This window comes from Leptosomus discolor, chromosome 25 (assembly GCF_034619465.1).
Source record: "Leptosomus discolor isolate bLepDis1 chromosome 25, bLepDis1.hap2, whole genome shotgun sequence".
NCBI classification, from domain to species: Eukaryota; Metazoa; Chordata; class Aves; order Leptosomiformes; family Leptosomidae; genus Leptosomus; species Leptosomus discolor.
The window spans coordinates 7,966,116-8,021,240 of NC_141415.1; the positions used below are offsets into that span (position 1 = coordinate 7,966,116).

At 66.1% G+C, this 55,125-nt stretch overlaps 6 protein-coding genes across 10 annotated transcripts; all 6 read right to left on the bottom strand.

The window, feature by feature from the left end:
- Positions 1 to 416: 416 nt before the first annotated feature.
- RAB5C (RAB5C, member RAS oncogene family) lies at positions 417 to 14,053 on the bottom strand. Its single transcript, XM_086478142.1, has 6 exons — positions 14,011 to 14,053; positions 4,144 to 4,388; positions 3,207 to 3,358; positions 2,827 to 2,949; positions 1,967 to 2,060; positions 417 to 1,582 (listed from the first exon to the last, which is right to left on the bottom strand). Exons 2-6 carry the CDS (start codon positions 4,307 to 4,309, stop codon positions 1,467 to 1,469), a joined length of 651 nt encoding a protein of 216 aa, XP_086334268.1. The 5' UTR covers positions 4,310 to 4,388; positions 14,011 to 14,053; the 3' UTR covers positions 417 to 1,466.
- An 895-nt stretch (positions 14,054 to 14,948) lies between these two features.
- On the bottom strand, positions 14,949 to 26,634 carry KCNH4 (potassium voltage-gated channel subfamily H member 4). The gene is made up of 16 exons (XM_086478133.1): positions 26,559 to 26,634; positions 23,183 to 23,416; positions 22,920 to 23,051; positions 22,589 to 22,716; positions 21,323 to 21,566; positions 20,959 to 21,116; positions 19,346 to 19,553; positions 18,923 to 19,117; positions 18,449 to 18,648; positions 17,818 to 18,067; positions 17,501 to 17,715; positions 16,407 to 16,454; positions 15,926 to 16,293; positions 15,674 to 15,780; positions 15,501 to 15,577; positions 14,949 to 15,422 (listed from the first exon to the last, which is right to left on the bottom strand). Exons 1-16 carry the CDS (start codon positions 26,632 to 26,634, stop codon positions 14,949 to 14,951), a joined length of 3,114 nt encoding a protein of 1,037 aa, XP_086334259.1.
- A 928-nt stretch (positions 26,635 to 27,562) lies between these two features.
- HCRT (hypocretin neuropeptide precursor) lies at positions 27,563 to 28,658 on the bottom strand. The gene is made up of 2 exons (XM_009956563.2): positions 28,638 to 28,658; positions 27,563 to 28,006 (listed from the first exon to the last, which is right to left on the bottom strand). The coding sequence occupies exons 1-2, from the start codon at positions 28,656 to 28,658 to the stop codon at positions 27,563 to 27,565; spliced, it is 465 nt and encodes a 154-aa protein (XP_009954865.2).
- Positions 28,659 to 30,000: 1,342 nt separating this feature from the next.
- LOC104348207 (inactive phospholipase C-like protein 2) lies at positions 30,001 to 41,814 on the bottom strand. The gene is made up of 6 exons (XM_086477984.1): positions 41,626 to 41,814; positions 33,276 to 35,765; positions 32,851 to 33,054; positions 32,332 to 32,407; positions 30,432 to 30,541; positions 30,001 to 30,186 (listed from the first exon to the last, which is right to left on the bottom strand). The coding sequence occupies exons 1-6, from the start codon at positions 41,812 to 41,814 to the stop codon at positions 30,001 to 30,003; spliced, it is 3,255 nt and encodes a 1,084-aa protein (XP_086334110.1).
- Positions 41,815 to 44,084: 2,270 nt separating this feature from the next.
- GHDC (GH3 domain containing) lies at positions 44,085 to 46,797 on the bottom strand. Of its 3 annotated transcripts, none has more exons than XM_086478097.1 (8): positions 46,587 to 46,797; positions 46,363 to 46,493; positions 45,705 to 46,281; positions 45,257 to 45,440; positions 45,090 to 45,161; positions 44,830 to 44,963; positions 44,613 to 44,701; positions 44,085 to 44,285 (listed from the first exon to the last, which is right to left on the bottom strand). In XM_086478097.1, the coding sequence occupies exons 1-8, from the start codon at positions 46,795 to 46,797 to the stop codon at positions 44,085 to 44,087; spliced, it is 1,599 nt and encodes a 532-aa protein (XP_086334223.1). The 3 variants fall into 3 exon arrangements, with proteins under 3 accessions (XP_086334223.1, XP_086334222.1, XP_086334221.1); XM_086478096.1 differs by having other exon boundaries at positions 46,542 to 46,797; XM_086478095.1 differs by having other exon boundaries at positions 46,363 to 46,797.
- A 607-nt stretch (positions 46,798 to 47,404) lies between these two features.
- LOC104350260 (signal transducer and activator of transcription 5B) lies at positions 47,405 to 53,717 on the bottom strand. 3 transcript variants are annotated; one of them, XM_086478130.1, is made up of 18 exons: positions 53,583 to 53,717; positions 53,299 to 53,455; positions 53,127 to 53,216; positions 52,800 to 52,974; positions 52,594 to 52,724; positions 52,367 to 52,518; positions 52,127 to 52,282; positions 51,843 to 52,022; positions 51,581 to 51,668; positions 51,320 to 51,442; positions 51,046 to 51,138; positions 50,697 to 50,903; positions 50,218 to 50,312; positions 50,017 to 50,147; positions 49,123 to 49,278; positions 48,852 to 48,903; positions 48,352 to 48,459; positions 47,405 to 48,281 (listed from the first exon to the last, which is right to left on the bottom strand). In XM_086478130.1, exons 1-18 carry the CDS (start codon positions 53,708 to 53,710, stop codon positions 48,155 to 48,157), a joined length of 2,349 nt encoding a protein of 782 aa, XP_086334256.1. In that variant the 5' UTR covers positions 53,711 to 53,717; the 3' UTR covers positions 47,405 to 48,154. The 3 variants fall into 3 exon arrangements, with proteins under 3 accessions (XP_086334256.1, XP_086334255.1, XP_086334257.1); XM_086478129.1 differs by having other exon boundaries at positions 49,108 to 49,278; XM_086478131.1 differs by lacking the exon at positions 53,127 to 53,216.
- Between the last annotated feature and the right edge of the window lie 1,408 nt (positions 53,718 to 55,125).

A 55,125-nucleotide genomic window follows, 5' to 3' on the forward strand; every position in this document is an offset into this window, starting at 1 on the left:
AATACTCGAGCACAGTGGCCCCAAGTCCGTCGTGGCCAAGCTGAGCGCCTCTGCGCGCTGCTCCCCTCACCGCTTCCCAGTTTGCACTGGAGTATCAGGCAATGACCAGTTCCCACTACTCGCCCCAAGCTTCCTTCGCCGCTGCCCAGTGCCACAAGCTCACCCAACACCCGCAGTGCTGGCAGAGCTCCGGCAGGAGCAGGGGCACAGCCCCGGCTCGGCAGAGGCCCGAGGGCAAGCGGCCCGTCTCTCCCCCCGCCCGGGGAAGGAAGGGCACGCAGCCCTACGGAGGCGGCAGGTGCTGTACACCCCACGAGCAGCCCAGCACATCCCAGCCCCCAGCACAACTGGCATGTTCTGGTCCACTCCCCTTCCGGTTTGAGCTGATTAAGAAACATGAACATTGCTGATTATGATAGGTTTATAAAAATTTTTTTTTAATCACACAAAACCGAAGTTTGTGATGAAGACTAAGTTGACAGTTCCTCTTAAATACCGGTATGCATAAGACACTGCATTAGGCACTAGGCAGCAGCCAACATCAGTTAGAGTCTGGCAACAGAAGCCATTTTAATACCTCCCTTCATACTTCGTGGAATTACAGGCTTTTGCAATACATATTGTTTCCACTGACAAGGTATCCGAGGTTTCCCCCACCCCACCTCTGTACATCAGTAAACCATGTGTATTCACACTAGAGTAGGGTTAACAACATTAGTGGCATCACAACCATCAAAAAAAGGACAATTTTCTATACAAGATCTTTGCAAAAGTTGCATCAGGATTAGTGCATTACGACAGAACCGGAGATAGAAAAAAAAAAGAGTTGGCATGCTGGAGTCCAACACAAATAAAGACAACAGGCAGCTAGTTGTATGTACTATATTGACAAGATACTGATTGGTTACATGAAGAAACATACAATACAAAATACAGAAGAAACCAGTTTTGCTTCCCTCTGCCCCACCCCAGAATACTCATAATTGATTTGGTCAATACGTGGCTGAAAAGCCAGAGTTTGTCACTATAATGCTACAGTTTAGTGGTTCTAGGCATGTCGTACTGGTATGAGCCTTAGCTTGACATACGGGTAACTTTAAACAACGCTGTCTAGTCTCAAGATCCCTTTGTTTCCAACAGTGAACTACAGTACTGTGGGACCGGGGCGCTGCTGGCCCTCACCCGCGGGACGGGGTGAGCCGGCTGGGCAGGCGCCAGGTCATGCATCCACCACCACCAGGAAGAGGGAAGAGCAGAAGTTCATATATTAAAAAAGTGACTTAAGACTTAGAATTGAATTAGTATTTGTACAGAAAGGTGCAGGTGGAAGAACTCCCCTCCAGCCTATGATCAGAAAGGGATGGAGAAATCACAGCGGCCACCGGCGGCAGCCGCTCTACGGTAAGTGCGATCGTTAGCGTGGGTTCCAGTCACGTCGTCCGAGGGCCCGTCGGCGGGACGGCTGCTCAATTGCTGCAGCACTGGCTCCTGCTCGGCTGACTGCTCTCCTGGAGGTCAACCACCCGATTCCTACCTGGGCCACCGGGAGCGTTCTGGGGTTCATTTTTTGGCAGTTTCTTGGCTGCAAAGGAACGAGACATCAGTCGGCTCCGCTACAGAGGCGGCCTCCTCCCCGCTGCAGACCAGGCTGGGCTCAGCCCGGCCCTGGCCCGAGCCCTCCCCCCTTACAGGGTTTAGGATCGGACACTGCCAGCAGCACGGGGACAGCAAACAACCCACTTAGTTCTGGCTGTCATCAACCTGCTCCCTCCTCACCCCCCACCCCAGACAGGGGCAGGGGGAACAGGCTGTGCAAGGCCAAGGCTCCGAGCGCTCGGGGAGCGGCTGCTCACGACAGCACAGCAAACCGGCCGTCTGCGCCAGTCAGAGCCCCCAGGGCTCCCAGTGGGCTGCGCTGCTGGTGCCCAGAGCCGCTCCAGCCGCCCTTCCGCACGCAAGCCGTTACCTATCGCCATGAAGATTTCGTTCACATTCATCGCTGTCTTCGCTGACGTCTCCATGAACAGCAAGCTGTTGTCGTCTGCATACGTCTGTGCATCCTACAACCAACCACACCGGAGCGGTAAAGGCATCCTGCCAAGAGCAGGCCCGAGCAGGCTTCACACGCTTCCCTTGTTGGCAAACCAGACACCGAAGAAACTGTCCCGCCCCAGGCCAGACATTCCCACCCCAGTCCCCTGGCCCTGCCTGGCCGGGACAGCTGGGAGACACACGCCACCCACCACACGGCACGGCGGCGTCCCGGCAGCACGGACTGTTGGCGAGCCAGACGCAGGCACAGCACGTCCCGAGCACACCGCCTTGTACTTTGGTTAGCAGGGAGAGCCAGACACACTGTAAACGCGCCACAAGCCACCCTGAGCAGAGGTCTGAGATAAGAGCTTCTCCCTGAAAGTCTGCCTTCGACAAGGTAAGAGCAGTGAAGAGCAGAGAACAAGCTGGGAACGATTCTCCACGTGTCTTGCACCTAAAAGGTGCTGTTTCATACAGCGCTGAAGACAGCCCCAGATGAGTAGGGCACCAGAAGAGACTGAAGACAGAAGCTTGTGCTCTGTGGGCCTTATCCTCCACGTTCACCATAACTGTCACCAACAAGAGCTACAAGGGCTGTGAAAGAAGCGCACGGGAAAGGCAGGCTACAACCCGCTTCAGGCGGCACCCTGGGGCCCTCAGCAGCACAACTCTTGACTTGCACTCTCCCTCACAGCCACCGTCACTCTCCCTCACAGCCACCGTCTCCCTGACTTCAGCACAAAACTGCTCTCCTGACTTGCCCAGGTAACAACTGACCTGGTCCCCACTCACCTGGAAGTCCACAGCTCTCTTGGTGGCAAGGTCTGCCTTGTTTCCTGCTAGTGCAATTACAATATTGGGGCTAGCCTGCCTCTGCAACTCTTTCACCCAGTTCTTGGCTCGTACAAACGTGTCCTGGAAGCAAACAGGAGGCAGCAGTCAGGAAGGGCAGCCTCTTACTAACGCACAGTGAAGATACGATTAGAGCAAGTCCTTCCTGTAAGAATTTTCTGCCCCTACAGCGCTCTGCAGCAGGATCCTTTATCAGCTTAGGCAGCCTCGGTGGGGACCGAGGACGAGCCACCAGCACTTTTCCAGGCAGGCATCTGCAGGGGCTCTGAACCCAGACACCTCCTCCCCGCGCCCCGGCAGCCCCCCGGTGCGGAACTCACCGTGTTGGTGATGTCGTAGACAACAATGGCCGCCTGGGCCCCCCGGTAGTACATGGGCGCCAGGCTGTGGTACCGCTCCTGCCCCGCTGTGTCCCAGATCTCGAACTTCACCGTCGTGTCATCCAGGCAGACGGTCTGTGTGAGGAAGGCAGCTGGAAGAGAAGGCGCCCGTTGGCCTCCCGCCGGCCGGAGCAGCTCCGCGCGGCCAGGGGGCTCTGGAGAGCACCGCAGTGCCACGGCTCCGAGCTCAGCCCAGTCACTCCGCGCTCCCAGTTTAGTAACTGGCTGGTTTCTTGTTCCAGAGAGCACGACACCGCGCGTTAGAACTGGGATAAAGGCGGCCGGCCTTGGACAGGGACCGGAGCACAACCGCAGAGCCCACACGGCCCTCTGCAGCAGAGCCTTAAGCCCCACTCGCCCACAAGCTGCCCTTACAGCTACACCTCCTCCCTGCGTGGGTCACTGTGGGACAAGCCAAGCCTCTCCTCAGCACACACCTCCCAGCCGGGTGCTGACCGACCTTTGGTTGGTGACACTGTGCTAATGATCTCAAGCCACAGAACTACTAGACCTGAAAGAGCTGTGGAAGTAGCCGACAGTATCAGGCTAGAGACAACTTCAGAATCCCAGGTCATGATCTGAAAAGATAATTAAGGGCTATAAACCAAACTGAAGGCCTCAGTTCTAATTAGAAGCAGGAATTCAAGCACTGGAAGTGAAGACGCCTTAGAGGCAGAGCGCCCGGTTGCCATAGCATTATCCTCTGCTGCGCGGATCTTCAGACTAACAAACAAACTGCAAACCAAGAGTTAAAGCATTAGCTGCTTGACTATTTATAGCAAAAAACCTCAGACCAGATCGAAACAGCCGTTATTGCCTCTGATCTCCCCCCGGGCTGCACATCTGCTGGCCGCAGGCACTCGGGGTCAGCACTCACCTCCAATTGTGCTCTCCTGGTACTCGTGGAACTGCCCCTTCACGAAGCGCAGAACAAGGCTGGACTTCCCCACTGCCGACTCTCCCAAGAGAACAAGTTTAAACTGGCAGATTTTGTTTCCAGCAGCTGGTCCGTTCGGTCGAGCAGCTCCACCTCGACCCGCCATTGTGGCCTAAGCGCAGGAGTGCCAAGAGTTAAGGATGCTGCAGGTTCTGCACTGGGATCCACCTGGAGGCAGGTTGCAACTGGAAGAGGAGGTCAGAGTTAGCGACACACTCACGGACCAGCCGTACCAGTTCTAGAGGGTGGGTTTGACCCGCAGCCACCATCAGCACAGGCAGGTGGTGACTCCTTCCCACAGTGGAAAGTTATCAGCTGTGTGTACCACGGCACTAGTGGGCCGTTTCTGTCAGTCAGCAGCTCCTTCAGCAGGACCTTAAGTCTTCTGAGCCTCCCTGGAGAAGGGATATTGGTAACACAAGCTTTCCTCCCCACCAGCAGGCCCTCCAGCACTTCCACTATGCGTGGAGTTACAGACACCTCGCCAGGGCGAGGCAAGCGCAGAACAGCCAGCACACCCGGTGGTGTTATTAGAGCTTTGTCTGGTAACACAGCAATTACTCAGTTCATGGAGGTCACTCAGGTTGGCCTTTATCTCCGTCCTCCTCTCCCGAGTTCACAAGGCAGCAACTCCAGGCCGCCAACGCAACACAGATGCTCAAGTGCCACACGTAAGCCACGACGGGGGGCAGCTCTGGATGTCAGACCCCCAGATCGCGAGGCGCTGAGAGGGAGTTTCTCTGGTCGGGCTGTCTGTTCAGAGGCGCTCGCCCCAAGCCGTTAAACACGGCATCCTGGAGCAGCCCTGCGGAGGGCTTCGAATTGCCACAGGGAGGGAAGTCGCTGGGCAGCAGCCCCTCTCTGGGCTCGGGCTGCCTATTTGGGGCCTAAGAGCTGAGCACCCCCCATCCCTGCTGCAGGCGGGTCCTGACCCCCGGACGAGAGCCTCGACAGCTCGACCCAAGTGCAGAGGCAACACCCGACGCTCGCCGCTTCCCACACCCCGTCCCAGCTGCCTCCGTGCCCTCACCCCACATCACTCCAGGTCATCAGGCCACCAGCCGCATTCCTGACGGAAGATTTCAAATCCAGCCGTGCTGACCAGCACAACCAGGGAGCAGCACCCGTGACCAGCGCTGCCACCCCACCTCCCCAGCACCAGATCTCCAGAGTTCAGCAGAAGCACAAAGCCACTGAGGAGCAGCAGGACAAGCTGCTCTGCATCCATAGTTCACCTCGAGTGCATCCTCGCTGCTCTCCCAGGCACTCGGCTCAACTGCACGCAGCACAGGCCAGGAGTCTCTCAAAGCAGTCACACAGATTCAGGCACATTTCCTGTGCTCATCACAACTCCCACTTCCCGTCAATGATAAATGCTACAACTGATTGCATCTGCTCTGTATTGCCACCTTCCCTTCAGCTCTCACCACCCAAGCTTCTTGTTGACAGACAAGTGCAAAAAAAAAATCCCCCGAAAGCCATTTTCTCCTTGTTCTGAGCACAGCCCCAAAGAAACTCTGGGTATGCCCTGAGTACACCCAGCGTTTACCCAGCAAATCCCAGATTCCTACAAATAAGAAGCTTCAAGCAGGTTGAAATGGGTCCAAACCTGCCTCAGGAGAGCTTCCCAGAGCAAAGCCTGTCCAGCTGTGACTGCCCCAAGGCTGCTTTAACCAGGTCTCAGGTTTAAACTCAATCCCGCAGTTTGCCAGGAAACCTGCAGCCGTTCCAGCCGGGGCGCACCCGGAGGGACACCCCAGCAGTGCCATCGGCTGGAGACTCTCTTCAGCTTCCAGGACACAACAGCACTTGAGCACACTCCGGCCCACGGAGACACGCAGCCTCAAGCTGTTCTGACCAGGAGGCAAGTCAGAAACCGGCCGTTGAGCCAGCGCCGCTCCCCGAAGCCAGCGGGCAGGACAGACACCGTGAGGAGGAACTGCTCAGCGCAGCGAGACGTTCCAGCAGCCCGAGCGGTGAAGCAGCCATGGCCTCGAGCGGCCTGTCCAGTCCTGGGTCAGGTCAGGGAAGGGACTGCAGGTCCGGGCTGGGCCTTGCAGAGGCTACTATCAGCCAGGACCCCCACCCCCTCCTCTGAGAAAGGACAAACACCTCTGGCAGGAGGAGAAGCCTCGGTAGGGAGCACGTGAGCAGCTTGTTTTGCTGGACGGTGAGGGAGCAGCGTTCTGCAGCGCTGGCCAGGAGCAGCTCAGGTACCACCAGGTCCCAGGGGCACATCAGCAGCTCTACACCTCTGCCAGCCTGAAGGAGTTCCCACCTTTGAGACTCTCCTCTAACCAGAGCTTGCAAGGGATCAGCTCCTGCTTGTTTAACCTCGTGCTCACTGACCAGGGCTGTCTATCAGCAAGGCCTAAGCTCTGTCGCCGTTTTAGGGGAACATTCTGCACATTAAACACCACTTGAATCGTGTCTCCACCGAGCTATGACCTCCTGAAATACGACCGGGGTGATTCCCAGAGCAAAACAAGGAAATGAGGCTGTTGACATCCCCAAGTCTTAGCGTGACCTATATTTCACAAATCTCAATTCATTTTGCCATCTGGTTGTGCTACACGAACTCAATCAGAACGCGGCACGTCTGAACGTCCAAATCATCATGGAGAGCTACGGATCACAGCGAGCAGTCGAGCAGCTGCAGCCTTCGACCACTTTTAATTACAGAGAACCTGATCACCCTCTAAAGGTGGTTTGAAGTTTGGCCGCAGGGTTACATGACTTCACATCCACCTGAGAAGCTGCCAGATCTTTAGGATGTTTGGGTGGCATTTACACAGGTCAGATGACCTTACCTGGCCACTAAGGGTCCCGGGCTAAGAACAGACACGAGATTGGGACGACCAGCTTAGCCCTTCTGCTGGTGTTCACGGGAAGCCCAAATAATTGAAGCGGGTGACTACTAAAGCTGTAGATAGTGAGAACTCTCCGTTGCAGGAGGATCAGTTTGGCACTTTATGCTAATGCCAAATCTTTTGAGGATTTCTCCATTCCTGTCACACAGAGCTCTGCTCCGCTGAATGCGGAAGCGACAGGCAGCAGAACCACACAGCCTGGATCTGTGCGAGATCAGCCCACACCGATCCACCAACACCGGCTGAGAAACAGGGAGCGCTTCCCACTGCACGAAGCCATCTCTGACGCTCAGGGCGGCTGTTCATCCCCCCTTCCAGCAGAGCGGGCTGGGCACACGTCCCTGCCTGCTCCCCGTGCACACACCGGCACCCGAGCCATGGGTCAGGCCACCAAAATAACCACAGCCGTGCTGCGCCGGCAAGGGAGAGCAGCTGAAGGTGCAGCTTGCCATACTGATTCAAGCAGCCAAGACCGCGAGAAGGAAGGGTATCATATGGTACTCGGGTAACCAGGATTATCAATTTTCCTACCAGCTTCATGTAACTAGTGAAACTCAGCAGCTGGTGATGCCAAAGCTCCCTAAAAAGGCACGTGCTGGTTTGTTTGCTCGCCCTACCCGCCGCCTGCTTACCGAAGCGCGTGCAGCAGCTCTGCATCGCACAGGCAAAAGTACCAATTTTTTTTATTGCAAACTCTTGGAACAGTCTCTTGTTTGCTTGGAGATCAAAGCCAAGTTTCGATGCCTGATGATGTCCAGCAACCAAGAACTCTATCACTTCTGCAGCTTACGCTCCTCTCAACACCTCACTCGTTCCCCAAGATTCGCCGTAGGGGCTCGCACACGTCCACAAATACTGAATTCAAGAACACAAGTGCCCCAAATGAGAAAGCCCGTGCCAGCGCTGCTGCAGTCCCAGCCTGCCCAAGAGCAGGGCAGCTCCCCAGAGCTGTTAGGATGCTCGAGAGTAGCACAAGAGCTCATTTCAAACAAACCAGCCCCGCACAAGTGCCCCCAACAGGGCAGTTACTATCAGATCCCCACGTTAACCCCTGCATGAGACAATTGCTTCTCAGGACTCCCCACCACAGGGAAGCTGCTAGTTCAGGGTGTCAGAAGGAATCTGACATTTTTGCCCTGTGTTTGCCCAGTAGCAAGGACTACTCTGAAAGCTGGCGATATTTAGAAACCCAATCCTGAGGAATCCAGTTACCCGAGAGGACTGCTTCTGCTCCCAGCTATGCAAGAAGCCATTTCACTGGGGATTTGTTGGCTTAGACTCAACATGCTGAAGACAAAAGCCCCAGTGAAGTATTTATCTTGTTAAATAGCTGACAGCATTACATGAATTTCTTGGCAAAGCAACCCCTGAAGTTACGGAGCGGTTCTGCTTCACCTAACACTGAATGGGCAGCTAGCCACCGCCAGCAGGAAGCCTGTCCTACCTTGCTCCCACCCAGAACGGGCAAGTCAGCTTCAGGACCCAGACTCACAAGCAACTTCCACGAGCAGGACCAGCAGCAAGTGTGGGACTCGCCAGAACAACACAGACTCCACTAGCCCAGATTAGCACGGTGTGGAGGGTCAACCTGACTTCCCAACTCATTAATTAATAAGAACAAACTTCAGAAGCCTCCCCACAGTAGGGCCCACACTGCAGAGGAAGGAGTAACAGATCCAGCTCTTATCGATGAGATGAACCGGGAAACAGACCTGAAGTACAGACGTGAGTCCCTCAGCCCCATAAAGTCTGATGGTTTTAATACTTCATCTTTCTACAGACAACGTGCACTTCCCTCCACAAACAAAGAACACTGTCTCTTGATCAGTGAGGCTGTGATCTGGAGCTTCAGTAACAGCTCTGAATCGGGGAACTAGTCATCGCAGTTGTCAGGAGCTGCGCTACAGCCTTAGAATGTAGATTCACAGCCCTAATTCACTCAGACAGCAGTTCCAGCAGCGCTCTATGGTTGTTACCCTACCATCAGTCACAGCTGCTCTGGAGAGTCTCACACCCAAGCCCCCCAAAGACTTGGGCACGCTCATTTTAATTTAGAGGTAAGTAAGATTTACAGTGGCAAGAAGTTAACTTACTTGTTGGTAGCTACAGTCCTGAAGAAGTGTAGTAGAATCTAACACCAGCTCCTCTTCATGCTTTTAATACATGCATCTGTTCCCTGACATCTGCAGAGCCACGGCCTCCAAAGCAGCCCCAGCAGCCGGCTGTTTCTCAAAGCAGCTTTTCAAAAACAATTCTATCATCAGAGATTTCAAGGCCGCTCCCGTGCAGTCACCACTCCACCCAGCGCAGATGCCACGGGCAGCTGAGCTGGCAGGACCGTACAACATGCAGCTACCCCCGAGTGGGGCAACGCGGGGCCGAGCCAGCAGAAGGGCCCTTCCCATCGCCTCACGGGACAAGCTGAAGCCTGGTCCCGTGAAAGACAGTTGCCAAGGACAGTGAAACAGAGCCACGGTCCTTCCGTCATCTCTAAAGCTCGATTAACAAAGCCCTCAAGGCGAGACAAACCCAAGAGAAGAAATTGTGAAGGCCAAGTTCCTGCTCCTTCTCAGGGCCTCCTGCACGAGGCCCTGCAGACAGGCTGCTGCTGCTCAGCGCCGAGCACAAGTGGCCAAACCAGAGACCTGATCTGAACAGAGACCAGACAAGACCATTTGAAGCTCAGATCCACTCAGGTCCATTGTCACAGACAGAAAGCTACTGCTCAGCTTGAGACTAAAATCTCGTTTGCCTGAACGAGGCAAGTCAGCTCCAAGGCTGTCAGGAAACCATGAAGCCAGGAACACTCGTGCTTCCTACAAAGCTGACCTGACTCTTCGGAAGACGAGGCGAAGCCAACAGCCTGCATGGCCAAGTTAAGGGCAGTACTTTGGTCAAAGGGAGTCACCGAGCTCCCTCGAGCCACCTTCTAGCGCGTTTAACCCTGCACACATCCCCCCAGAAGGGTTTCAGTGGTTATCCTTTACTAGCAATTCTTGAAAACACCTCGTCAGGTAAAAAGGCATTACACTTACTGATGCTACCTTGGAGCTACCAATTTTTCACACAGAGAGCACTGAAGAGGTATCAGCAAGACAAATTGTCAGCATGTGGGTCACACTGGCAGCACAAGGAAGCCTAATCTGGGGGGGGGGTGTGGTGTTAATTCTGCAGAACAGCATGACTAACTGCTTTTCAAACTGCAGATAGTGCCCTATTAGATCACCACAGCCGAAGAGAGGAACGGACCACGAGGCCCCGCTGAGGTGTGGTGCTTCTGCCTGGTTCTCATGTCTCAGGAAAGCACCAGGGGCGACACTGGAACTCACCGTGTAGCCAGGGACACCGAACCCCCGGCTGTGTTGGCACAACAGCGAGCGAGCTCACACCAGATGCGAGCGATGACCACAAGCCTTCAGCGCTGCTTTGGCCCAGCTCTGCTTAGCGAAGCCGGGGAGCCAGCCCACCTGCAAAGCCCGCTTTAAAAAGGGCAGAAGGAGCAGGGGCAGCTTTCCACCACGAGTTTTACATCACCTTCACTTCACATGAGCTTCCCAGGAGCTGCAGGGAGCAAAGCCTCCACATTCCCTGTCTCCACTGAAGGGGGGACTAACTCCCTCCTGAAGACCTTATCTACCCAGAGTGACCCTCAATACTGCAGGAACTTGGCACAGAAGGGGAGGCACAGCTGGGCTCAAGGAGTAACTCCTCAGTGCTCTCTGGACCAATGACAAACAGAACAAAAGCATCAAGTTTTTAATTCCACAGGCAAGGTTCTTTTAACTCCTGTTGATGCTGTCCACCGCGCGGCACACCCTCAAAAGACACGGCTTAATTTTGACCAGGAGCCCAGCAACACGTGCCTTTAGACAGCACCTACCAGTCTGCGAACAAGACGACACGATCGTTAACAATGCAAAGCAGAAAACTGCCATCTTCACTGCAAAAGAACCAGTGACCTTCATCATATCTTTTCCAGACTGCACAAAGATCTCTTCCCTCCAGCAGCTCCTTATTTGGAGCTCGACCAAATAAAAGCAAACATGAAAACCAGGGGGTTCTTATCTGTTTATGTAGAACTACTCCAGCAGTTTATTCCTGCGCTCCAGGGGAGGAAAGTGTTCCTTTTAGGACTGAGATGAAGCTTTTCTCTTCCCCGATACTGTCACTTCCAGGAAGGTTCATTGTTTCTGGCCAGCATTTGGAGTGTTTTCACAGTGTCACTCTGCCGACTTCACAGAACTTGCACAAGAGGACTTCAAACTTCATACCCCAAGGGAAGAAAACAGCTGACTCTGCCGTTTCTACACTCTACCCTCTTTTAAGTATGCTGACCAAAATACTTGGGCTACACCCACTTCATTAGAAGTGTTCCCATTTCATTTCCTGCGCCTGAAAGAGCCTGGCATTCTTCCCCCCTCCCTGTGCAGGGAGATGCCACGACCACCTACCCGCTCACCTCACGGTGGCTTAAGCAGCGAGGATCGAGAGCTGATGACTAGCAGGGCCTAGAGCAATTCCAGAGCTGATCCCTCTTCAGAGGCAGCAGAGCTTTGCTGTGACGGACAGAATTCCACCTCTCGTCACAACGACTAAGTTTGGCCAAGCACACAGTATGACTACGGCACTGGGCAGCTCTGCTTCAGACACTGCCCAGTCCACTGCCGGTGTCCCTGCTAAAGCAAAGGGACCCAAACCCAGCTCTGTTCACAGCCAGACTGGCCAAATGTTCTATTTTACTGCATTCACACCACACCAAGCCAGCCTTCCCCTCGCTGCTCTCCAGGAAGCTAAACCCTTCTCCAGGAGTCCCACTTCATCCTGCCTGTGCTGCTCCCGCACCTGAAGGGGTGTCAGCACCTACTCACACAGCCCCGAGGGACCTGCACTGCCTGGCACTATCTGAAAACAAATGTGTCTAAACGAACCCACAGTCACTTAGAGGGAAGGAGTGCCTGGAGGCAGAGTTTTGCTGTGAGAGTCGCTGACTGCTGGGGCGTGCTGTGGAGAGCCAAGAGGAGGCAGAGAGGATTCCAGCACCGAGACCCAGTTTCTGAACCCAAGCATTGCTTTTCTTCGCCTTACAGGCCCACACAGACTCGTGCTTCACCTGCTCTCCCCACTCCAAGAGCACATCAAGGCCAACGTTGCCTTGTAGCTGCCTACACCCACCACCAAGTCCTTCAGCCCTTCAGTCACTGTTCCTTCACCTCATCCAGGTGAGCTGAGAACGAGGCACAAGACTTTGAGTCAAGGCAGCAGCAAACATGAACGGGATATCGCCAGAAACTCCACTCGGACAGCACGGCCTGTCCCGCCAATACCAATCAGAAGTGTCTTTCTTTTTTTGGTCTCAACCCAGCTCCAGAGTCCTGCCTCGAGAGCAGGCTCAGGAGCCCCAACTCAGTGCAAAGCAGAATTGATGTCATGCTGTAAGCGGGGCAGCTCAAATACGTGTTGACCCACCACACAAAACGCTAAGAATAGTAGATGCAAGTTGTTCCACGTAAGACTTAAAATAGTACCTCGGTGCAGTCTCTTCCCTCCGGTTTCCTTACACGCCTGGAAGCCGTCAAGGTCAGAACTTGGACAGCCACGGACAAAAGCAACAAGCTAAAAGTCAGCTGAGATCGGGTCAACATCGCGTTTGGCCTCGCTGGCAGACTGGTTTACAGTGGGAGTCACAGGGAGACAGCAGAGAGCAACCATGGCCATCACAGCACCTCATGGCCCCCACCCAGCCCCAGGAGTTTCGGCAGCACCTGGAGCATTACCAGGAATAAGGTTCAAGCAGCTTCCGCGGGATTTACCGCTGCAGACCTGTCGCTCACCCTTACACCTGCACCACCAGCCTCTGCTGGATCACACACCGACCACGCTCCCAGCTTGCAGGCAGTGGTCTCTCCAGCTGTGCTGAGGATCCGAAGGCAGCCTTGTGTCGCAGCATGTCTGGGTTTCCTTCCGGACACGCAACAAGACGTTCTTGCAGACTTTGTGCCTCACTCGAGAGCCTGCAGCACCACGTATGTCGCTTCACAAATGCCCCTTGAGGGGGCACAGGGGCTGTGTCTGTCACCAGCAGTGACCCAAAAAGTCTCCATCCCCCTAGAACCTATATCCAGCAGATAAAGTCACAGCCTTCATTCAGGCACTTCTCTACTCAGGAGCCTGGCTGGGCTTTCAGGCTGCTGGAGCTCCTACCCCCACCCCAGCAGCGGGCTGGCTACGACAGAGCATCTCACCCCTCCTGCCCTCACGGGTGCTGTGCCTGCCCCAAACTCCACTGAACTTTCAGCCATCGCTACGAGACAGAGGGCTGGGAAGCAGCGGCCCGGCAGACCCCGCACACCGCCCGCAGGCGCCGGTGCCCGCTGCCCGGCGAGCCCTTCCTACCGGGGAGGGGAAGCGGCTCGGAGCGGTGCCAGCCCCGGGGCTCCACGGCACAGACACGGCACCCTCCTCCAGCCTGAGGCCGCCTCCTTCGACGCGTCGATCGCTCCCACCGGCACCGCTCCGCTCCGCTCCCGGTCACAGCTCACCGCGGGAGCGGTGCCACGGCAGCGCCGCTCTCCCGCCGCGCCGGGACGCCCAGCGGGACCGGCTCATTGCGGACACCCTGGACGACCGGAGCCCCCCGCCACTCGCTCCAGACACCGGCGGCGCAGCCGGGACGCGGCGGCCTCGCCCCGCCCGGCGCACCCGCGCCCCCCAACCCCGCTCTGCTCCCACCGCGGAGCGCCGGGAGCGGCGCCGCCCGGCTGCCTGCCTGCCTGCCTGCCTGCCTCCCTCCCTCCCTCCCCCGGGCGGCCGGGCTCCCGGGCCCGGTAGAGCCGGGCCGCCCAGCCAGGCACCGCCCAGGGCTGGGCTCGGCACCAAGCCGCGCCGGCCACCGCCTGCCTGGAGCCCCCGCGAGCCGAGCGGCCCCGGCCCCACTCACCGCCCGGAGCGCCGCTCCCCCCGCCGCAGGTGAGTCTCGCAGGCCCCGGCCCTCACTTCCGCCTTTACCCGTTCCGCTTCCGGATCCGCCCACCCCTTCCGCTCCCAGCCCGCCGGCCACAGGCAGCGGCGCCTGCCAATCAGCTGCGCCCCGCCCAGGAGGGGCTCCACCCCCTCCCGGGCACACCCGCCTCACGTGAGCCGGGCGGCGTGACGTCAGGGCGCGTCCGCCGCGGGGGGCGATGGGAGCTGCAGTCCGGGGGGCACGGGGAGCCCCCGGCGGGGGCCGGAGAAAGGGGGTGGGGGAGCCGCGGGCAGAGATTCACCGGAGCCGGGGCTGGAAAAATAGAGCCTTTATTTCCCGTTGGGGCGGGGGGCGCGGGGCTGGGCGGGGGGTAACGGCACCGACCACGGCCGCCGGAGAGCCGGGGAGAGCGGAGCCGGGCAGGGCCGGCCGTGGCACCCCCCCGCCCCCCCGGGGAACCCCCGGGGGCCCCCCCCCGGACCGGCCCCGCGCACAGAACCCGCCGCCAGCCCCTCCCGTCCCCGCGGGGGCAGCGCTGCCCAGCCCCGTCCCACGGCCCCGGGCAGGCAGGGGGGTCCCGGGAGGGGCTGTCGGGCCTGGCCCGATCGTAAAAAAGACCCCGTGGGCGAAGAGTATAAAACCGTATCAAAATCCCTGCTGGTGGGGGCCGGGGCGAGCGCTGCCCCCCGGGCGGGAGCGGGGCGGTGGCTGCGGGCTGCCCCCTGCCGCTGCCCCGCTCCGGCGGCCGCCTCCGGGGGTCGGGGGGGGGGGGGCTCGGGCCGGCGGAGTCGGACCCGGTGACCGGGGCGAGGCCGGAGCCAGCGTGTCCTGGGCAGCGAGGCGGGCAGAGCGGGGCGGCGGGCGAGGGTGCCCCGGGGCGAGGGTCCCCCGCCGCCGCCCCGGTGCCCGCGGGGTCAGTGGGAGCTGGTGGAGCTGGAGCGGGGCTGCAGGTGGGAGCGGGGCCGACCACCGGCCGAGCAGCCGGGGAAGGAGTGGGCAGAGCGGGGTGGCAGCGAGAGGGGCTGCGAGTCCGAGGCGTGGCGGGGGCCCGGGCTGGGGGCGTCCCGCCGCGGTGGGCAAGGCCCCTCGGCGCCCCCCCAGGGGTGCACGGCGGGGCTGGCGGCGATGTGGGCCGAGCGGCTGCGGACGGGGCAGCGCTTGGCCCGGGGGCTGGCGGAGGGGGAGCTGTGGGAGCTGGGGGGCGCCGGGGGGGGCGAGGGGGGCACCGGGGCAGAGGGGGGCGAGGGCCGGGGGGGCGGCGAGGCGGCGGCCGGCGGGCGGTAGGGGCAGGCGGGGGGCTGCGGGGCGCCCAGGCGGCCCTGGAGCAGCTCCATCATGCGCTGCAGCTCCCGGCTGAGGTGGGAAACCTCCTGGTTGAGGTGGTTGATCTGGAAGGGGAGGGAGAGCGGTGAGCACCGGCAGACGGCCCCGGCCGAGCCCCCCCCCAGCCCCGGCCCCCGCCGCACCTCCTGGTTGAGCCTTCTGATGTTCTGCTTTATCTCCTCCGCTTCCATCGCCAGGGCTGGGCCACCCGCATCGGTCCCTGCCGGGGAAGACCCGGCCAGTGGCAGAGGGCTCCCCAAGGCCCCCAGCCCCGCGGCCAGCGCCCCTGGCCGTGCCCGGCAGCTGCCGGAGGTACCTGACGTGGGGGAGTCCCTCGCCGCGCTCTGCAGTGGAGGGTCCACGTTGAAGCAGAAAGTTTGTGGCTCTGATGTCACCCCATTGTCTTCAATCCCATCCACAACTCTAAGGCAGGGAGGGGGTGAGGGCTGGTCCTTGTCACCCCCTCGCCCCTCTGCCACCATCCCCAGTGGCCTCCTGGGGCCCCGCGCAGCCCAGCCGGCACAAACCCACAGCAGTGAGACGAGCCACCGGCATGTCCCGGCCTTACCTGGGGCTGAGGTCTGGGGGGCCGTAGGCGTGCAGGGAGGGGATGAGGAGCTTGGCCGGCCTCCTGCCTGTGCCACCCTCCCGCTCTGGGAGCTGGGCGTCCCTCCGGCACTGCGGAGAGGGGCTGCGGCCCCGGCTGCAGCGGGCTGGGGAGCGGCAGTTGCGCCGCAGGGCTGAGATCTGGCACAGCTCATCGCCCAGGAGGCTGCTCAGGGAGCCGTGGCGTGCCGGGCTGCTCAGCTGGGGCAGCAGCAGCTTGCGGCGGGTGATGGTGGTGGGCGAGTGCTGGAAGACCTCGTCAGGCTCTTCCTCATCCTCCAGGATGGAGGGAAGGGGCTTCTCCGGGGCGGCACCGCTCTCTGGACGAGGCTGCAGGCGGGTGTGGGGAGGAGGTCAGGGCTCGTCCTCACGCAGGTGCCAAGGCCAGCCACAGCCACCCCTGCCCTGTCCTCCCCGCCGCCTGCCCCTGGCGAGGCACAAACCTGCGGTGTCTGCGACAGCCGCGGGGACCGGGAGTAGCGGCAGAGCCCCTGCGGAGAGAGCAGATGGCCACCAGTTCAGCAGCATGTGGGACACCCGCACGGCTCCGCGGGGACCGGCCGCAGGCAGACGCGGTGCCGGGCATGTGCCCACCCGCTCCCCACCCCGGCACGCAGCCCTCCTAGCCTCTCGGTGTCCCCCTGGGTGACCAAACATCCCCCAGCCCCACGCATCAGCCCCAGCACCGGCCTCTGCAGCCCCTTGCCCGCTCTCCTTCCTCTGCCACTGCCCTGACACTGATGAGCTGCCCATCTCGGCCTGCGTGTCCCGAGTTGTAGCCAAGGCTGCGCCCCAGATCCCAGCCTCGGCTCAGCCATAGGAGCATCAGCTGCCCCGGAGCACGCTGCTGGCCAGGGGAGGGTGCACAGGGCTTCCGCAGGACCTGGCGAGCCCTGCTTGCATCCTCTGCCCTCGGTTTATTTATACCTCTCCTGGGCGATGGGCACATTGGGGTTTGGTAGGGCCGTCTGGGATCTAGAGAGCAACCTCCTGCCCCACCTCTGCAGGGCCTGGGGGTGGCGGGTACCGGGGGGCAGATGCTCTGGAGGAGACCCCGGCCGCTCGGTGCCAGTACAGAGCCAGCAGCAGAGACGGGGGAGGAAAAGCGCTGCAGAGCTATTTCTGCAGCAGAACATCCCCCCGACTGCTGGAGTCGGCAGCGTGACTAAACCCAGCAGCCCCCGGCGCTGCCTCCTGCGCACCGGGGGGGGGCCGTGCCCTGGCTGCCTGTCCCGCGGTGCCCCCCCGATCCCCTCCACCCCCATTTCCAAGCCTTCCCTCTGCCTCAGCCTCCTGCATTGCAAATGCTCCTGCTTCTAATTGCCCCGGCTGCGCGGAGCCGAGAGGAGATGGGACGGGACGTACCTGCACGGCCAGGGTGGTGCAGCCGCAGCCCCCGCCCCAGCCTCGGAGCCTGGGGACGGCGAGCAGGGAGGGGAAAAACTCCCCTTGTGCGGCCGTGCAGAGCCCCAGCCCTGATCCGGTCCCCGGGGCCGCAAGGACGGGAAGGGGCCTGCGAGGGAGGACACGCACCCACCTCCATCTCGCTGCCCTCCCGCAGGTTGAAGGTCAGGTCCTGGTGGATGTCCGCCGTGAACTTGCTGGCGTACTCGGGGTAGAGCTGCAGCACCTCGCAGAGCCCCCGTAGCCCGATGTACTGCAGGTCGCAGTAGGTCAGCGCCTTCACGTCCGCGTTGGTCTTGATCACTTGGTCCGTGCTGCACAGGTCGGCTCCGATCAAATCCCCTTTGCCTGCAGAGCGGACGAGGGTGGGCTAGTGGCACGAGCCCCGGGCCCCTCAGCTGGCCGGGCAGCAGAAGGGGCTGGGGGAGAGCCCACGCCGCCTGCTCTCACCCAGGATGGCCAGGACCACGTTGTCCTTCAGCACCTCGAGGGAGCCGGAGCAGACGAAGTAGTTGGCCTGCAGCGCATCGCCCTGGCGCAGCAGGTACTCCCCCGGGGCGCAGAACGAGGTCTTGATGTGGAGCGAGAGGGAGCGGAGGCAGCCCCGGCTGGCCGTCTCGAAGATGGGCAGCTGCAGGATGTCCTTGTTGAGGTGCATGGCCACGTCCGCGCGCAGCTCGTCGGGGAAGTCGTGCAGCAGCTGGGGAGAGCGGCCGGGCTGCTGGGGTGCGGGTGGCAGGGAGCAGCCGTCCCCACCTGACAGCCCCAGGGGACAGATCCCCCTTTGGAGCAGAGCCCAGCAGTCCCGGCCGGCAAACGCAGGGCAGCTCTAACCACGGTGATGGGCTCCGCTGCTCCACGGGCCTGTCCCGCTCCCTGTGCTGGCAGGAATCAGCCCCAGACCTGGCACGCAGCTCTGGTCCCTCCAGCCACAGAGCACGGACACGTGCACGTCTGCACACGTGTACGTACGCACACACTTGCACCCTCGTAGCTGGCCCTGCCAGCCCCGTCACCCCCTCACTGGTGCAGGATGGGGGGGCCTGAGGGGGGCTGGCCCCACCCGGCCAACGCCTCCTACCTCGTTGGCATCGATGCCGTTGTTCACCGACCAGGTGGTCTGGAAGTACTCCAGCATCCTCTGCTTGAGCTGCTGGGGCAGGCGGTGGACGCGGATGAAGTCCTTGAGGTCCTTCATGCGGGTGTGGTAGAGGGAGCGGCGGGAGTACATGCGCTGGATGATGGCCGTGACGTTGCCGAAGACGACGGCGTGCATCAGCGCTGCGGGTCGGGAGGGCAGCGTCAGACCCGCCGAGGGGCCAGCTGGGTGGGGGCTGCGGCGTACGGGGGCCCGGGCAGGGTCTGGGCTCTGCCGCCACCAGCAACGAGGGGCTGAGGGGCGCAGCCCTCCTGCCCTAACCCCAGCCCCAGGGCCGTCCCATGGGACACACATGTTCATCCCCTCTCCCAGTGCCCTGCCTGGGTACCTGCCGCACCCACGGCTCCGGCAGCCGGAGATGAAGCCCCCCAAGCCCTGCCCCACTCCCCGCCTCACCCCCGATGAGCATGGTGCAGATGGAGAAGATCTTCTCGGCGTCGGTGTTGGCGCAGACGTTGCCGAAGCCCACGCTGGTCAGGCTGCTGAGGGTGAAGTAGAGGGAGGCGATGTAGGCGCTGCGGATGGAGGGGCCCCCCACCGAGTTGTTGATGTAGGGAGCCTCCAGCCTCTTGCCCAGCTCGTGCAGCCAGCCTGCCAAGCACAGCCAGAGGTTAGCGCTCCCCGAGGGGCTCGGGGCCAGCACAGCTCCTGTCCCTGCCCCGGCCTTGCTCCACAGGCAGGAGCCAGCCAGAAGGGCTGCAGCCCCCGCCGCTGCCCGCCCCACGGGACTCCCCTCTGCCCCGCTCCCTCCTGCCCACAGCACGGGGGCAGCCGGGCGTCCCGAACGTGCCCCCCCCGCGCGCAGGCAGCCCCGCTCACCGATGTCCCAGGTCTGGGGGTCGTTGCTCTCCAACTCCTTGCGGCCGATGACGTACCAGATGCAGGCCATCCAGTGGGCCAGCAGCGCGAACATGGACATGAGCAGGGTGAGCACCATGGCGCTGTACTGCGAGTACCGGTCCAGCTTCTGCAGCAGCCGCAGCAGCCGCAGCAGCCGCACCGTCTTCAGCAGGTGAACCAGCGAGGTCTGGGGAGTGGGGCAGGAGGGTGAACCCGGCGGAGCTGCAAGCAGGGGTGGGCAGGGACCCCCCCCCTCCACCTCCCCCTGGGGCAGGGACCCTTCACCACCCCCCACACCTGCCAGGAGGGCTGTGGGCTACAGGGCGAGCTGGGAAGAGCTCATCCCCAGGCAGCTTCCCACCGCTATGCCATGCCCAGCAGGCAGCCGGGGTCACACCCTGGGAGACTTGGGGTGCTGGAGAGGGGCAGGGAGGTGACTGGCAGGAGGGGGAGCAGGCAGCACTGGCGTTGCTATCAGAGGCTGCGTTTGGTGAAGCTGTGCTGGCAGAAAGCTGGTCTAATCTATTTGCGGGGGGACATCTCAGCAAGGTGCTGTGCCTTTCCTGCAGAGATCCTGGGCAAAGAGAGCAGGGGGGTTTGGGCACGAGCGCCCCAGGGCCTCCCACCTCGCACAAAGCTCCTCTCTCGTCCTTCTGCCTCCTGCCAGCGCTGCACCGGGCACCTCGCGGGAGCCCAGGGCTGTGGGACGGGCAGGGCCACCGGGCAGGGGCTGTGCCAGAGCAGACGCCGGGGTCAGATCCCACCACGGTGGGTCAGGATGGAGCTGCTCGCTGGGTGGCTCAGCCCCACTCCGCGCCATGCTGCCCAGGGGGTCCCTGCCAGGGCTGCCCACCCTGCCAGCCACAGCTGCGGGCCCCCGGCTTGCCCGGCCCCGGCAGAGGCAGCAGCAGCGACAGCCCCTATGGCCGCAGCCGCGGGAACGTGCCCCTGCCTCCGCCGCGGTTGTTTTCCTGCTGGCAGCTCCACCAGGGCTGCTCAGGGGGGCAGTTCCAGCCCCAAGTGCCCTCGTCCTCCCCGCACACTCCTCTGCCTCCAGTAAGTGTAATTACAGCCTCCGCGCTCGCCTCCCTGCCCCAATTAGCAGGGGCTGGGAAGGGGCTGGTGCCAGCAGTGACTTGCGGGGCCCCTCGGGAGCCCGGGCAGGCTCAGGCTGGGACCTGCCTTCCTTACCGGCGTGTGCCTGCACGCGTGGGCACCCCCCTGCCAGAGCGGGCAATGTGCAAGTGCCCCTCGTTGTGACGGGGTGTGTGTGCACGGGGTGTTTGCACGAGGGCGTGGAGCTGCTCGGAGCTGCTCCGTACCCCGGGCAGAGCACAGGCGCGCTGGGTGCTGGGTGTTGGGTGCAGGGCGGGCGCCTGCCTGCAACTCCTGGAGCGGTGCCTTGGCAGTGACTGTCGTTTGTGGCAGCCTCTGGTTAAATTAAGACGCGTGGGAGGCTTCCCGCTATAGCTGCCATCGCTGCTTCCCCTCGCTGCCCGTGCCGCTCCCAGGCAGGCGTGCGAGAAGCGGATCCCTGGAAAAGGGGTCACCTCCCCCCGCCGCCTCCCACCCGCGGCGCAAGCGGTGCTCACCACGGTCACGTTGAAGACGTAGAGCAGATCGAAGGGCAGAGCGGCGATCAGATCCACAAAGAACCAGGTGGCCACGTAGTGGATGCAGATGGAGCGGGGGTCGTACACCACCTGGCCCGACTGGCTCACGTACGTCGTCCGGAAATTCAGGACGATGTCTGCCCCGGGGAGAGCAGGACCGGCCCTCACCGCCCCCGCCGCGGCTGGCGGAGCTGGGCCGGGGTCTGTGGCCAACCTGGGCCCCACTCCCGGGGTGCTCAGCACCAGCAGGAGGGGCGAAGCGATGCCAGCGCCCCTCTCCATCGCTCCTCTGGCCACATCCCTGCCCCACCTGGCCCAGATGGGTGCTTCGGCACGGACCTACCCAGGATGAAGAGCATCTCCACGGCGATGTCGCTGACGATGGTGCTGCGGGCGGCCGAGAGGCTGTCCTCCGTGCCCGTGAAGCAGACGTTGTAGGGGACGGTGACAGCCACGTAGAAGGTGGCCAGCAGGATCAGCCAGTCCCAGAGGGCCTTGAAGATGCTGTAGTGGAGCAGGATGAAGCGGGACTTCTGCACCGAGGCCACTTTGTACTCGGGGATGGACGGCTTGTTCTCAAACACGTTCTGGGGGAGCAAGCGGCAGGGTGGCACGCAGATGGCGCAAGGGCCGTCCTGCAGGTGGAGGCCACCGCAGCCCCACACCCCCCGGCCCTGAGTCCTCCCAGCCTGGCTGACACCCCCTGACGCCGGGGTGATGGGCGCGCTTTTCCAGCGGGGCACGTGGGCTGCGCTGAGGTCACCCTCAGAGATGGGCACAGAATGCCCGATTACGGCACATCAATTAACGCTATGCTAATGCTATTAACAGTAATCCACTGGCACCGCCAGCTGCTGCCCAGAACCATCTCAGGTGCCAATTCACATGCTGGGGTAGAGGCACCCCCACCCCCCGCAGGGATGCGGCGCTGCTGGGGGGCAGCGAGAGCCCAGCATGGCCGAGGGGAGAGCCAGGTCCATCCCACCCAAGTCCCCAAAATTCAAGACTGGCACACTGAAACCCTTCGCCTGCTGGCCAGCTCCGGGCCCCCAGCCGCTCTCAGCCAGTGAGAGACCCCCGCCCTGGTGCCCATCTGCAGGTGGTGCCTGTTGCTGTGGCCGTGCCCGGGGACCCTTCCCGGGGGCACTGCAGCCATGCGAAGGGGCTGGCACAGAGGTGACACCAGTCCCTGCTGCTGCTGGAAGCTCTGCTGCTCGCGCGCCCGCGGCTGCCGCAGCCTGGTAACGTGCTCCCCGGGGCCGGCACGGCTGCGCTGCGAGCGAGGGGTGGCTTTTCCTGGCAGCTAACGTGCGAGGAGAGACACAGCCCTGCGAGAGCTGCCAGAAGATCTGTTCTCCCCACGGCAAGCTCTGGGCACCCGCTGGTCTCTCTCCTGCTGCCAACAAACCACATTTGCCGCCTGCACCACGGTGCAGCTGCTGGGGGCGGGGGGCATTTCGGTGGCTGGGGAAGCCACTGATGTGTGTGCATGGGCAGAGCATCCCAGTGATGTGGGGCTGATCCCGCGGGAGCTGCAGCACCGACAGCCTGCCCGCAGCCCCAGCCCAGGAGGCACCAGGCCAAGCTGAGGGCTCCCCCAGGTCCTTACGCGGTTGATTTTCATCTCGCTGTGGTCCCTCCGGGCAAACTGGCTGCTGAGCCGGTGCAGAACCGTCTGGCCCTGCCTCCGTGCTGCCTGCAGGTGCGAGCTCCTGGGCTTCTTACTCCTCTGCTTCCCTGCAGCGGGCAAGACACGCTGGGTTAGTGGGAACACTGTGCCACTGCTGGTGCTGCAGAGCAGGGGCTGCTTCAGGTACCCCTCCTTGCACGGGTGCACAAGGGCAGGCAGGACCCAGCAGGGGGCTGCGACCCCCTTGGCCACGTGCCCACCATGCATGCCGCTCCCCAAACCCTGTCCCCGTCTCGCAGCCACAGCTCACCCTCCTTCTTGTCACCCAGGTGGCTCTTGCCCCGAGTCTCCGTGATGTCCTTGAAGGAGAAGAGGAAAAGCACCACCTCCCCTTTCTCGTTCTTGATGGGCATGATGTCCAGCAGGCACCAGAAGGCAGCTCCTGCATGGAGGAGAGCGGTGGTGAAGGCAGGACACCCCCTTCCGCTGCTCGGTGGCTTCACCCCAGCGCCGGCACGGGGCTGAGTCCCAGCCGGAGCCACAGGCAGGGACCCAGCCCCATGCACCACTCACCACCCTTCTTGTAGAAGCAGACCTCGGTCTGGTACTCCTGCCTGCCATCCAGCACCTTCTCGATGCGCTGGAGGACGGGCTCGCTGGTCTCGGCCCCGTAGAGGAAGCGGCAGCTGCAGTTCTTCTGCATGACCTCGGTGCGGGCGAAGCCGGTGAGGTCGCAGAAGCCGTCGGAGCAGTAGACGATGGGGAAGCCACGGCGGACCTGTGCGTTGGCCAGGATGAAGTTGCTGTCTGAAAGGAGATGCAGCCGCCCCTGAGGGCTCAGGGCCACCCTAGGGGGCATGAAAGGGAGCCCAGCCCTCCTGGCACCCCACGGGTCCCTCTGGGAAGCGGAGCCAGGGCTCCGTCCAGCTCCTGGCTGCCCCCAGCTGCTCCCAGAGCTCGCTCATCCCCTGCCCTGCTGCCTCCAAGGCCCCATCCTGAGCAGGACCCCAGCCCCGTCCACCGGAAGGGGAAGGAGCCCAGATCCAGCTCCTGGCGCCCATTGCCAGCGATGCGATCCCGAGCCAGGCGATCCACGCCTCCCCCTCGCCATCTGCCGCTCCCACCTCCCGCCGGGGCTCGGGCAGCTTAGCGGGAGCAGCGGCAAACCCAGCCGGGTGCTGCCAGCCCAGAGGCACCAGGCTGCGGTGCTGGGACCTCCAGCCCCAGGCGCGGCACCTCAGCGGCACCCACCAAGAGGGTGAGAGGAAAGCCACGAGCCTGGGGTGAGTCGAGGGCCCTTGCCGAGCTGGCACAAGCCAGAGGTGAAGGGGAAATTCAGCATCCTTGGTCTGCCAGAGCACCATGGAGGGTTCCCAGCATCACCCCTGCCCCAGCAGGGAGGTGGCACCAGGCAGAGGAAAGTCCTTGCCAGCCCCATGCTCTGCCCAGCCACAGAGCAGCCACTTTCACCCCGCAGCCCCCCAGCCATGGGCTGGGCAGGGGTCTGTGTCCCCAGGGCCACAGCAGCTCCTTGCTGCAGGCTCTGCGCCAGCAGGACAGATGGCCTCGTGCTAAAAGGACGCCAAGGAAGCGGGGCGTGCGGCCGCATGGGCTGTGTTTGCACCCGGTGTGGCCAGACCAGGGTGTCCCCAGCCCTGACACGGTCTCCAGCCTGTGGGTCCCCAGCCCAGCACCGCTGCACCTCCACAGCCCAGGCACCAGGAGCAGGCAGAGGTGGTCTGGCCGCTCGCAGGGTGAAGGAGGGGACCCCGCAGCAGACGACAGCACCCGTGCACCACCAGCAGAGCTGTGCCAGGGTAGTGCGGGCACGGCAAGGGCAGAGGAGGTTGTGGGAAGGAGGGGACAGCAGCCACAGGCAGCCCTGGTGCGATGGGGGTGCAGCGGGGCCACCACAGCACGGCTCAGCCCAGGATTAGCTTGGAGAAGCAAAAATAGCTTGAAGCTGTGACTAAGGCCAGATTTTGGCTCTGGGGAGCCAGGATTATGGCGTTGTCCAGGATGTGTTATTAGAAAAGAAAAAAAAGGGCTTGTATTTGGGAGCAGCTCTGCCAAACAGAGCGATACAGCCCTGGGGGGCTCGGCAGCCCCCTGCCGCAGTGGCCAACTTGCCTGGACAGGTACCCTCAAGCCCAGCGGGCAGCAGCTGCCCGGGAGAGGCAGGGTTAACTCGCACGGTGTATCACTGCAGCTAAAGCCCCTCTCCATGGCAGATAAAGCCGATAAGAAACACATCAAACCCGAAAAGCCAGACGCTGTTTAAAAGTGCCTGGAAGGCGGGTTGGCTCAGTTGAAGGCAGGCTGCTTCGGGGGCAAATCCTGTCTCCCCGGGGCAAATCCCCAGGGCTTCCAGTCGAGGGGAGGGGGGGGGTGTTGGAGGCAGCTCCCCTGGGGACCTTTCTCCTCAGAGAGCCAGATCCAGCCCTGGGGAGCCTCTGCCTCTGCAAGGGACACTCGAGGATCACCAGCATGAGGCACATGCAGCTCTGCCCTGGCACCTCTGGGTGCAGCTGGGTCTGAGCTGGGGAAGGCTCTCGGGGCTGGCTGCCGCCGTACGCACTGCAGCCTCGAAGGTGACATCCCAAATGGGAGCTCCGAGGGGCAAGCGGCACCCTGTGTCATCCGGGATGCCCCGCAGCACCCCAGGCTGGGAGCCAGCCCAGCGTCAGCCAACACACACCCCAGGGGTGCCCCGATGGTGCTGTGGGAGGTGACCGCAGGCTCCCAGTGCCACCTTCGCGCCTGTTCCTCTTAGCAAGGCAAGAGACATCCAACCCCGCAGGCAGCTGGCCCAGGAGACCCCTGCTCCGGGTGATTTGGGGGGGGCCTGGGGTCAGGCCTGAACACAGCCCGTCCCCAGGTGGCTTCATGGTGCCAGCGGTACCAGGAGCTGGCACGTGGCACCCCGGCATGATCTTGTCCTCGACGTGCCAGGGCTTTAATCCACCCTGGCCCCAGCACACGGGCAGGGACACGGAGGGGAGCCCAGCTCCCGGGGACACGCCAGCCGTGGGAAGTGGCCCCAAAATGGAGGGTGCTGGGGCAGCACAGGCCCCGCTCCCCGTCCCTCCCCAACAAAACCCACCGATGCTGGTACCTACCTTCCCCAGGGACGTGACCCCGAGCGGGCGGGTGGGCGCTTTGCTGACCGAGGGCTCACCGTGGGCGGCACCAGGGCTTCCCGAGGGCCAGGCACACCCTGCACCCCACGGCCGCCCCCTCGCTCCGGGGATGCCCCGGCTCCGGGGGCTCCTCGGGGCAGCACCCCGACCCCCGCCCACCGCGGGGTGAGGTGCAACCCACGCGTGTGTCCCCCCGCCCCGGGACCGGGCGCCGCTCGGGCGCGGAACGGGGCAAAGCCGGGCCCCTGGGGGCTGCCAGGGCAGCCTGGGCGGGGTGAGCCCTGCCGGGCCCCCTCCCCGGGCCCCCCCCGCCCGCCCCGGGGCCCGCCCGGCCCCTCCCGCCGCGCCCGGGCTCTGTCCCTGGTGCTGAGCGCGGCCGCGCCGGCACCGACCGCGGGCCCCGGCAGCGGGAGCGGGGAACGGGCGGCGGAGGGAGCGGCGCGGGGGCCGCCTGGGGCACGGGGGACACGGGGGGGGGGGGGGCCGGAGCACCGAGCCCGGCCGCGGACACGGGGGGTCTGGGAGTACTGAGACCGACCACGGACACGGGGGTCCCTGAGCACCGGCCACGGACATGGACACGGGGGTCCCCGAGCACCGGCTACGGACACGGGGGGTCCCCGGGACAGCGCAGACTGCGTGGACGGCCGCGTCTTGCCGAGCCGCGGGGGCCGCGGTGCCGAGCCGAGCCCCGGCCGCCCCCCCCCCGCCGCTTCCCGGGGGGCAGCGCCGGCCCCTGCCCGGGGCCCCGCCGTGCCCAGCGCGGACCCTCCCCGCTCCCCGCCGGCCCGGCCCGCCCCCGGCCCTACGTGTGCCATCGAAGCGGGTAGCGATGGTGTCCAGGAAGGTGTTCTGCGGCGCCAGCAGCCCCTTCATCACCGGCATGGTCCTGCGGGGCCCGGCTCCGCCGCCGCCCCGGGCCCCTCCGCACGTGCGGCCCCGGCGCCGCGGGCAGCTCCCGGCTCGGCTCGGCCCGGCCCGGCCCGCCCGGGGCTCCCGCCCCGCCCCCGCCCCGCCCCGGGCCCTGCGCGCTGCCGGCACCGGGAGGGGCCTCGGCACCGGCGGGCACCGGCACCCGCCCGGGGGCAGGTCGCTCAGTGCCGGGGGGCACCGGGTTGGAGGCGCCGGGATCTGGTCGACACCGGGACCCGCTCGGCACCGGGACCCGCCGCACCGGCACCTGCTCGGCACCGGGACCGGGGCACCGGCCCTCCCGGGCCCACGGAGGCTGCGGAAGGGGCAGGACCCAGTGTCGGCCGGGGGCTGCGGGGCAAGGACGTGTCCTGCGGGACCCCCTGCGGGTCCCCGGGGGTGGCAGGACGCCGCCGGAGCCCTCCCCAGGACCCTGCGTGGGGTGGGGATCAGGGACCTGTGGCCACGAGAGGATCACCTGGTGCTGTGGTGGTGGGCGCTCCGAGCCCTTTACGGGGGCTTCACACACCCCCGCCCCCCCCCCCCCCCCCCGCGCTCCCGGGCAGCCTGGTCGATGCTCGGTTTGCCCCAGTTCTGCCCAGCCGGGCCCACACACACCCCCAGTGCGGGCACCACGGATGAGCCCACGTGCAGGCACCGCAGAGGAAGGCACCAGGCTCCCCGTCCGCCCCGCAGCGGAGCTGTGACCCTCCCCCAGCCCCTCCCCAGAGAGAAGGCAGAGCCGGGCAACATCAGGCTACCATTTATTGTAAAAGGCCAGCGGTGCCTGCGGTGCCCTGAGCAGGCTTGGCCGGGGCCAGGAGGAGGTATGTAAAAGTGCTATTTACACCGAGCTCCGGGGTCTGTCCCCCCAGGGGTCCCCTCTCTGCTCCCACCCCTCTCAGTAAAAGCTCTTGGCAGCTCCCAGGGCCTGGCTCTTGGGCAGGTCCTTCCCCAAGTGTCCCCGGCACTCCCTGGGGCTGGCAGGGCTGGCATCAATGCCCCGCAGCACCGGCGTTGGCTGGGTGTCCGCTCCCACAGGGCAGCCCGAGGCACCATGGCAGGCAGTTCCAGGGTGCTCCCCGCGCTTGCCCATGGTGAGGATGCCCGCGGCGTGGTTGCCGGAGCCGTGCAGCAGGCGGTAGAGCCGGCTCTGGAAGGCCGGCGGGATGCTCTTCCTCTTGCCCAGCGTGAGGATGCCGGCGGCGTGGTTGCCCATGCCGTGCAGGAGGTCATAGATGCGGCAGGAGCAGGTCTTCTGCTGGCAGCACTCGGGCAGACTCTGCCGGGCAGCAGCCAGGGAGCAGAGCAGGACCAGCAGCAAGAGGCAGGCGGCTCGCTGGAGCTGCCGGAGCAATGGGCAGAGTTAGCGCAGGGCAGCCGGCATTGCTGGAAAGGGGGCTCTGCACAGCCCCAGTCTGCGGTGCCCACTGGTGTCTCAGCTCCCATCTGCCCTGGTCACTGCAGTGCTGCCTGCTTGTCCCCGCTGCTGTGGGGGCCCAGCCCCACACCAGGGTGCACCCAGAGCATCACCCTTCCGCACCCCTGGGGCACAGCCAGCACCACACTCCCCCAGGGGAGCTGGGAGTACTGCTCCCCACACCCCCCCAGCCCCAGTGACTACAGCCCCCACCCATGCCCTGACCAGCAGCCAGATGCGGGTGCCCTCACCAGCACGCCTGCCCTGCTCTGGCACAAGGCAGCCACAGCAAACACCCTCCCCTCTTCACCGAGTGCCACGGCACACGCAGCAAGAGCACTCATGCGCCCAGCTCCCTCCCGAGGAGCCCGCGTGGGGCTGAGCCCCCCCGATCGACTGCTGGCCACAGTCGGGGAGCCCTGGGGAGGAGCTGCACACTCGGGGCTCCTGAGGAACCAGCCAGGCCCTCCTGCACCCCCAGACCACTGGCCCCACATCCCAACCTCCCCCCATTGCTGCCTTCCCAGCCCCACGGGCTGCGGTGCCCTGGCCCCACCTTGGCGTTGGGCACCTCCATCCTTCCCAGGGTCTTCAGGCGGCCGAGCAGCACTGGGGCATGTCCCACCAGGCAGCCGAGAGCACAGCACCCTGTGCAGCCCACCACAGCCACCACTTTATAGGGCCCGGCACAATAGTGCTGCCAAAAATACCGCCAGGGCCAGGCGGGAGCAGCTGGTCTCTGGGAGACGCGGGCACGCTGTGGCCGGTAGCTCGGAGACCGGCCAGGCCTTTCCCCTCATTTGCAGCTCCTCATTGTGTGGGTGCTCACCGGCCAGGCACGGCGGCTGGGCCTCGTGGCACTAATGAGGCTGTAATTGCCCGTGGGCCCCGCGGCCGGGCCGGCACAAAGGGCTGAAGGTCAGCACTGGGGAGGCGCTGGCCCACTCCAGTCCGCAGCAGCGTGCGGGTCCGCTCCTCGTGGCCCCATTAGGCTAATTACCTCCCCGAACAAAGGGGTGCCGGGCAGCCGCACGGCTCCTTGGTGTGAGGAGCCGTCACCCTGCGCTCGGCTGGTAGCGGAGGAGGGGTGGTGCCACCAGGGTCCCCATCCCCAGTGCCACCCTCCATCCCCTTTGGGGAGCCCCTCCTGCCTTGGCCCCACGCCGGGCGTGCGGAGGGAGCAGCAGGGCACTGGGGAGGGTCTCACACTCTTTATAACGCTCCTCAGCCCTGGCCCGACCCAGACCGCCCCTTACCCGCTGCTTGCGCCAGGACCCTCTCGCCCTGGGGGACAAGCCCTGATGGTTCCCTGATGCCAAAAGCCACATCTGCTTCCCAGGCTGGTCTGCAGCAGCCCCTCAGCCCCCCCATTCACTGCACCCCAGGGCCTCCTGGTCCCTCTGCACAGGGGCCCAGGGACACCAGGGAAGGGAAGGAACTCGCTGCCCCACGGAGAGGGGACAGGGACCAGCCAAGACCCTTCCCACCAGGCAGATTTTCCCCAGGGTGGTGAAGGCAAAACCCATGGCCCTGGACGGGGGCAGGAGCCCAGACCCAGGGCTGGTTTTACAGGAGTCTGGCACAGCAGGCTGGGGGCACATGCACACAGGCACCGGGGCGCCAGCATCCCCGCCGGCCTTGTGGCAGGGCGCTTGGTCTGGAAGCGGATGGGGGGGATTGATGAGGCCCCTGGAGCTCGGAGTGGGGGGGCAAGCAGGAGCGAGGACACCCCTCCCAACCTCCCCACTGGGCCCTGCTGCAGCCCCTCAGCATGACAGAGCACAGGCACCCAGCCCCGCACACATCCCTCCAGCCGCACAGCCCGCAGCTGCCCGTCCGTGGGCAAGCTGGGGCTCCCTGGTCCTGGCCCCTGCGGCCGGGGGGCTGCTCAGTCCGGGCCCCCAAGCCCCAGGCCGGGGTCAGCAGGACGCCGTGTCACCACTTCCTTCTGTCTCGGGGATGGGCTCCAGTGGGGCTCGCAGCCGGGAGGGCTCCGGCGAGGCCGAGCCGTTCCTGCCGATGCCGCAGGACTGTCCCGCGTTGTGGATCTGCCACAGGTTGTCCAGCGCCTCCGCCTTGGCGTGCTTGAGGAGGTCAGCCTGGCCCTGCGTGGGGACGGGGCGTCACGGGCTGGCCCTGGGGCTGCGCCACTCGGGGTGCCCAGACTCCTGCGTGGAGCCGGGGCTGCCCCACCGACCACCGCCGACGAGGGGCTTCGCTGGGTGGAGGCACTGCCTGGCCCCCCTGAACGGGCCCGTGCAGCCCCCAGCGCTCAGGGAGCATCCCCCGGGGGCAGGGTGGAGGTGGCAGGGTGGGGCGGGGAGGGGGCGGCGCAGCCCTCGCCCCTCACCTTCAGGACGGTGATGTTCCAGGCGAAGCTCTCCAGCGCCTTCTGCAGCTTGCGGCCCCGCAGCCCCTCCTTGGCCTCGATGCGGTGCAGCTCCTTGTGGAAGTCCATGCCTGGGCGGACGGGAGCGTCGCTCAGCGGGCGCGGGGCCACGTGCAGGGGACGGGCATCGAGCCGGAGGGACGCCCTTCAACCGGCATGGGGGTGCAGGCTGGGTGGGCTCCCCACTGTCCCAGCAGCCCCGAGCCCCCTCCATGCCGGGAACAATGGGCTGACGGAGCCCCCACCACCCCGGCACCATGCTCAGTCCAGCCCTTGGTGGTTTTGGGCCCCGGAGGCTGCGGGGTCCGGAACGGCAGCGATGACCTCGGGCAGAGGCATGGCTCTTGCACACCGCGGCCCACCCGGGGGGCTCAGAGCGGGGCCGCCAGGCCCCCCCACCCAGAGTGCGGGCCCCCGCGCCATGCACCGCGTGACGTCCTCGTGAGCGGGTGCTATATTTACCCCTCCTGACGCAGCACCGGCTCCAGGCCCACACGAGGGCTCCCACGCAAGCCTGCTCGCCCACACGCTGTCAATCAGCACGCCCCCAGCCCCGCACCCTCGCCCGCAGCCGGCACCTCCCCGGACCCCGTAGCGCCCGCCAGCCGGGCACGGGCTGGGCTGGCACCGCAGGGTCTCGTCCGCGGCACAGCCAGGGCCAAAGCAGGGACAGGCAGCACCCTGGGCACGGGGGTGGGGGTTGCAGCCCCCCAAACCACTGCCTGCCACCACCTCGAGGGGCCGGGCAGAGGCGGCAGCAGTGACCGCACAGCCCGGAGCCCCCCTGCCCCGCGACGCCCTCCCAGCACAGCAGCAGGGCTCCCGCAGCCAGAGCGGCACAGCAGGGCACAGAGCCCACCCGTGCCCCACACCCCAGCCCCGCAGCCCGTGTCCTCCCCGGCTGCCGCTTCCCCCGGCGCTGGCAGCAGCGGTGGAGCTGAAAGCCAAGAGCTCGGGGAGATTTCCGGGCTGCCGTGCAGGCAGGGAACAAACAGGGCTGGCAGCAAGGCTGGTACGGGCTGGGGGTGGCAGAGCGGGGCCCCCTCCTTCCTCCCTGGCCCCTCCAGCTCTGGCAGCTCTCCTGGCCCCGCGGGGAGCCCACACGAGCCCCCGGGGCCGGCAGCCCCCTGTGCACCCGCAGAGGGGCCACGCAGCCGTTGGTGCCTGGAGCGGGGCCGGGGGTCCTGGGCAGGCACCGGGGTGGGGGCAGGATAGGAGAGGACCAGGGCAGGCAGCCGGCAGCACCTGCCTGTGTGGGTTCAGCCATGTGTCTTGGAAGTCCCAACGTTCACTTGCCACTTCTACCGTCAGCCCCAGTCTGTTATTTCTGGTGCTAATTATATTCTGGCGTTTGGCAGCTAATGACTCTTCCCCGCTTCCTCATCAGCCTCCTCCGCTCCCCTCCCTCCCGCACAGCCCCTGTAGCCCACCCGCCCAGCACCGTGCCCTGGCACAGGCGGCCCTGCGCCCCAGCACCCCGGTGGCACCCGGCACCGGCAGCCTCCCGCACCCAACCGGTGCTGCTGGGACATGGGAAACCACAGAGCCGGGCTCGGGGTCACCTCATCCAGAAATCGCTCTCTTGCGGCTGGCCGGCCCTGGCTGCTCTGCTGCTGACCTCCGGCCCTGGCACGCACCCGCCCGGGGTGCAGACACACACCCCTCGCCTCCGCCGCACACGGCAGGCACGCAAGCGCATGGCCAAAAATGCCGGCATGCTTGGCTGTGCCTGCGCCCAGGTCCAGGGATTGGTGCCAGACTCCCTGAGCTGAGCCCTGTGGGGACACGTACCCCCAGCCCAGCGCAGAGGCATGGCACCCCCGTGCCCGGCCCCCCAGGGACGTGCCCTCCCGGCACCCACCTGCCTGCTGCGCCTGGATGAGCTTGCCGTACACCGCGTCGGCGGACTCGATCAGCGTCCGGCTGGTCTGGATCATCTGGGGAGAGGGGTGGCGTGAGGAGCTGGGCAGCCCCCAGCCCCCACGCACCCCCCGGCAGAGCGCATGGGGAGAAGGGGCTCAGGCAGGGGCTGCCCCTCGCCCCAGCGCGGTGGCCGGGGTCTGGCCCTCGTCACCCCACCGCAGGCAGCCAGGTGCGGTGTGACCAGCGCCTGGCCGGCGGCCAGTCCCCCTCCAACACAAAGGAAGGAAGCGGCTCCGGCTGCGGCTATTAATGGGACGCCCCGCCAGCCGGCCCGGCACAGGGGTCCCAGGGCTCATACCGAGCTGGGCGAGCGTGTGCTTCGACAAGACTCTTCCTGGGGCAGCCCCCCACCAACCTCCCCCTCCACCGTGATGGGCGCAGTGAGTTCGGGGTCCCCCGTCCTGGGCAGGGCGGTGGTCCCGGTGCCGCCGGCCCCGCGGAGTATCCCTGCACTTACCGTCTCGTAGGCGGTGAGGACCTTGCGCAGCAGGTCCGGGATGGGGCCCTTGGCCTCCATGGGGGGGTACTGCTCTGCCAGGTTGAGGGTGACACTGGGCGCGCTGTCGCTGTGCAGCAGCCACGCGGCCACCGTCAGGATGCACTGCTTCATGTTGGCGGCGGGCGTCAGCCCACACAGCTCCTTGAAGGAGACCAGCGCGTTCTGCGGGCAGAGACGGGAGTCAGGGGCTCAGCCCTGGAGAGCCCCCAAGAGCCCCCCGGCAGGAACGGCCCCGTTTACCCCCATCTCTCTGCTCCAGATGAGGCTCCTCACCCGCATCCCCCAGGAACAGGGGGGATGCCTGGGTTCCCTGCCACTTGCAGTCCAGCCCCGCCCCCCCCCGGCACAAGCCAGGTCCCCCAGTGCCTCTGCCGGGTCCGTACCTGCACATTCTCTCGCAAGTCAGTGGCCTCCCGCAGTGGCTGGGTGGCCGTCCGGAAGACCTCGTCGATGGCCTTGATGCCGGTGGCCTTGGTGGAGGTGTACTCCCGCACCCGGCGGCCCCGGCGCCCCGCCAGCCCCCGGCGGTGCCCCTTGCCCCCACCACGGCGGTCCGTGATGGCCACATGCACAAAGAGGGTGGCGTGGGGCAGGGGCTCCCCGGCCAGGGACTGGAGGGGGACGTGGCGGTAGCCCGGCTGCAGGCACTCGAAGGGGATGGTGTACTGGGCGATGAACTCGTCCCCGATGTAGTCGTCGTCCAGCACGACGAAGCGCAGGACGGCCAGCTCCGGCAGGTTGATCTGGAACTCCAGGCTCTCGTCAAAGACAGGGTTGTCCCCGCTCTGCAGGGCCGTCTTGGTGCGGTGCTCGGCGCAGTCGGCCGGGATGCCATGGATCTCGGCGCAGACGTAGGGCTCCACCACCTCCCCCTTGGCCCCCGAGCCCTTGGGCTTGGGCAGGTTCTGCCCGCTGATGACCTTGAGGTGCAGGAGCTGGGCGGGCACCCCGGGCAAGGAGTCCTTGGCGTTGGCACTGAAGTAGGAGACCTCCTCCCGCATGATGGCGGGGCGGAGGACGTAGCCGCAGGCCCCGTTCTGCCGGAACCAGCCCGCGTTCAGGTCCATCATGAGCCCCGGCGTCTGGTAGTTCATGGCCACCATCTGGCAGCCACACTTCCAGAAGTCCTGGGGGTTCATGTTGCTGGCGTCAATGCGCATGGGGCTGGGGTAGACGCGGGAGAGGAACCGTTTGTTGTAGCTCACCAGCTCGGCCGGGCACTCGTTGGCGAAGCGTCCCGCCTCCACCTCGCTGAAGGAGCACATCTCCCAGTAGTGCTGCCCACGCCGCGAGCTCTCAAAGTCCTGGAAGGGGACGGCCTGGCAGAGGCTCACCAGCTCCGAGAGCTCCCGGCTGAGGCGCACCCGCCGCGGGCCACCTCCCTCCGGTGCCTCCCGGTCCTCCTGGCCCAGCCGCCGCGCCAGCTCCCAGCCTTCCTCCTCGTCCGACACCTCCCCCTCGCTGTCCTCGCAGCCTGGCGGCAGCTTCTTGCCCTTGATGAGGATGCGGCCCTTGAGCTGCTCCGGGGAGGGCAGGTAGGACGCGGTGGGGTTGGGGGGCTCCAGGTACAGCTTCTCCCCCAGCGTCTTGCGCAGACACTGGGCGGCGAGTCGCTGCTGGGCGGCCGAGCAACGCACCACCAGGCAGAGGATGAGGGGGTAGGCGGAGGCGGTGAAGGCGTGCTGGTCGATCAGCCCCACCACGGTGCGGAAGGGCACGCAGGAGGCGGCCGAGGGGCTGGTGTAGACGACGGGCTCGCCCTCGGGGCCGTCCCACAGCACCAGCTCGATGCTGCGGCAGCCCAGGCCCAGGGCGCTGATGTAGCCGCTGATGTCCGAGCGGCCCCAGAAGTTGTCCTCCAGCAGGCAGGCGCTGTGGGCAGAGCTGATGTAGTAGTGGGAGAGGGGCTGCGCCATGTCCTGGCACACCTTGCGGTGCTGCGGGTCGAAGATGGAGCAGTCGGCGGAGAGCAGGTAGCGCGTGAAGCCATCAATGGCCAGATAACCCTTCTCCCGGCCCTCCTTGGAGGGCTCGTACTTGCTGACAATCTCCAAGCACTTCTCCTCTGTCACCCCCTCCATGCCCTGCTCCACCTCCAGGAACATCAGCAGGTCCTTCAGGCCCAGGTACTCCTTGTTGCTGGAGAACTGCACCAGCAGGAAGAAGATCTCGGGGCGGGTGCAGAGCTCGCAGTACGCCTCCACGAAGAGGTCACAGGCCACCTCCACACCGGGACGCTCGCTGGCCTTCTGCAGCTCCTTGAACTTCAGCTCGATGGTGGAGGTCTTCATGCCCGGGTTGAGCGCTTTGATCAGCTGCACGGCCCGGGACACGGGGATGCGGCCAGACTTCTCCAGGTCGGCGAGGTCAAAGACGGAGGAGATCCAGGAGGTCCGGAGGCTGGGGTGGCCAGTCCCAGGTGCCTCGGGGGTGTGCTTCCCGTAGGACACCAGGTACCGGAGCCCCATCACCCAGGCGCTCACCACGTCAGCCGAGCTGGCCACCAGGTCCAGGGACTCGTAGTTGTCTCCGTAGATGATGGAGAAGGCGCACTCATCTGGGAACTGGTCAGAGAGGCCATTGCTGCGCAGGACGGGCGTCTTCTTGCCCACGCGCACCTCTTTGACTGACTTGATCTCGATCTTGGCCTTCTCTGAGTCCTTCTTGGAGGGCTCCCAGCGCACGGAGCGCATGTCGGCGTCCAGCACGAAGAAGCGGCTGTACATGCGGGAGTTGGAGCGCACCTTCTTCAGCTCGCAGCCCTCCAGCATGAAGGAGATGCAGGCGGCCGTGCTGTTGATCTTGCGGTCGTTGGGCATGGTGCTGAAGGACACCGTCTTCTTCTTCTGCGGCGGCCGCTGCCGGGAACCATCCTGCCAGGGCGGGACAAGGGGGCAGAGCTGTCAGGGATGGGCCAGGCAGCCCCGGCACCCTCCTGCCACATGCTGTCCCCACCCCAGACCCCATGCACAGCACAGCACGCCAGCGTGCCCCACAGTGCCCCAGGGTGCCCCAGTGCCACACGAAGCCCAGTCCGCCCCAGTCTGCCCCTCTCCCCAGAGGCTGGAAGCCGGCTCCAGCCCCAGCCTCCCCCACAGCTTGCTGCCTGGCTTATTTTAACTCTGCTTTCCTTCCTTCCTTCCTGCTCCCAGCCCTGAGCCAGATCCTTCCCCACTGCTCACTCACCCTTGGAGGCACAGCCATGCACGGGCAGCCTGGCACGATCCCCGTCCCCTCAACCTGGGGACACCGGAGGAAAACAGGCGCCCAGCAGGACCAGCCTGTGCCCACCGCAGCCCCATCCCCGCAGAGGGGCACACCCCGCAGCCCCTCACGCCTTCCCCGGGGCACCGTGGCGGCAGGGTGCGAGGATGGCTGGGGCACCCCGAGGCGATGCACGGGCAGAGCTGCTCCTGGGGACCCCCAGCCAGACTCCCCCCACTCCGTCTGCCAGGAGTGGGGCAGGACAGCCGGCCCACGGCCCCATCCCGCAGAGCCCACGGCTGCTGCTGCCTGCACGGGGCGCCGGGGGGTACGGGCTGTTTGCTGCCTGCACCCCCTGCCTGCACTCTGCCTGTACGCCTGCGCCAGCCCTGCCCCTTGGCGGGGAAGGGGGACTCTGCTGCCAAGGGGCTGGAGGGGGCAGGGGATGAGGGGGAACAGCAGGGCCGGGAACATATTATGGGATGGATTTCATTAAGCAGTGCAGCAGGAGGAGATTTAATCCACTTCTTCAAGATTATGGTGAGTCACCTCTAATCTGGTGGTGTCTCCAGCAGAGGCAGGTCCTGCCCAGCTGCCCAGGTTGGGGGTGAGGGGGTGTCCCCCTCCAGCACCCCGAGAGCTTCCACACCTCCCACGCTGGGTGGCCGCAGAGCAGGCCAGCAACCTGGGTGAGCATGTCCCCATGTCCCCGTGCCTGACCCCGAAGGGCCTGAACTGGAACCAGCCCCAGCCCTTGGCCCCACGTTAGAGCCGGATGGATCCTGCTGTCCTGGGGGCAGCCGCCTTCCCGGGCAGGGGCAGCCGGTGGGCAGCAGCACCGTTCCTCCGCTTGCTGCCCGCTGGCGAAGGCCGACCCCACTCAGCCTCATGCCGGGGGTGTTTTGCCCACCTCAGGGGCAGGAGCTGTTGGCATCCTCTTGCTGCCAGATTGCTCCACAGAGCCGGCCGAGCGCCAGAACCCTGACTCTGTGCCAGTGGGCTCCCAGGGTGGGGATGTCCCTGGCTCAGCTGACTCCCGGGGAGGGTGTCCCCTGCTCAGCCAGCTCCCGTGACCCCCCGGCCGGCAGCAGCCGCCCCCTCCCCTCTGCAGCTCCCTGGGCAGCAGGGAGCTGATGCACTGCATCCCCCAGAGCCCCACCATCCCCCTGAGCCAAGGACCTGGATGCTGGGGGCCATGGTGCAGGACCCCTGCCAGCCCCGGTTGGTGGGGGGGGGCTCATCGGGCAACCCCCCCGGGGCAGGATTCGCCACCAGCAGAGCCACCGTGACGCTTCCCGTGAGCAGCAATCTGAGCACCCCACTGACGGGCGGCCCTCGCCCCACCGCGGGGTGACGGCCGGTACCGAGAGCAGCCCCCTCCTGCCCCGGGCAGGACCCCCACACCTCTGCAGACCCGCTCCCCGCCCCGGCACACCCCACCCCGGGCGGCTCCGCATCGGGCCCCACAACCGAAAACAGGAAACCCATCCGGAAAGGAAACACGGGCGGGGGGCCTGCGTGCACCCAGCGCCCGGGGACCTGCCTCCAGCTGCGCCCACCGCAGGCACCCAGACCCACCCCTCCGGCACCGGCCCCACCAGGCCACGGGCCACCCCTGGCTCAGGCCGAAAACCCAAACAGCCCCCCGTCCCCCCAGGCTTGGGAAGGGGAGGGGGTGCCTGCTGCAGCGCTTTGGGGTGCAGAGGAGTGGCACAGACCCGAGAGTGCCCCGTGGCGCCCGGGCTCTGCCCTCCCTGTCCGCAGAGGTGAGCCTCGGCGGGTGCTGCTGCCGCCGCGCTCCAGGAGCGCCCAGCGCTGGCTGCCACCGCACACGTTTGTGGCCAGCGAGCCCGTGGCGGCGGCTGTGAGGGGCCTCCTGCCCGCAGCCGCCTGCCGGCTTCTCACTGCGGCCTGGGGACCCACAGGGAAAAGCCGCTGCTCCCCGGCAGCCCCCTATGCCGGTGCTTTCCAGGTGGGCTTCGACCCTGGGACACCCCTGGAGGCACGGGCAGGAGCGGTGCGGGCAGGAGCAGCGCAGGCAGCCAGGCCGCAGGGCTCCGTGAGGTGACAAGCAGGCCAGCAGCAGAGGCAGGAGGACATGGCACCCATGGCCACGGGAGCGCGGAGCATCCCCGGTCACGGGCAGGGCTCCGTCAGGAGCAGGGCATCCCGCTCGCTGTGCCGCCAAGCTGGCAGCGAGCAGGCAGGGCTCTTGCCAGCGCTGCCACACACGTTGCACCCACATAGCCCAGCTCTGCGGAAGGAAGACGCACTGACCACGATGCCGATGCCGACCACGATGCCCATGGTGAGCACGGGCATCCGGCTGGGCACGGACGGCACGTCCGAACGCAGCTGCCTGCACCCACGGCTCTGCAGCGTGCGCTAAGCACCTCTTCAGCCAATTACCTCCGCGATTAGTGCCCAGGCAAGCGCAGCAGCCCTAATCTCAGCTGCCACGTGATTGCCGTCGTTACCGGCCAAGCGACCCACTCCCAAGCGCGGGGATGGGGACGGGCCCGTTGGCCACCCCTCCCTTCCCGTTATCCCCTGAGGCCTGTCCGGGGTGTCCCCACCACGCAACAGCTCGTGACAGCAGGAGACAGAGGAACTGAAAGCCTCTGGGCCGAGGCACCTCGGCCTGACCGTGGCTCTGCTGCCTGGCCAGGAGAGCAGGACAGCCACCAGCCTGGCAGCAGGACCCCTCTCCCAGCCATGGGGTGTGCGGTGGGGCCACGTTTCACCGGGGGGGACGGGGCTGTTCCCCAGCCTGGCCGTGATGTGACTCATCCACAGCTGGTTTCCCCAGGTCCCAGTTCTTCCCATTGCCCCCGTCCCGGGCTGGGCAGCCTGAGCAGGGGTGCAAGCAAGAGGCAGCAGCCGGCAGCACCGGAGCGGAGGCAGTGGGAGGCCAGGCACAGCCAGGGCTTTTCTACCGTCGTTTGTTCCCTGCCAAGAAGATAGCGAGTGACACATCCACTCCCCGCGGCACCAGCTGCCGCTACCCAGCGAGGGGCCGTGGAGCCAGAGCCCTGCACAGAGGCACCGCACAGCTCCCGGGGCTGGCATGGGACGGGGAGGGGGCACAGGGGACAGGACAGCAGGGCACTGGGGAAGGGTTGCCTCCTTCAGCAGGGAGGAATGGATCCAGTACCCCTCCAGTCCCTCTCCAGTATCCTCCCAGCCCACCAGACCTCCAGCCTGGGAAGAAAGCAGGGAGTAGGTCCTCTAGCCAGGGCACGGGGCCAGCTCTGCTGCCACCTGGCATGGCCAGCCCCGGGTTCACCCTGCCCCAGCACAGTCAGTGATTCGCACTTTCAGATTCACTCCTCCAGCCTTTTCTGGAAATCCCAAAAAATAACAGAGCTGGCAGCTCTTCCCACATGTGCCTCCACTCCGTCAGCATCCAGGCCAGCCCCTGCCCCGCTGCCCGTTTGTGCCCACGCTCCAAGCTATAGCCAGGCTCATGGCGCTGGGCCCCCTCCCCAGGCCAAGCAGCGGGCGCAGCCCCCGACTCCCACCCACCATCGTGCAGGGGCGCAGCGAAGTGGCCGCAGCCCCCACAGCACAGGAACAGCCTCAGCATCCCCCAGGGATTTGGGGTTGTGCTCCCCAGGTCCCGCTGGGGCTGGTTGGGGCCCAAAGCTGCCAGGGGTCCCCACAGACCCCCGCCACTGTGCAGAGCTGGTCTGAGCTGCCTCCCCAGCCGCGGAGAGCCCAGGCACAGAGGGGTCTCAGCCGGTGGCAGCAGAGGGGCTGGCAGAGGACACGCTCTGTCCCCTGTCCCCGCTCAGGGACAGCAGAGCTGTGCTGGGGAAGCAGCAGGACCGCTGCCTCCGAAAAGGCAAGGGCAGGAGGAGCACAGCATGGGCGCCCAGTGCCTGCGGGGTCCCACGGGCAGCAGGCCTGCCCACCGTCCCCTGCCTGCCAGCCTCAGCCCATGGAGGGGCTCAGCACGGTCAGGGTCCTGGGGCACAGACAGGCTCAGCCTGGGGAACTCACGGCTGCGGGATTTGGGACCTGCAGCCCTTCAGCATCAGGGCAGGATCAGGCCCCGGATGAACTCGGAGATGCCTGATGGACCAGCACAGGCTGGGGACATCGTCCGGGTCTGACCTCCTCCAGCACCAGCACCTCCCCCGCCAGTGCTGGCCCTGGGCCACCCAACCTTCACGTGAGGCCAAATCCTGCGGTGACGCACGGTGATGACGGGGGATACGCCCAGCGCGGGGGCAAGCGAGGGGCTCACCTCCAGCCCACCATGCCCTGGCTGGTCCCTGGTCAGAGAGCAGCAGGGACGTGTGCTGCCTGGCCCCAGGAGGAGCAGGAGACCCCAACAAGGTCCCCAAGGAAACCGGGCACAGTTGGGGCACCGGCACCGGCCTGGGGCTGCACAGGAGTGCCAGGAGGTCTCCTCACCATCACCGCGTGGGGCACAGCCCGGTCACTCCCGCAACAGTTTGCAGCAGGAGCCCAGTCGGGCGTGGGTAGGGGCGCAGGTCCCTCTGGCCACCCTGAGAAGGGGCTGACACCTCTGCTCAGAAAACCGGGTCCCGGGGGCAGAAGACCGGGAACAGCCCCCACACGGGGTATTAATAGCACCGGAGCAATCCCGGCTTAAAATAGGCTGCCAGGAGTGGGGAGGCGGGTCCTGGGCGGACGTGACCTATTGTGTCAGCGAGCATCGCCAGCATAAGCGCAATTAGGAGGGCTCATTTAGGAAAGCCCACATGTGACTCGCTGCCCACCCACGTGGGAGACCCCCAGAGACCCTCCCCGGCCCATGGCCCTGCCGCCGGCGCCCCTGCCCGGCCATGGCACGGCTCTGGGGAGGGGTCGGGCGCTGGCCAGGCTGGGCCCGAGGCTCAGCGCCTTTGCAGGAGGGTGCACGGGAAAGCCGAGGGTGCTTGTGAGCCAGGAGCAGGCATCTCCTCACCAGCACCCATGGGTGCCCTGAGCAGGACAGGGCGATGCTGCGGTGCGGCGGGCCCGGCTGGAGCAGCGTGGCCGTGCGGGTGCCCGCGGGAAGAGCAGCGGCCGGACGGGGCGACCCGCGGCCGGGCCGAGAGCCCAGGCCCGGCCCGGCGGCGCACGAAGCCCGAGCCAGGCTTTGCCCTTGGGGACTCACGGTGCCGGGCAGGGCGAAGGGACGCCGTGCCGGCCCTACCGAGAGCAGCCCCGGCGAGCCCGGTGCCGCGGGCCCGGGGCGAAGCCCGTGCCCCGTCGGGGAGGCGCCCCCCGGGCACCGATGCGGGGCTGCAGCTGCCCCGCGGCTCCGCAAACCGGCCCCACGGGCGCAGGCACGGCGGGAGCCCGGGGGAAGGGGGCGGCGGGCATCGCGGGGCCGTGCCCGCTCGCTCCGGGGCCGGGGGTCGCGCAGCTCTCTCGGGGGGGCCCCGAGGCGGCCTCCCTCCCCCCCCCCCGAGCCCCGCGCAGGTGCCGGGCGGCGCCGGTCCCGGGGGACGCCGGATCCCGCTGCGGGGCGGGGAGGGGAGGGGAGGGCGGGAGGGGCCGGGGCCGGGCTCTCACCTTCATGATGCTGGCCCGGGGCGCGGCGGGCGCGGGGCTCCGCTCCGCCGAGTCCTCGCGGCTGCTGCTGCCCGAGCCCGAGCCGGGGCTGCCGCCGCCGCCGCCGCTGCCGCCGCGGGGCCCGTTGGGCAGCGGCGCAGCGGGGCGGGGCGAGCCCGGCGGCGGGGCGCCCCGGGGCCCCTCCGCCATCCCCCGCGGCCTCAGGGCAGCGGCCGCCGCGGGGCCCCGGGCGCCCCCGGAGCCTGCGCCCGCCGCCGCCGCCGCTGCGGGCTCAGTGGCGGAGCGGGCGGGAGGCGGCGCGGCCGGGAGGAGGGGACGGGCCGGGCCGGGGGCGGGGACGGGGACGGGAACGGCGCGGCCCCCCCGCCCCGGGCTGCAGCGGCGGGGAGCGGGGACGGGCACCGGGCGCCGCCACCTCCCGCCGCCGGGGCAGCCCCGGCCGCCGCCCAGCGCCGCAGCGCCCGGGCCCGGCGGCCGCCCCATCCCGGTGGGACGCCGGCCAAGCCCGCACCCTGCAGCCGGGCACCCGCACCCAGCCCACGCCCTGCAGCCTGGTACCCGAAACGAGCCTGCACCCTGCAGCCGGGCACCCAAACCCAGCCCTCATCCTGCAGCCTTGGTACCTACAGCCTGGCACCCAAAACACGCTCGCACCCTGCAGCCTGGCACCCAAAATGAGCCTGCACCCTGCAGCTCAAATCAACCTTGCACCTTGCAGCCCAGCACCCACACCCAACCTGCACCCTGCAGCCTGGCCCTGCCCAGCGGGGCACCCACCAGCGGGGCACCCCCCAGCCACGCTGCAGCCTCCAGCGGGGTCGGCGCCCAGGCAGGGGCAGGGGGCAGCTCCAGCTGCGGGTCACTGCGGGGCCTGCGGGAAGGGCTGTGCTGGCCCCGGGTGCAGGCGCCTGCGGGGTGTGCGTGGCACAGGCAGTGGGACCAGCAGTCTCACTGGGCACTCTGGGCTGGATCCAGTTGCGCAGGGTTCTGCCAGCACAGAGCTACCTGGGAGCCCCCCATAGACCCCCTGGAGCCCGTCTTCACTGCCCTGACCTTTATCCAGCCAGCACCCGCCTTGCTCCCTACCAAAACCCGGCCCGTACCCCACCGGTGCCAGGCACACCTGATGCCTGCTGGCCCAGCACCAGTGTCCCGGCCACACTGGCAGCCGCCCAGGCCCACAGCCCCTCCCGGCCACACACCCCGCCGTCCCCCCCCCAGCCGCAGGAACCACTTCTCCCCTACTTGCAGCAGGAATTTAGCTCCAGGGTTTTTTTCCGGCAGGGATGGGGGCAAGGGGCCTCAGCCCACTTTCCATCCCTGGCAGAGGTTTCGGCTGCGCTGGGGGGATGCTTTGTGCAGACTTTGTTCGAGACATTGTCTTCTGCCAGCGGCCTGGCTTGCCCCCACCCGGCAGCAGCTGCCCGCACAGCAGGTTGCCCAAGCACCGCGGCTCACTAGCCCTTAAAAATAAACCTTAACAAGCAGGAGGGGAAAGGACCAGTCCCTCCTGCCTGGTACATTTGTGCCTCAAAGGCACAGCCAGACGCCCCCAGAGCCCCAGCCAGCCGCTGAACTGGTTAAATATTCATGGCTGCCCCTTCCCCAGGACCCCCAAGGAAACAACAGCAACTTCTCAACCACCAGTGTCTGGTCAGGTCTGTCATCAAGCAATCTCTTTAATGAGGATTAAAAATAGTAGTATAAAAAAAATCAAAACTCAGAGCACTGCCCTTTATTTATTTCTGAGAGATAATCCTCCTTTATTTTTCTTCTGTGTTTTTCAAACATTAAAAGCAGCCCTTGCTGGAGCTTTCCTAAACCAGCGGACGTGTGCTGGAGCCCAGCGGAGGGGCTGCCCCGTGGCAGCCGGCATCTGCCACCACTGGCTGCCCTGCACTGGGCCCGTGGTGTCCCTGCCAGAGCACAAAATGCCACAGGGCCCCGGAGCTCAGTGCAGGGATGAGCCAAGCTCCCGCACGGGCCCGAGGCTCTGCTGCTTCTCCTGCTCCCAGGGAGGTTTCTGCTGTCCCCCCAGCACGGCTGAGGTGTCCCTCGGGAAAGGCACAGGCACCTGCTCCACGGTGGCTGCTCAGCAGAGCGGTGTGAGCCACGGCTGCTTGTGACTGGACTCAGCCGCCCCATGATGCTCACAAGCGCCCACGGTCCCATTCTGCGCCCAGAGCAGCCTGGCGAAGGGCTGAGTCTGCTGGGGAGTGCCAGGGGCCAGCCCCAAGGCTGGGGTGGGCAGCATGTCCTGCTTCGTCCCCACGGGCAGCACCGAGCATGGTGCCCACCGCCGCCCAGCGCCTGCTGCCACCGCGGAGCAGGGGCACAGCGGAGCTCAGCCAAACCCTCTGGGGTTGGGCACCCTCGTCCCCGCCAGGGACTCGGTCCCGCCTGCTCCCCAAAGGGCCCACGCCAAGCGAACCCCAGGGGCGGGAGGGCTGCGGGGCGCCCTAGGAGATGACGGTGCCCTGGATGAGCCGCAGCAGCCGCTCCTCCCGCAGGACCCTGGGCATGGGGAGGGGGGAGCCCAGCGCCTCCCGCAGCCGGGCGAAGGCCCCGGCCCCCACCAGGTGCAGCCGCAGGGGCCCGATGCTGCCCTTGAAGCGGAAAGACTTGTAGACGGGGAAATCCTCCTGCAGGCACTGGTCCAGCTGCGCGGAGAGGCCGGGCTGCCCGCGCTGCTCCCACACCGGCCGCCCCGGCGGAGCCGCCGCCACCCCCGCGCCGTGCCCGGTGCCCCGCCGGCGGCCGCAGCCCCCCCGGGCGGGGCCGGGCCGAACCGGTGCCCCCCAGCAGCCCGAAGCATCTCGGTGGTGCAGGGGCTGCCGGGCCAGCACCGCCACCCCGTGGCTGCGGCCACCCCGAGCCTGGCCAGCCCGCCCGCCCGGCAGGCAGGGTGCAGGCAGGGTGCAGGCAGGGTGCAGGCAGCGGGGCCGCCCTGCCCGCCCGCCCCGGAGCAGAGCCCGCGTCCCCCTCACCTTGTAGCGCTGTCCCTCCGACAGATCCCGCAGGCCCCGCAGCTCCACGAACACCTCGTAGTGGGGGGCGCAGACCCCCGAGGACTCGCCTGCAGCGGCACCGCCGGCCCATTAAAGCCGCCCGCGGGGGCTGAGCAGGGCGCAGGAGGGCTGGAGAGCCCCGGGCAGCCCCGGCCGCGCTTTCGGGGGCGACTCGGGCAGCTCCGGGGGGACTCACCCAGCAGGGCACTCTCCACGCAGACGTAGTCAACCAGGCGAGCGCCTGGCCACATGCCCACGGCGCGGCACAGGCTCCGGCAGAACCGCTCCTCGGGGATGCTCTCGCCCCGCACGCTCAGCACTTGGCTCTCCCTGCGGAGCCGGGGTGGGTGCTTGGTGCCGGGGGTGCTGCTGGCACCGTCCCACCTGGCTCCTGCCCAGCACAGGACCCCCCATGCAGCCCCCCGAGGTGAAGGGCAGGGGCTGGGGTGTCCTCACCTGCGCACGGGCTCCACCACGGGACACTGCTTGTGGAAGCCGGCCACCCTCAGCACCTCCCCGGTGCGGCACCTGCGTGGGCACGGGCAACATGAGGGGGGCCAGGGCCGGGTGCGTGGGGCAGGGGCGGGTGGACCCCCCCGGACGACGCAGCAGGAAGGAGGCACCTGTACTCTCCTGGCCGGGCCGTCAGGACCAGCCTGTACTCGCGTCCCTCCCAGAGCTCGTCCAGCAGCACCGTCCGTGGCTCCTCGTGAGTCGGGCAGGGCAAGAACTCATAGAAGGCCCAGTCAGGGCACAGCAGGAACCGGGGCACTGGCTCCTCTGGCCACAGGTTCACACCAAGCAGGGCTGGACACAGGGCAGCGCATGTCAGCGAGAGCCCCCCCAGCCCTGCCCAGTCCCTGTCCGTGTGGCCTCACTCCCCTCCGAGGGGGAACTTCTTGGCCAGTGCCAGGACAGAGCTGTGTTCAGAGAGTAGGCAGGTCTCTCCAGGGAGCGACGTGGCACAGGGATGCACCCATGTCTGCAGTGGCGGAGGGGTTTGTGCTGCCATTTGGCAGCGGTTTCCCCCACGCAGGAATGTGGGGATGGCCCCGCGCAGGGGACACTCACCTCCCGCAGCCCGGTAGAAGGGGCAGTAGAACGGCAGCCCCTTGCAGTCGGCCTGGCGGAGGGCATCGCAGTAGAGCTGCTCTGCACCGTGCGCCGTCCCCACCACCACCACCTCCATCTGTGGCCACAGGCGCCGCACGATGCCCTCGAAGCCGCCGGCGCACTCGGCCCGCAGCTCGGCCGCCCGGGCGGTGTTGGGGGCCAGCAGTGCCTGTAGCCGGCCCCGCGCATCCTCGGGCAGCCCGGGCTGGGGGCTCAGCCTGCCCAGCTCCAGGTCCTGGGCCAGCCCGGGCCAGCCGGTGCGCAGGGTGGCCAGCGCATCGTGCAGCTCGGTGGCCAGGCCAGCCTCCAGCACGTGCAGGGCGCGCTCCTGCAGGGCGAAGAGCAGCTGCACCCGCAGAGCAGCGGCCCGCGAGGGCAGGGTGCCCGCCTCGGCCGGGGTGCAGTACAGGGTGGGCAGGGGCCAACCCGCCGGGGCGCGGGGCCGGCCGGGTGCCCAGGAGAGCAAGGCCGTGCCTCGGGAGGCCGACGCCTGTGGGAAGGTGTTGTGGAGGGTGTCCAGGTAGAGCAGGGAGCCCTGCGCGGGGGAGAGGCGGTGGTCAGGTGGGGCGGCATGGGGTGCCTGCGCTCCCTGCCCTGCCCCATCATCCCCCCGTACCTGCAGAGGGGGGTCGGTGCCCCAGCAGCTGCGGAGCAGAGCCCAGGGGTGCAGCGGGGGGACCTGGCCCCCCGGTGCCCCGTCAGGGCAGCTCTGCCCCAGGGGGTGTCGCTCCCGGAAAGCCTCCGAGCCTGCCGAGAGAGGCGCGGGGTGAGGCGGTGGGTTCCCCCCCACGGGACCCCCCCCCCCTTCCCCGCCCCATCGCTCCGCCGCCCCCCGCTCACCGGGGGCCGTGCCGGCGGGCAGCAGCCGCCGCAGCCGCCGCTCCTGGCTGAGCCGCACCTCGCTGCCCAGCACCTCCAGCCGCCGCCGGTACCGGACCGCGGCGCGGCGCAGCGCGGAGCGGCCCAGGCGGTGCCGCAGGGCGGGGGCGGCGGCCAGAGCCACGGCCACGGCCACGACCACCACCACCGCCACCGCCACCGCCGGCAGCATCCCGGGGCGCGACCGCCGCCCCCGCGCAGGCACCCGGGCCCCGGGCCCCCCCTGACCCCCGACCCGGGAACCGGCCCCGGCCCCCCCCGGCTATTCCGCCTCCGGCAGAAGTGACGGGGAATGACCGCGACCGGCGCCGCCCGCCCCCCCCCGTCAGCTCCGCCTTTGTTTTTATTTTCGTTTTCTCTCTACACAAAAAACCCGGCGCGGCCCCGCCCAGCGCAGAATTAAATCGCAGCTAAAACCGAGAGAGAACCCCCCCCCTCCCCGTTCTCCCCGCCTCGGCAAGGGAAAGCTCCTGGTTTTTTAAAAAAACAGTGCCATTTGTCTGGTTTGCTTTGCTTTTTCACCGGGAAAACGTCCCCAGCGGCAGCCCCCCCCGCTGCTGCCCGGGCATCCCCCCGGCCCCTTGCTCGCCCCCCGCACTGGGAAGGGGACGTGGGAACACGGACCCCAAGCCCGCACCGCTCGCCTGCTGGGCGTCAGCCAGAGATCGGGGAGCCCAGGGCCACCCGTGTCCCCCCCAGCCCCTGGCCCGAGGGGTTCCCATGCCCCTTACCCAGGCAGGGACCTGCCTCCTCCCCAAGACACACGTGAAACCCAGAGCTTTCGTGTTACAAAAATATTCCGTGCTTTATTTACTCTGTGGTAGAAAAATAACATGGCCAGGACCCCAGAGCTTCTCGGCCAGGGCAAGGCAGGGGGGGCAGAGGGCTCTGCTCCCCCCAAACTGCCCGCACTGCCCGGCCGCCCTCGCTGGTGCCCTCACGCCCTGCCTCCCTCGCTGCACCGGCTCCGGAGGGGGACACCGAGGCCGGGAGCTGAAGAGGCTCCACATACTTGGGGGGCAGAGGAGGAGACGAGGTCCGGGAGGGGACCCCGCTGCTGCAGAGCAGAGCACCAGCAGGGCTGGAGGAAGCCCCGGCCGACCCCCCCTCCGCCTCATGCCGGATCCTGGTGCACCCACACACCCCCTGGGAACGGAGCCACGGGCTAAGAACAAGAAGGCGACACGTACATTCTTAGTGACGACTGCGAAAGCGAACCCGAGGCCGGACCCCCGGCCCCTGCCCCAAGCAACCTCTTGGCAGGGAGGTGGGGGGCTGCGGGGCCGGTGCTTGCAGAAGCGGAAAGCCGAAGCTGGGCCTCTTAAAAGGAACATACAGGAAAACCATGCGACAAATCCGCTGCCGTTTATACAAGGGCATAAACACCAAAGAGCCGGACGCCAGCCTGCGTTTCGGGGCAGCACAGAGCAAATCTCCGGGGCAGGGCCCACCCGCCGCCCCCCCGGCACAGAGACACGAACACAGCACAGTCCCCGCAGTGCCGGGGCCGGGGGACAGGCGCCCGCCCGTCACGACTGGGCGTGGGGGATCCACTGACTGTCCATGGGGCGCCGCAGCAGCTCCTCCACGTGCCTCGCCACATCAATGGTGTCGTCCAGGTCAAAGTCACCCTCGGGGTCCAGCACGGTGTCGGGGCTGCAGGAAGCAGGGGGTGAGGTGGGAGGAGCAGGCGCAGCCTGACGGGGTCAGGGGACACGATACCTACTTCTGGGCATACATGTTGTAATGGGGCTGGGAGCAGACGGCGGGCGAGGGAGCCTGGTCCATGTAGGTGGCCCCTCCGGGGGCAGAATCACCTGATGCGTTGACAAACCTGTAGGGACGGGGGGCTCATGAGCGCTGGCATGGGACAGGATGGGCTCCCCTGGGGTGAAGTCGTGCTCTGGGAATTCCCACCGCCTCCAACCAGCGTCTCCCGAGGCTGGTGGGGTGCCATCAGGGGACCCAAACCCCACACCCACCAACAGCGACAATCTGCGGGGTCCCCAGGCCCCTGGGTGGCAGCACAGCAAAGGGCAGGGGGTGTCTGCCTCCCCAGAGAGAGCACAGCCCTGCCTTGGCCACGGGCCCGTGCTCCTCGGCCCCCAGCACCGGCTCAGCACCGATGTGGCCACAGAGGTGCCCTGGGCTGCCGGCCGCCCCAGCCAGCTCGGCGGGGCCGATCCCACGGGAGCACCCAGGGTCTGCATTCACGGTCAGGCTTACTCTGGCACCACTTGCTTGATCTGTGGCTTCACGTATCCATCCACGGCTTTAGCTAGAGGAAAGAAGGCACCGCTAAGGCCCCGAGCTGCTGGTGCACGCCATGAGCCTGCGCTGGGGCTGGGGGCTCACGCACAGCCAGGGGCAGAGCCCCCGCAGGGCTGGATGCAGCCCCGGGGCAGAGGGGTGCTGAGCCCTGGCTCCACCCCGGTCAGATGCACGAGGGAGGGACACGCACGGGGTGAAGGGGCAGCGCTACCTGGCGTGGACTCACAGAGAACCGGTGTGTAGTACTTGGAGAAGACCTCGTCCTTGGGCCGGTCAGGGAACACGTAGATGAGGTAACTGAGGTCCCCGAGGCGGTCGGCCAGGGAGCGGATGGAGAAGTCCCTGGTGGTGAAAGGCATCAGGTTCCAGAACATCCTCTCGGCTGGAAGACAAAAGCGAGGACCGCGGTGACACCCAGAGCTGGCGGCGGCTCCCGGCCCCGTTCCGGACGCGGGCTGCGAGATCACGTCGAACACCAGACGGCGCTTCCCGTGCCACTTCCCTCCTGCGGCAGCATTTAAGGACAAAACGCAGGTCGCCAGAAAACAGGATCAGCCAGGAGGCACAGCTAACTCGAGGCAGGTCTGGCCTCATCCGGACACACGGGGGGCAGGTCCCCCCCAGCCACGGGGTGGCTCCGCGGGGCTTTGCGGGGCTGCTCGGCCACGCGGCCCTCCAAAGGACGCTCTCACGAAGAACAGTGACGAGCAGGCTTGCTGCACGGGGTCAGGCAACCCATGGAAAGCCCTTGCACCGGGAAGCACCATGGAGTTGCTGCGCTCCACACAGCCCCGGGTAAGGCCCCACGGCTGGGTCGGAGGGTCCAGCCCGGTCCCTCCTCCCCACCAGCACCAGCGCTCAGGCTGGATGCGGCCACGGCTGCAGCCAGGGACGGTAGCGCCGCTCCCCGCAGGGCAGCCAAGGGATTCCCGCAGGCTCCTGCGCTCGCCCCTTTCCTGAGGAAGACTCCCGTGGGCCCGGCCGTGGCAGTGCCGGTGCTCAGCCGAGATAGGAGGTGCCGGAGCAGCAGCACCAGCCCTGCGGGCACGAGACGGCCAAGTCCCAGGCTGGGGCCAGGGACAGCGGGGCCGGGGGGCGCTGGCTTCTGGCTCGCACTTACAGGAGTCGAACTTCCAGGCGATGGTGATGCCACCAATCTCCGAGTCGCTGAACCGCAGGAGGAAGGTCCCGTCGGGCTTGTTGATGAGCAGGTCGTGTGCCTGCTGCTTGTTGACGAAGCCCAGGATGGCCCTAGGCAGAGCAGGGGGTGTCAGGGCCGGGGGGCTTGGGGCCAGGCAGCGCGGGGCAAGGCGGCTCTTACCCGTCATTCCAGTGAGGCTTCAGATGCTTCTTCAGCACCTCCATGACCCCGTCGAACCACTGCCAGAAGGTGTAATTCCTCCCGGGCAGGTTTTCCTGTCGAAACCCCCAGAAAATGAGCACGCCCACCTCCACCCTCAGAGCTGCAGCACAAGCGTTTGGAGCAGCAGCAGAGTCTCAGGGACCGCGACTGCAGGACGCCCACCTGTGCTGCCAAAGCAGGCGCGGGTCAACCCGGCCAAGTCGCACAGCCCCGGGGAGAGCCAGCAATGCCTCCCCAAGGACGAAGACCCCGTCTGCAGACCCTACGGCACCCTGTGTCCCTCCAAGCAAGGAAGGTGACACCTCCCACCCCGCTGCAGCCAACAGCCATCTCGTTTTTGCCTCACTCCAGCAAGAAACGGCTCCTTGGGAGGCACGTGCCCCATCCAGCCCTGCGGCACGAGCACTGGCGCCCGGCTCAGAGCCCATCCCGCTCACCCGGTTGAACTGGGACCAGGACACGGTGGTGCTGCTGTAGTCCTCCAGGTGAGAGCTGCTGCTGTTGAAGAGCTTCTGCGCCAGGAACACCAAGTTCTCCTTGGTCAGCCCGCGGCTGCTCTGCACCTCCGCCTTGAACTTCATGTTGAGCGCCTCGCAGAGCTGCGGCCACTGCACCTTGTCGGGCACGGCGAAGGGCACGCGGCCCTGGGGGGGCACAGAGCAGGGTCAGCACCGAGCTCTGCCTGCCGCCTCCTGGCACGTCCCCGCCGGGAGACCAAGCCCAACTCCCGCAGCCCCCCCGGGGCAGATGGGGCCTGTCCTGCCCCGCCATGGCGCTGGCACTCACGGGCTCGGCAAAGGCGTTGTCCCAGAGCACGGTGGCCGTGGCGTTGTTGTCCTGGCTCCCGTGCACGATCACCACCACGGGCAGGGACAGTGTCTGTCAGGAAGAAGCAGACAAGGATGGGCTGTGGGGCACTACAGGAGCATCGCCCATGGGCGCCCCTGGGCCACCCTGGCCGGCACAGGCACCCCACGGCCTCAGCCCAGCCCCACACCCGTGGGCACAGTGCCCATGGCCCGCCCGGGCCCTGCACAGGGGATGCGGCTGGTGGCTTTACCTTCACCTGGAAGACCAGCTCGTTGCCACCAACACTGAACTGCGACTCGAAGAGGATGGTGAACTTCTCCTCCGTCACTGACTCAGCCCCACGGCGGTCCGAGCGCTTGATCCGCTTCAGGGACTGCAGGGACACGAGGGGTGAGCACGGGGGGGACAGACGGGGACACGGGGGGGACACGGGGGTGAACACAGGGGGGTGCAACACAGATGGGGACACGAGGGGACAGGAGGGTGGGCGCAAAGAGACGGTGGCACTCACCATGTTGCGGAAGTGGGCGCTGAGCGTCCCCGTGGCCTGGTGGTACTCCATCACGCAGCAGTTGTTGAGGATCTCCCCGCTGCTCTCGCTGCCGCAGAACACACAGGGTCAGGGGGACCACCAGGCCTGGGAGCCCCTGCGGGGTGCAGCCCCCCCATGCCCCCAGCTCCAGGTCCTGCTCCCCGCTGCCTCGGCAGCCCCAGCCCCCCCGCTGCAGCCCCGTCCCCCGCCTGCAGCACACCCTCAGCCCCCCGGGCATTACTTGCGGGTGCTCTCGTTCTTCAGCAGGGCCTTGGCTTGCTGCTCGCTGATGATGGTGGCCTTCACCTGGGGGGGGTTCATGTGCACGTTCAGCTTCCCCCCCACCAGGAGCCGCACGGTGGCTGCAAACTTGGTCTGTGTCTTCAGCACCTGGGGGGGCTGCTTCTCGATGATGAAGGTGCTGGGGGGGCACGGGGGTCAGGGGCAGGCGGGCAGAGCAGCCCCAATCCACCCCCCCACCCCACCCCACCAAGTGCCTCAGCTGAGCCGGGCCCCCACCGCTACCTGGTCACCAGGGCAGAGATGATGTCGGTGATGGTGCCGTTCAGCTCCGACAGCATCTCCTCCACCGGGCCTGGGATCGGCAGCTGCTGGCACAAGTGCTCAGCCCGGCGGATCTGCTGCCGGTTCTGCCAGATGATCTCCGCCAGCTTCTCACACCTGAGGGGGGAGCAGGGCTCAGCACCGCACCGAGGCTCAGCACCCTGTCCCACCCTGCCAGGCACAGCCAGTGCCGGCACTCACCAGCTCTGCAGCACGTCCAGGGTGCCCTCAGGGGGTCCCCCGTTCCCCGCTAGCTGCTGCCGACGCTTCCACTGGATCAGCTCGTCATCCAGGATGGTCGTTTGCTGCTTGCGCAGCAGCTGCAGCGTCTTCTGGTGCTTCTCGGCCAGGTCCTGCGAGGCGGGAGGGCGTTACGGGGCGTGGGGACGGCGGCGCAGCCGGCGCGGGGCCGGGGCGGTGGCACTCACCACACGGTACTGCTGTAGTGTCTGGGCCTCCCGGTGCAGCCAGGCCTCCAGCGACGCCTTCTTCTGCTGCAGCGTCGTCTCCCGCGACAAACGCTCCTGGGGTCCCAGCTGGGAGAGCTGGGAGAACTGGGCTGGGGGATGGGGGGCAATGTTAGGACCGGCACCGCCAGTGCCCCAGCTCCCCCACCGCCCGGCTCTCCACCCACCTTGGAGGCGCATGTTCTCCTGGTACTGGATGATGAAGTACTCCTGCGTCTGCTGCAGCTTCTTGAGCTCGTTCTCAGAGTCCTGTGTGATGAGCCGCAGCTCCTCGAAGGTCTGGTTGATCTGCAGGTGCTTCTGGGACATGGCGTCCACCAGGGAGCCAGCTGGAGAGGGGCTCTGCACGGGGCACGGGGAGTGCTCAGCACGGCAAGGGGACCCTCCCCACCCCCCTGCCTCAGGACTGCTCCCATCATCCCACTGCTGGAGCTCCTGAGCATCCCCCCCAACCGGTGGGACCCGCTCCCTCACCCCCCATGGCCCTCACTCACGTTGTTCGCCTCCCGCACCAGCCGCTGCTCGTGGTAGAGGATGTGCCGGATGCAGCGCACCAGCTCCATGGGGCACCGGTCATAGGTGTTCTGCAGGGAGAGGGCAGCCTGAGCCGGGCACGGGCAGGGACACCCCCAGCCCCGCAGGCCCCGCCCGCAGACCCCCACTCACCTGCAGCTGCGTGGCGTAGTGCCCCAGCTTGATCTTGAGCAGGAAGCCGTCTTCTCCCACTTGGTGGTCTGCCTTCTTCTGCAGCTCCTGGATCAGCCCCTCCAGCAGCTGCGTCGCCTTCACGTTCTCCTGGGGGTTGTCGAGGTCGATGGAGTCCCTGTGGGCACGGAGCAGAGCGGCGGCGTCAGGGCAGCCCCGGCAGAGGGGGGCACCCGCTGGCCCCCCAGGGGCGGGTGCTGCCCAGCCCAGCATCCCCCACGGGGAGGGGGAGCCCGCTGACCCACCATGCCTGGCTCTCGATCCACTGCGACAGGTAGTGCCGCACCTCGATGGGAAAGTGCTGCCCGTAGAGCGCCTGCATCTGCCGCAGGGCTTCGCCCTGGAGCTGCTGCGCCTGGATCCACACCGCCATGGCTCACCACCTGCCGGGGGGACGGGCTGTCAGGGCACCGCGGCCGGGCGCTGCGCCGCCTGGGGGTCCGGCCCTCGCTGCCCTGGCAAGCCCTTTGCAGGAGCCTCCGGGTTCTCCGGTGCTGCTGGAGCCGCCTCCAGCTGCCAAAGGAAGGGGCGTGTGGAAGCAGGGGACCCCCGGTTCTGAGTCACCCCCGCTTTTCTAGGAAGAGCCCTGGGGGGGTCTGGGGCCATGAATGCGCCTCCGCGCTGACTCTCCACATGGTAATCATTTCCCCTTGCTGCGCCACGGGATCGCAGCCATCGCTGGCCACGCAGATGAGGAAACGGCACCGAGGGGAGGGCTGGCGAGAAATACACGGTGACGCAGAGCGGAGGCCCCCCCCTGCGCTCGCCCCGGCTCCTGCCCACACGGGTCGGCCAGCAAGGAGAGATGCCGGCGGGAGCACGGAGCTTCCCAAAGCCAGTTTTGGGGCGGCTGTGGCTCTGCGCTGCCAGATCCCACGTGGCTCCGGCGCCCTGGCTCACGCCGGGCAGCTGCAGCAGGCAGGGAGAAAGGACAGCCAGGGACGGCACCTATAAAAAGCCAGAGCGTCCCCCGCCGCAGTTATATCGGCACCTTGGTGGGGCCTGGAAAAACAATCTGGCAGCCGAGTCTTTGAGAGCGACGTGATGGTGAGTGAAGAGGGAGGGCCTGGGCAGCTCACAGCCCCTCCGAGCCGAGGATGCAGCAATGAACAGCATTTACACACGCTCACACCCAAACCAGCTGGGGTTTAGGAACACGCGGAGGTGCCGGGCAGGGGCACGAGGCCTGGGGCTGTGTCCCAAGGCGGGGTGACCGGGACAGGATCCGGTTACTGCACTGGCCGGGGAGCCGGGGACTGTGCCAGAGAGGGCTGGGCCTCCCTCCCTCCCCAAAGTGCTTTATTAAGCCTCAGAAATAGCCAGTGGCCCGAGGGGCTCCAAAAGCAGCCGGTGCTGTCCCACGGGCAGGGGCACACACGGGGGGAGCGCATGGCAGGGGACAGCGGCAGCGGGTCCAAGAGGAGCAGGCACGGCCGGAGCCCCTGAGCCCTGCGCAGGAAGAAGAACAATAACTGAGTGTTGGCTAAAAATGAATTTTTCCCCTATAAAAAGGGAGGAACATTTCCACATTCTGGGAACGGGGAGGCATAAAAACGCAGGCGAGGAGGGGAAGGGAAGGCAGGATGGCCGACAGCAGGACACAGCGCTGGCACACTGCAGGCGCTTGATAAGGGGCATCGGTGAGAACCGCTGCCGCGACAGAGCCGACGAGAGCAGCCACAGCCACGCCGGTGCCACCGTGCCGCAAACGGCTGAAGTCCCCGGAGCAGCAGTGACATCTGCACGGACACAGAGCAAACAAACGCTGCCCTGCCTATCGAGAAAATG

Bases quoted from the DNA above. Each gene is read 5' to 3' on its own strand.
- KCNH4 (XM_086478133.1), bottom strand. From the start codon at position 26,634: ATGCCGGTGATGAAGGGGCTGCTGGCGCCGCAGAACACCTTCCTGGAC. The intron at 19,554-20,958 runs GTGAGCACCGCT...CCCACTCCCCAG, and splicing joins ACGTCTTCAACGTGACCGTG to ACCTCGCTGGTTCACCTGCT. The intron at 16,294-16,406 runs GTTTGTGCCTCG...ACCCGCCTGCAG, and splicing joins GGCTGTCGCAGACACCGCAG to CCTCGTCCAGAGAGCGGTGC.
- LOC104350260 (XM_086478129.1), bottom strand. From the start codon at position 53,710: ATGGCGGTGTGGATCCAGGCGCAGCAGCTCCAGGGCGAAGCCCTGCGG. The intron at 52,975-53,126 runs GTGAGTGAGGGC...TGCCCCGTGCAG, and splicing joins TGGTGCGGGAGGCGAACAAC to AGCCCCTCTCCAGCTGGCTC. The intron at 51,139-51,319 runs GTAAAGCCACCA...TCTTCCTGACAG, and splicing joins AGCTGGTCTTCCAGGTGAAG to ACACTGTCCCTGCCCGTGGT.
- GHDC (XM_086478095.1), bottom strand. From the start codon at position 46,797: ATGCTGCCGGCGGTGGCGGTGGCGGTGGTGGTGGTCGTGGCCGTGGCC. The intron at 45,162-45,256 runs GTGCCTCCTTCC...GTGCCCACGCAG, and splicing joins GCCCGGCCAGGAGAGTACAG to GTGCCGCACCGGGGAGGTGC. The intron at 44,702-44,829 runs GTGAGTCCCCCC...GTGCCGCTGCAG, and splicing joins CGTGGAGAGTGCCCTGCTGG to GCGAGTCCTCGGGGGTCTGC.
- LOC104348207 (XM_086477984.1), bottom strand. From the start codon at position 41,814: ATGGCGGAGGGGCCCCGGGGCGCCCCGCCGCCGGGCTCGCCCCGCCCC. The intron at 35,766-41,625 runs GTGAGAGCCCGG...CCGCCCTGGCAG, and splicing joins CCCGGGCCAGCATCATGAAG to GATGGTTCCCGGCAGCGGCC. The intron at 32,408-32,850 runs GTAAGTGCAGGG...CCCTCTCCCCAG, and splicing joins TCCTCACCGCCTACGAGACG to ATGATCCAGACCAGCCGGAC.
- RAB5C (XM_086478142.1), bottom strand. From the start codon at position 4,309: ATGGCGGGTCGAGGTGGAGCTGCTCGACCGAACGGACCAGCTGCTGGA. The intron at 2,950-3,206 runs GTGAGTTCCGCA...GTTTGCTTCCAG, and splicing joins TCTACGACATCACCAACACG to GACACGTTTGTACGAGCCAA. The intron at 1,583-1,966 runs GTAACGGCTTGC...GTTCCTTTGCAG, and splicing joins CGAAATCTTCATGGCGATAG to CCAAGAAACTGCCAAAAAAT.
- HCRT (XM_009956563.2), bottom strand. From the start codon at position 28,658: ATGGAGGTGCCCAACGCCAAG. The intron at 28,007-28,637 runs GTGGGGCCAGGG...TTGCTCCGGCAG, and splicing joins TGGAGGTGCCCAACGCCAAG to CTCCAGCGAGCCGCCTGCCT.